Raw genomic sequence first — 71,148 nt, forward strand, 5'->3', positions numbered from 1 at the left:
TAATAAAAATAACTACATCGGTACTCAACTGCCTTATTTGAGGGATAAGGTATAATGTGATGTCTAGATCCCAGACTATACGCTCCCCTATCAAAGGGATTTTGGGACCTACCCACGACCCCTGCATGAACGCAAGTCGTGAGCATCCACATTACCGAATGATCATGTATACTCGATATAACTATCACAATTGTGGTGTGATTCATCAGTATAGTTAGATCCTGAACTGGTTCCGTGCTATAGCACCTAATGACGTCTGTTCTATGTATATGTAAGTGTGATCATGTAATTGTACTCAAGTAAGAGCGATCATGTGATAGTACAGTAGTGTACTGTAATGTTCTACGTGTGCTAGCTGTAATGTGTGTTCTCTCTATCTAGCAAGTATTGTAATGTAATCGTTCTAGTATAGTTGTATATGTTCTCATCCTAGTATATTCGTATATGTACTGTATTGAAATGTTCTAGAAAGTATTGACTCATGAATGAACTGACTCATTGTATGATATCGCGTTCTAGTAATGGTTCTAGTATCTTCCTGAACTACCCGTATGGTAGCTTTATAGTAATCTAAGTGTACGTATGGACATGGATGTATACCCTTGCTACCCAAGGGCATAGGATGAACTGGAAGGACCTTTTATGACTATATATGTGTACATGATATATAACTAATATTTAAACGACCTTCGGACGAATACCCAAAATCCCACCAGACCACATCTCAAGGCGCGAAAAGGAAATAGGGTGGATAGCCTTCCTAAGTCTTTTAAACATTTCTTATATAAGTATACATATAGAGGCATGCAATTTATAATATAAAAGCATAAATAAGATTTGTAAGACATTTGAAATATAAGTATTATTTTAAGAAAAGATCGACTTGGTGTCAATCTATAAAACAATTTGAAGGCATAAGTTTAATAAAACAGTTTAAGTATAAGGAAACATTTGTTTGAAACACAGTTGTAAATAAGTTTGAAAGGAAACGTATGGAGTAAGCTGTACAGTGTAAAAAGGAGTTTAAAACATATAAAATGTTATAAAAAGTCATTTGAAGGAAACTGTTTGGTAAAACGGCTAATGAGTAGCCAAATCATTTGATTGTTGTATATTAATCACATGTGATTGATGTAATAAGTAATATAATCCTACTTGCTAATCACATGTGATTGACATAATAAGTAGTATGATTCTACTTGTATCCCCCCCCCCCATAAAACATTTAAAAAGAGTTTAAAACATTAGTTAAGGGGTATGAACTCACCTGCGGTAAGTGACTGGAATCGAACGGACTGTTATCGTACGGAAGGATCGGACAAGTGCTTGGTGTCAAGTGGAGACTTAGACACACACAATGATCCTAATTACATATGAAAACATATGTATATAAATAATTAGTGATTATAACACTAATTATACAAGTAATAACATTTAAGCGCGAGGATAACACTTTTGGTCAAGTGCTAGGAGGCTAAAGGGTTGCAACAAAGGAGTGCAATGCCCCTAATGTGAGTTTAAGGTCAAAAGACCATATTCATTAGAGTTTACGGCCCAAGGAAGTAAGTTCCTTGCCGTAAACTCCCAACCAAGGCTTGGGATGGTACTTTCAATTACTACAACCTTAGTGGGAATTGTTTCAAGGCATATACAAGTGTTTGGGCACCATATTGACTCCTTTGGGGAGTTTACGGCCCAAAGACCCTTTTCCCTTGGAGTTTACGGCCGTAAACTCCCTTGGGAGGGTGATTATGGTGCCTTCAAGTCTCTCAAATAACTAGGAACAATTCTAAGCTTTTGTACTTGCCCTTAAGAGGATTTATGGCACCATTTGGTACCATTTCTTGGAGTTTACGGCCATAGAACATCTTGGGCTGTAAACTCCCTCAAACATGGGGTTCTAAATGTTTTAGCTAGTCCATAACTCATCTAGGTACTTGTTAAAATTGTCCCTTGGCCTTAGGAAGTGTTTAGGGTGTCCTTCGACCCCTTTAAAGGAGTTTACGGCCCAAGAATTACTCTTGGCCGTAAACTCTTCAACATATGTGCTTTCCTTATGTTTTCTAGGTCCTAGATACTTTAGGGTATTTGTCTAACATGAAGTCCAAGCCTTTGGGGGTGATTAGGGCACTTTTAGCCCTTGGAAAAGGGGTTTACGGCCCAAGAAATGTTCTTGGCCGTAAACTCCTATAAACTTATGATTTTGAAGTGTTTCTAGCCTCTAATGTTCATACATAAAGTCCTTAGTTAGATGCCTAACACGGAAATGGGACTAGGTGACCTTTAGGCTTGATTTTGGAGTTTACTCCCCAAGAACGTTCTTGGGCGGTAAACTCCCGGATCTTGTGTTTTGGACATGTAAATAATGTTATAATGCTTATCACAAGTATTAAAACACATTTAGGGAAGTAGACTCACAATCTGGGATGAAAACCCGAAGATCCGTGAGAGAGTATTTGGCTTTTCTCTAATTGGAAATCAAATAATGAACCAATTTGGTTCAGAATTCTATTTATAGTTTTGAGATTTTTGGCAGAAAATATTTCTATTCTCGGAATGGATTCTAATGGCTTAGAGTAATGGAATTACAGTGTTGCACAAAATCCTAGTGTATCCACTCTCCTAATAACTCCTTAGGTGTAAAACCCTAAAACTGCCAAACTTATTCCATAAGTCTGAATTTTCACTGCAACTGCTCTACTTCTATTGGATTGAAGTGGTTTGATTTAGAACATAAATTTCGGGTTGTCACATCCAGCTTCTCTTCCAATGCCCTTTTCATTGCAGTGAAAACAGGTAGCCTCTTTTGGATCACTAACAGCTGGAATATTAGGATGAGTTTTCCCTCTTTGACCTACTATTAGATGCTCCAGCATGGGATTTCCATTTCTAATTGGGTTGGACATTTGCTTTCATTTTCTTTCCACTTCCACGATTGATGGCCAGAACATGACCACTTGTCGTAGAAGGGACATGAGTCTTTTTCATTCCCGATTCAACATTTTGCAGCAAGTTATGGATTTGAGTCGGTGTGGTCTTTGTTTTGTTCAAGTTATAGGTCAAAATGAACTAATCATAACTAGCAGGTAGGGAGTTAAGGACCATGTCAACGACCATCTTTTTATCAAAATTTACATTGAGTTTCTTCAACCTTTCTACATATCTCTACATCTTTGCACATGAGCGCATACAAATTCTTCTTCCATTATGTTACATGTCATTAGGGACTTGACGACCTCATAGCGTTCTTGTCTTGAACTATTGTGAAACATTTTAGCAAGATCCAAACCCATTTCATATGACCAGTAGTCCTCATAGAACTTCTGTAGCTCAGGTACCATAATTGCAACCATAATGCAAGCGACCTTAATGGCATCGTCAATATGTTGCTTATTAAGAGCTAATTCTTCAGGATAGAAGTCAATTCATCAACCTCAGGAAAATGGTTATTGAGAACATACTCTTTGTTATCATAACGAGGAGCCATCTTCAAGTTTCTCGTCTAGCCCATGTAGTTTGGACTAGCGAGTTTTCCTTTGACATAATTGATAGAAGAGTGAAGTTTGAATTTTGAGTACAGTTTTGAGTAGCAGAAGTTTTATCGTTTCCAGACATGTTTTGAGAGAGACAATTTTAGTTAGTTTATGTATTTCCTTAATATTTAACCCAAATTAATATTCAATGATAGGGTCCTAACTACAATTCAAAATGAGAAGAAGGATGTTGTAATATGATTACGAATTTATTTAGGCAGACATAATTCCAATTTCAATCTAGTATCCTATATCTTTTTTAGGTTCATTGAATCTTATCAATGACATGTTTAATCTCAGGTTACGCTCTTCCATTTGTGACTGGGATACCGAGGATCACAAACAAGATGTGAATAATCATGCAAACGCGTATGACATACTTGAAGTCATTTATGAACTCACATTGATGTGTTAGTAAACCACACACGCTCCATCAACAATTATAAAATCGATTATGTGCCATCATTTTCACTTTGTAGTCCCATATTAGTGTGTTGGTTAACCACACGCACTCTACTAACGACTTAGCAAATGAATAATGTGTGTTTTCATAGATTAGCATACATTTCATTTTTTTTTCTTAAAGTAACTAGAGTGAGATTTTGAAAAATATTCTAATACTTTATATTATACTATTAATCTTCATTATGTCCTATCAAAACCGTTCAACTAACAACCCTCCACCACACAAAGAAGTGGTGGATGAAATAAATACCCATTCAACGATCATTTTATTGCCATTTCCTTATATCTTTGTAACACCGTAATTGTCAAAACAAATTTTCATTTTAAAATAGTTTATTTCTTTAAAACTTTTCATAAAAATCTCCTTTTGTTTAAATTACAAAAAGACATAACTCCATAATCAAATAAATAGTAATCCGGGATCCTCTAAAACATAATTTTTTCTTTGGTGTGTACAATCGAGCCGGTGCCGTCCCGTGATCCTGAGAAAACCTTAAACACAAAGCACAAAACACTGTAATCACGAAGCTTAGTGAGTTCCCTAAAATACCATACGTAACACATACTAGCCACTCGAGGCTATAACTCTGTGGGCCCTTGGGCCTTAACTCTGTGGACCCTCTGGTCCTAGCTCTGTGAACCTTCCGGTTCTAACTCTGATATACTTTGATATACACATGGCATAAATCACATAGAAATAATGCAGTGCAACACAACACATAAGTAGCATACAATAACTCTGTCACATAACTCTAATTACCACTCAAGGTAAAGTATAGTGAGAAGACTCACCTCAGATATCTCGGTAAATCTCTGACACGGTAGAAATATGGTCTAACCTCCGCCTGATCACATAAGGTAAATACTCTTATAAATATAACTCTCGAGACTAGACTCAACTCTCTCTTGGCATCCTCATAAGGGTAAAAGACCATTTTACCCCTCTCTCGGCTCAAAGACCCCATTGTTGACCAAACCCTAAAAGTCAACAAATGTCAACGGTCAAACTTTGGCCCGACTCGTCGAGTGCACTTAGGCGACTCGGCTAGTCTACACGTGTCCACTAACTCTCTAGTATCGCTTGGCACATCGAGTCCCTCCCCTTGCTCGACGAGTCACACCTAGCATGAATCGCGGGGCCACCCCGACTCAACTCACCGAGTCTCAAGATCAACTCGGCGAGTTTCGCCTTGAACTCCAGTCCTCTAATCCCTCTCTGATTCACTGAGTTATTCCCCCAACTCGGCAAGTCTACTTACTGAGTGATTTACAGGAAAGCCTAACCCTACTCGCTGAGTCTGCCCTTGGACTCGGTGAGTTCATGCCATGCACAACCTTAATTGACCTACTGAGGTCAGATCTGTTCCTTTGATCCATAGATCCGACCTTCCCAAGCCTGATAAACACGTAAAGCTCGAATCTTGACACTCATGGGACGTTTAGGAGGTTTCACTTGGTGATTTAGCCCAAAAAATAACATCCTAAGCTCAACACCTCCATAGCTCAACATAAAGCAAGTTGAGATAAGCTCTTTAGACCACTATGGGTCCAAATCCGAAGTCTCAAAGCGAATAGGGGCCATATTCTCACAATTTCTTCCATTAAAGGACATGAAAACTCTATATCTATGGATTCCTTCAACAAAACAGATAAATGGGCGATATAGTACCTCAAAGATGAAGTCTTTTGCTCGAAATCCACATATATACCACCTCCTTGGTCTCCTCTAAGCTGGAAACACCTCCTTCTTGCAAGAATCAACCACAAAGATCAAGAAATGGCTCCTTTCCTCTCACAAACGCTCTAGCTCTTTTAGGGTTTCTCTCTGGGGTTTGGTAGCCGCGATTGACGACCCTATGGGCCTTTAAATAGGTCCTAAACCCGAGAAATTAGGGTTTCATTAAACAGCGTGGACTCGCCGAGTCCAGTCATGAACCCGGATGAGAATCTGCGACCATACTCGGCGAGTCTAAGCACCAACTCGCCCAGTCCCTCCACAAACTCCAAAATAAATGAATAAAATAATATACCTGAGAATCCGGATGTTACAATCTCTCTTAGAGTTTGACTTAGTGAACGAGGCCTACTATTGAACTGATTGACTTTTAGTAATTCATGTAATATTAGGGTTTTACATATGAATAAGGTGTATTTTAAACATTTTAAAATCTTCAAGGTTTAAAATTAATTTTAAATTAATTAATCTTTTAAACCAAGTAATGATTTATCTTTATCTTTTAATTAAACTTTTAATTAAACTAATTAAATCATTTAACTTAATTATAGATTTAATATTTATCTTTTGATTTACATTAATTAAATTATATATTAAAATCGATAAGGATAATTCATTCAATTATCTTATATTTCCATGTTTATCTCCTTAAAACTCAAATTAGAGTTTTTAATCATATAAGGAAATTAAAAATCGAATTTTTAACAAAACCAAGACTAGATAATAACAAAAAACAACCTACTAATCAGTTAAGGCAGAAAAAATAGGCAAAAAACGAAATTACAAAAAAGCATGGTGCGCCCTTTTCGATTTTTTTTTCTTGTTTTCAATTCATCTCATGGATAATCAATGTTTGACAACCATGCCCTACCACTCATGGGTTTTATAGGTTACAAAAATCATGTACATGGGAAAAAATAACACTTAACAATTAAGGGTACACACGACCTATAAGGATCTATGTCTTCACATTAAAGGCGACATATAATGAACTATAAACCCTACAAGAACCCTAGTAAAATCGAAATCATTAAATTTAGGGTTACATACCTTTGAATTGTTATAGCAAACACCAAAAGTATAATGCCTTGAATCCTTCCTTGTAGATATTCAAAAAAGAAATCACCAAAAGTATGATGTATCTAATGGCTTACACCAAAAGCTAGAAACTAGAACACAAGAGAAGATAGAGGAGTTAAGAAATGATTTTCGGCTAGGATTTCTGTTAGAATGATAGTGGCTGAAAATCGCAAGCCTTGGTCCCTTTATATAGCTGCTAGGAAACGCTAGAAACCCTAGATTTGAGCATAAAATAATATCATTTCAAATCCTAATGATTACCTACTTTCCTTATATTAAACGGAACATTCTATATAGCTCTACAGGGCATCTTGAAACTGTCTATACTAGGAGGTTTCTAGAATCTCTCATTTCCCCAACTATTAAGCATTACAAAGCAGCAATTGCACTTCTAATTAATTCCAGTTAATCCAAATTAATTCTGATCAATTTTTAATTAATTTAATCTATTTATAATTAATTTATTATCATATAATAAACTAATAAATTATTTACTCTCTCTACAAATGTCATTCTAATCAGTTTCTAGTTATGATGACAACCCAAAAAGGTTTTTACTTATAATTATAAGTTTATATCAATTTAATTATGAGCTTAGACACCTTAATTCAATATTTTTAATATGATTTTTATTTTTGTATATTATTTCGATTTTGATTTATATAATAATACATTATGTCTAAAAAAAACTAGTTTATAAAAAATTAGAAACAATAAAAATTAAAAACAAAAAATAAAATATGATTACAAAAGGGCCTTGTAGTATTTGTATAATTCAAATTGGTCAAAAGGTAATTCAGTCAATTCAAAAAAATTAACAAAACCAAATGTTAGATTTAATGGTTGAGGGACCAACCGCACTTGATTTTGAAACCACAAGGATCACCTATGTAATACTTTCAAAAGATATCCCGAATATCCCATTTTTGAAATTTTGTCTATTTTTAATTTTAGCTCATTAGAGATGTATCAATCCAATTACCGTTAAACAGGTCCAAAGTACCATATAAACATATACATATGGTTTAAATGTAACATTTGGATTAGTGTAAAAAATGTCACGTATCACAAATAATTAAAACTAGAGTAATTGGTGGGTGTTAAGTTCCCATTAATGGGTGAACCATCGTCCGAAGGTAGCTCACTTTGCTTATAAAATCCCATAAACCCACATTCGCGTCTTCAAACATCTCATGTGTATCTTTAACCCCCACTTCCATGTGTATCTTTATGCTGATGAACATAATCAAATAGACAAGATTTATAAATCATCATCATAAAGAATTGATTGCTTCCACCTGCCGATCCTTTCCACTGGATTGATTTTCACCCAATCGCCTTCCAACTACACACCACCCTGGACAACACACAATTTAAGTGTTTGTTGCAAAACATAACGAAGAATATCTGAAAAGTCATTTATCTCCTCATCATCACTTATATGGATAATAATACCCATCATAGGATATTTAGAAGTTAACATGATGATGTGATTATGCACGACTTTTAATTTTCTCGCCATCAAATTAATTAATCCTATATACTAGATGTATATTTGTAAGTTCGGTTAATCAAATATCACACAATACTCCACTCGTATTAACTTTCTCCTACGCCCCCACTACAATTTAGTACTCTAAGATTATTGTTTTATATATTCATTATCAATTAAAAGAGAGTGGTTTGAAGATGGTAGAAAAGATTGAAAAAAAATATTATTTTGTTACGGTAAAACTGATAATAATTATATAACAACAAATATTTCATTAAACCTAAATAGTAAGGGATAACGACTTATAAGACCATTGAAGTTTCAAATTTGTTCAAAAAACACCATTAAAGTATTAGATGTTCAAAAAACACCATCAAACTAAGATATATGTTCAAAAAACACAAACGAAATAGATATTCTGTTCAGAAAACACCATCTTTATGGTTTGAGGTAACTTACATGTTTAGCCCCTAACTTTTTTTTCTTAACTTGGACAGTCCCTAGCATTTATATTTATTTTTCCTTCGGACCATGATCGAGTTAAAAGACTAATATACCTTTATTAGTTTCATTTAACATTTATTTTTATTACTTGTTAATTATTTATACAATTGATATATTTATAATAAATAATAACATAAATTGTATAAATAATTAACAAGTAATAAAAATAATGTTAAATGAAAGTAATAAGGGTATATTAGTCTTTTAACTCGATCATAGTCCGAAGTCGAAGCAAATTTAAATTAAAGCGATCGTCTGAGTTAAGAAAAAATAATTAGGGACTAAATATATAAGTTAACCAAAACCATAGAAATGGTGTTTTTTGAATAGAACATGAACTTCGTTGGTGTTTTTTGAACATATGTTTTAGTTTGATGGTGTTTTTTGAACATGTAATACTTGAATGGTTTTTTTTCGAACGAATTTGAAACTTCGATGATCTCGTAAGTCATTTTCCCAAATAATAACGATTCTTCTGTATTACCTTACTTCACGACTTTTGCGAACATATTCCGAAATTACTTTTTGTCACTAGTTGAAAACGATGGCATATATGTTATAGACCTACCACGTTTGGTCATTTTAGTGATTCAAAAAAAATGTCACGTTTCACATATTAATTAAAATAAGAATAATTAGTTGTAAGTTGTAGCGTAATTGATAAGATTAGGACATGCATGGATGTGATTGAACTAGTGGGAGTTAAGTTCCCATTAATATATGGGCACCCTGGTACAAGGTACTTTGCTTATAAAATCTCATAAACTCACGTTCACTTCTTCAAACATTTTCAGTTCAATATCCCTCGTCTTCAAATCCCACCCCACCCCTTCACCTCTCTCTCTCTCTCTAGTCTTTCTATATATACATATTACATAAAGATATATGTATATATAGATACAAATATATGGTGGTGTTTTGCTTTTTGGTGGATCAAACACGTAAGATCAAGAAGACAAAGCCGGTGGCAGGATCGTGTTCAAGATGCAGACGAGGAGCCAGCGTCGCTGAAATCATAACCAAAACCAGATTTTGTAGCATCCCATTTTACTGGAGATCTTGCAAGGCCATTGTCTGCACGTTTTGTGGTGCCACTCTTAAAGCATATCCATGATCATGTCCTTACATACATGCATACATAACCATCATCATCATGGTCGTAGTTGTATAATTATACGATTGATAAACTAGTTTTTTTATTTGTTTCCATTTATGTTTAGTATATACATCTAATGTCTATTTTTGGTATGGAATAGCATTTATAAGACTTGAATGTTGTTTTCAAAAGTTAACCTACCCCTTGTATAATGACCTGTGTCATTTTGGCAGCAAGTAACTTCTAATAAATGTTACATTATATCGATCTTTCTTACTGTGCATCAGGAGACACCCCCACCCAACCCCACCCTACTTATGGCTTGTTATCTTATTCTTGATTGATAGCAATGATGATGTCAGCAGATCATCGTGTTGTTGTTAGTACTTGAACTCAAAACTGTGAAGCGCCATTTACGTTGATAATTTGTTATGTAAAAATTACTTTGTCTTCACAAGACATTGTAAAGTTGAGGACCACCATTTACAGTGATAATGTTGTTATGTCTAAGTTACTCTTATTTCTTGTTGCCAAGGACGTGTTCCTTTTACCTAGTCAACTCTCCTGTGGTACAATTGTCTGATTGATCCTATAATTAAAGTCCTTAGATTTAGTAGAACTCAATTCTAGCTTAGCTTCTTAAATTCTGTATTTTTTTTTTTTAGAACATGAATCTTTAAGTTTGTAAGTTAGAGCTCCTTTAAATGGATTGAAATATAAAACAGATACATAAAGTTGAGTTACTTCTGAAATGACTCGTTTGCCCTTCATGCTATAAGGACCATTTATGTAATTTGCTCCAGCCATAGGGTCTGTATATGTATCTTTGTCTATTATTTATTATTTTTTTTAATGTGTTTATATTTCTATGATTTAGAATTTTTTTGATGTTTTGATCAAATATATTTTTAATTTTTTTTTCAGCTTGCATTTTTTGATATTTTGTTCGTATAATTTTTTCAAATTTTTTTTGATGTTTTATTCGAATACATTTCTTAATATTTCTTTGGACTCTTTGCTTGAATAATTTCTTCTATTTTTTTGAAGTTTTGTTCAAATATATGTTTATGATTTTTTTACATTTTGTTTGTTTATATTTGTTAAAGACTTCATGGTCGTACTATAGTCATAATTTGTATCTTAATTCACTTACAATCATATTTTTCTATTTTCTTGTTCTTTTAATATATATACGGTTCTATAATTATTATTTTTCTAAATTCAAATATATAAGTATATAACATATAAAGTTGTATAATTATTATTTTTGTAAAGATTTTTATAAACATTTTTTTAATTATATAAAAACTTTGTTAAACGTGAATATGATTAATATAGATACACTAATCAAAACATATAGGCTAATCGGAAAAAATGATTAAAAGAATTAAATAACTCGAAAATACTAAAGTTAATTCCAATGTGAAATGATATGCGCGTTCTCGTCAAGACTACGAAACACTCTTAAGTTAATCGATGTGTACCTAATTTTTATCAATCATATTCATGTTTAACAAAAAATTTTACATTTTTTATTAAAAATGTTTATAAAAGAAAAGAAATAATTCAAACAAAAATTCAAAAGAAATATTAATAAATGTATTCGAAAAAATGTCAAAAAATTAGAAAAAATTATACGAACAAAATACCAAAAAATGTAAGCGAAAAAAAAAACATTAAATAATATATCCGAACAAAACGTCAAATTTTTTTTAAAACATAGTAATATAAAAAATTAAATAAAAATAATAATAAATAATAGATGATGTTACGTAAATGGTCCCTATGGCTGGAACAAAGTACATAAATAATCCATATGGTAAGAATGGCAAATGTGTCACTAACTGAAAAAGTTAATACCTTTAACTTAAGATTGTCTTTATAAGATTTTGAAACCATAAAGACAATTTATGCACAAAATTTGTCATACAGACCGGAGTTGGTCAATTGTGTCAACCACAATGACCATTTATGTAATTTTGTCAATAAAATATAGGTTTTATACACCTTAATTTTGCAAAAGATTATAACGAAGGCACTTACAAAATTATAAGACCAGTCCCCATGGTTTTCATATATACTTTATACTATTGTTATTACAAATAGGTGAGTCCTAAGACCCACCTTGAAGCTACATAAATAGTCATTAATCTATAGTGACAATAAGATCAAAGAGAGAATTGGACTCCAACCTCAATGGTTTGAACTCAAAGTCTCATTATAAAGTTCCATTCTCCATCCATTACAAGTTCCATTCTTCAACCATTATGATCTTTTCTAGTTAAAACACTTTACGGGTTAGGGTTTTCAAGAAAAATGATTTTTTTTAGGTTTTAATTTCTCTTTTGATTGTGTTATTGTATTTTAAGATGACTGGTAATAAATTTGAGAATGATGAAGAAACATGTTATGTTATTGAATAATTTAAATGCATACATCATATATTTATAGTAGGTTTTGATAAGCCAAATTGATGTAATTGAATAATTCAAATACATACATAAAAATATTTATAATAGGTTTTGATAAGCCAAATTGCACTAGAAGCTTTGAAAAAGATATATATTACATGCAAGTTAAATTAAATAGATAAACTGGATAATCAAAATGTCAAGCACTTCGTTTTACGTTGGACATTCAAACTCATAAATATCTAACTTGCTATGTACAAATTGAAAACGTTCTGATCCAAAAGCTTTAGGGAAAATTCGTGTATGTTGATACTTGGAACGAATGATGCATGTCTTTTTTCTTCATTGTTCTGTAACATCTATAAAATTCATGAAAAATTTGAACTTTTAAAAAATTCCAAAACCATCCATTGTTTAAAAATTGTTTTCAAAATAGTTTAACATCAGAGAAATCTCATAAATCATAAAATAAAATGTGAGGAGGTGCACCATCAAGCTTCCGCCTTCCTATGATCATCCGATGTACATTAAAACAAAATCCACTACTGTAAGCCAAAAGTTATGCGAGTTCCTCCAAAATACCGATACATAACAAACAACGCATATACAAATAACAGTGATGTGACTTTTTAATGCACTGTTTTTTTATTTATTTATAATTCTTAATTTATTGCATCTAAACCACATCTTACAGGCAGTGAACCCGATCGAATGTAGTATAGCTTTGATAAGCAAGAGTGTTGAACACAAGGGGAACGGTAGTGAATTAATATTAGAATGTTTGATTATAGGTTACACAAAACACACGAAAGCAGTAAAGAAAGGTTTTATGGAATTAAATATCAAACAATCAATTAAACAATAAATCTCGATAAACTGACCAAAGACAAATCTCTTTAGGTACTTTGGTTAAGACAAATTACATCTTAAAATCATAAATAATTGCACACACATAATTTTAATACCTGTTAGTTATCTTTTCCACTTCATTTAATCTATTAACATGATTAAGTTATGCTTATGAAGAGGTATCAATTTTTCCGAGTTTTTTTTAGTTGTGTGAAAATTGGAGCTTTTTTTCTCACGTTTGTATCAAACAAATGAGAAAGTGGTGAGACTTCTTTTTAAACAATGATTCAAAAGGTTGTTCATCTTCGTCTATTTCATATGAAATTCAAAATGAAGGCTTCCACGTCCGTATGAAGTGCAAAGGATGCGAATGAAATTGTTCAGGTAAAAACAATCACATTTTTATCTATTTATTGGCATCATCTAAACATGGAGAATTTATTAAAGCTTCAATAAGTATATTTGATAATATCATTTTATCTGTTTAAACGTAAGAGATTAACACTTAACTACATATTGTCAGTTCATAAGTGTTTTGTTAGTTATGTTCGAAAGAATAATAGAGAACTACTAAACATACACCTTTTAACAAACAATATTTTAAATCTCATTTCACTAGGGTCAAAATCATTAAATTGATTGGGTATTGTCCTGCCCTTCATTCATTTAATTTAAATATTCTGACCATAACGTTGTTGTTGTTATTATTATTATTATTATTATTTGTATATTGTTTCTTTTCATATGAACACAATGATCAGTCGGCCAAATATGGGGATATGTGGTAAAATTGTACTATGATATAGACATACGACCTACTAAAATTGAAAGTATTTTGGAAAATGTTGAATGTTGATTCCATTGAAATTGACAAGAAAAGAGAAAAAAACGTCACTATGTAATTGTGAGATTATACAAATGACCTTGTCTTAAACCCGTGCCAATGATGCAGGGCTTCTGCTAGTTCAATTGAAAGAAGTGTGAAAATTAAGAACATGTGATTAAAAAATAAACTACTATTTCATGATTTTGGTGATGCATTGCATGAATCTACTTGGGACTACTCATAAAGATATTTTTCTTAATTTTTAGTGATAAATTCGGGTTCATGAATTTCATACTTGGATGAATTCAAAGTGCTTACCTTTCTTGTAAATCTGTTCATGAGGTGGAGAAATTTGAACAAACTATGACTACTCAACAAAGTATCCATGGTCCACCTAGATGTAATCACGAGTAATTTCGATTATAAATACACAAATAATTCAAAAAATACCAAGAATCCAAAACCCCCAAACTTCTATAACCAAATTATGAACTATAATTAATATTGATTCAAGAAACCTACTATCATCTATTTGTTGTGATTAAAAAAAAATCCCTATAACCTGCAAAGAAATGAAGATACTTAATAGAAATAGAATGAACTATTTGGAGAACAAAAATGGAAAGCCTTACCTTGAGATGGAAGAAGGAAGATGGTGTAGTCCTTAACTCATAGGAGGAAGCTCCAATATGAAATTTTGAAAATAAATTTTTTTGTTCACATGATTTTCGGGTGTGGATTGTTCCATACCTTCTAATTTTTATGCTTATAATTATTCATATCCATTAAAATTATAACAAATCATCATTTGATATATTCCTAATATAGTCTTAATGAGTTAGTTAAAAAAAATGGAATAATGATACTTGTCATCATTTTATTGGATAGGAACATTTGTATGCATAAAAAGTAAGAATCAATTTAATTTCTGTTTTAATAATGCTCATCCGATATTATTAAAACAAAGTTTAAATAATGTTTGAATTATATTTGACACCTTAGAAAAACCAATAAACTGATTTTATTTTTTTTCGTACATTACAATTATAATGTAAATGGACAAACCACAAATACTTATTCGAAACTTAAAACATAGCTTAAATAACATTCGAGTTATATCAGATGTATTAAAAAATTAAATTTTGTTTTGATTTATATGTTACACTTTATGCATAAAATGGCTAAAAAATATTGATAAAAACATACATTTCAACATATTTAAACTTTTAGTTGCGGTTTATTAGTGGACTATACAAATTGGAATGAATTGAAATGAAAAATCTCATCAATTACGAGTTTGGTTGATTGATAAGTAGAATCGATTAATGAATTTTAGCATTCCTGTCAAATTCCAACTACTCCAAATTTTTTTATTCAAAAAATTATAATTTCTTATTTAATTATAGTCTAATGTAAAATATAAAAAGGTTTTATAATAAAAATGTTACAAGCAAGGCCCATTGGGTTAACCAGGACCACTATTTAAGCCCATTTGTTCTAAGCCCGATTCATCTTTAGGATTTCCCTCCAAATCCAATGAACTAAATTTCCAATTCACGTTGACAGTCGGTTTTCGCGTAAAAGAAGCCCTAATTTTTCCCCCTCAACGTTTCAAAAAGATAATACCAACGATTCAACTTCCGGTACGTCTTCTCCATCCCTCCAAGATCTTCCTAACCCTTTTTAGTACTGCTTTTAGTTCCTAATGAATGGTATAAGTTAGGGCTCGAATTTGATTGTGCAAATGATTTCATGAACCGGTTGAAGAGAACTGATATAATATAAGATTTTCTCGATGATGTTTAAAGTTAAGATGCCTTTGGATGCAGAAAATTCAGGTCATATGATTTCTTCATGGTAATTTGGTGTTCTTTACGATTGGACTCATGCTGTTTGATGATGTCTGAGAGAAGTTAAATTATGCCTTTTTAAACTGAGGTATAATAATGGTATACATCGTAAAACCAACGAAACTTGAGTATTTGATGTCACATGCTAGTTTCTAGAGGGTTACAATTCGTGTGTCTTTGAGTTTGGATAATAGTTGCAGGATGGAAACCCCGGTTTCCAAGAGGCCGTTGAGAAAGAAACACCTCTCTAGAAGCTACGATGAGAATTTGATGGATGATTATCTGGATAAGCAATTAGGTAATTCCCCAAGGAAAAGGTTCAGAACAAAGAAGGAATTGGAGAAAGAAACAGAAAAAGAAGCCATGATAGCCCTTTCTTTAGGGTTTCCCATTGATGCTCTTCTTGAAGAAGAAATCAAAGCCAAAGTAGTAAGCGAGTTAGATGGAAAAGAACAAAACGACTACATCGTTGTCAGAAACCATATTCTTTCAAGATGGAGAGCTAATGTACACGCATGGCTTTCCAAAGGTGAAATAAAGGAAACTGTAAGTAACGAATTCAATCACTTACTTCATTCTGCTTATGACTTTCTTCTCTTCAATGGGTATATAAATTTTGGAGTTTCACCAACTTTCAAACCTCAAATGCCTGAAGAATCAACAGAAGGATCTGTAATAATAATCGGTGCAGGACTTGCTGGATTAGCTGCAGCTCGCCAGTTGTTATCTTTTGGTTTTAAAGTGATTGTGTTAGAGGGTAGGAACAGACCTGGGGGTAGAGTCTATACCCAGAAGATGGGTCAGGGGCATAATGGTAATTATGCTGCGGTGGATCTTGGTGGAAGTGTTATCACAGGTATTCACGCAAACCCTCTTGGAGTTTTAGCTAGACAGCTATCGATTCCTCTTCATAAAGTGAGAGATAAATGTCCTCTATATGATCCAGAAGGAAAACCTGTTGGAAAAGAAACCGATTCAAAAGTAGAATTCATTTTCAATAGACTTCTAGACAAAGTAACCGAATTCAGACAAATCATGGGTGAATCATGTGGTGACATTTCATTAGGATCAGTTCTTGAAAAACTCACAAAACTATATGCTGTAGCCACAAGTGTAGAAGAAAAACAGTTACTCGATTGGCATTTTGCAAATCTAGAATACGCAAACGCGGGCCCCCTTTCGGATCTTTCAGCTGCTTATTGGGATCAAGACGACCCATATGAAATGGGTGGTGATCATTGCTTTTTAGCAGGTGGGAATTGGAGATTAATCGAAGCATTATGTGAAGGGGTTCCGATTTTTTATGAAAAGATTGTGAAAACCATTAGATATGGTGAAAATGGTGTTGAAGTAATTACAAGTGATCAAACATTTCAAGGTGATATTGTTCTATGCACTGTTCCTCTTGGTGTTTTGAAGAAAAAGATGATAAGTTTTGTGCCTGAATTACCTGAAAGAAAACTTGAGGCGATTGAGAGACTTGGATTTGGGTTGTTGAACAAGGTTGCTATGGTGTTTCCTTATGTTTTTTGGGGTGAAGATGTTGATACATTTGGTTGTTTGAATAGAAATAGTGAGAATCGTGGAGAGTTTTTCTTGTTTTATAGTTATCACACAGTTTCTGGAGGTTCTGTTCTTGTTGCATTAGTTGCTGGTGAAGCTGCAAAATCGTTTGAATCCACACATCCTTCCACTTTGCTTCATCGTGTTTTAAATGTCCTTAAAGGTACTACACATCTCTAAATATTTTCTCTCTTTGGTATAATGGAATGGAATCACAAAGGACTGGAATGGAATCACTTTCTTTACCTAACTTTTTTTGTTTTGATAAATTTCCACAGGGATATATGGACCAAAGGGTATTGAAGTACCTAATCCAATCCAATCCATTTGTACAAAATGGGGAAATGATCCTCTGTCATGCGGTTCATATTCTCATGTGCGGGTCCACTCTTCCGGTAGTGACTACGATATCCTCGCGGAAAACGTTGCAAACCGCCTCTTTTTCGCCGGAGAAGCCACCAACCGCCAGCACCCCGCCACCATGCATGGGGCCTACTTAAGTGGGCTAAGAGAAGCTTCATGTATTTATAGAGTCAGACAGACTATTAATAATAATAGTAATGATGATAATAATAATAATATTAATAACAATAACAAGCAAAATAATCCCAAAAAAAGCATTCGAAGAATCATTGGAGTCAGTGATACTCTCGTAAACCTTTTCAAGAATCCGGATTTTTCTTTTGGGAATTTTCTTTTTGTGTTTGACCCTTCAAATGAAGACGATCAGTCAACCGGGCTCATGATGGTTGCCATTGATAATGATGATGATGATGATGATAAAGTCAAAGTCAAAGTCAACAATGGTCAAAGTCAACGTGCGGTGAAGCTTTACACGATGGTGACACGTGTACAGGCGCGGGATTTGGTGGCGGTGGTTGGTGGCGGGGAAAGGGGGCTGAGTTATATGTCAGAGAATCTTGGGTTGAAGTTGATGGGAATGGACTGTTTTGCCCTTGTGGCGAATTCGTTGATTTCTAATATTGCTACACGGAGAAGTAGGGTTAGGAATCGGGTAGTGTTTGGAAACCGTGTTTCGTACACGTGATGATGACGTGGCGTGTTGGACATTGTTGTAAGCACAGATACTTGTAGGACATGAACACTTTTGCACAGTTTTGTTGAGGAAGGCATACATGTCCTCATGGATTTAGTTTTAGAATCTTTTTTGAGTTTTTGTAATCACCTTGTAAAACTGTATACTAGAATCCTTTTGATTTAGTATTTGACACGATTTGTTTTGTCTCACAAACTCTCTTGTGAGATGACGCAATGATTTGCATAATCTGAAAGCAACAAAAGTAATATCATAAAACAACTATTTCATACATTGATTTTTGTTTGGAGATGATATATGCCTAATTAGACAATTACAAATTATTTTTTGCATGTTGTAGGTGTATAAAATAAATTTTACAAAACATAAATCATCTTCACCAAATAATCCGTCTATCATATCATGTTCAAACTTTTATATAGCAGGAATACTGAGCGACCCGGTGTTAAGTATCCGTGGTAATATCTGCATCAACATTAAGAATCCATGTAAATACAACATTAAAAGTTTAGACAAAATTACAGTTTTGGTCCCTGAGTATAACTGATTTTTCTTCAATTTTGGTCCCAAAAAACCGTTACAAGAACCTCAAAATAAGGTCCAACATTACAGGTGAATGTTTTGTGACCAAATTTGCAAAAGTTAGCTATATCAAGGGACGAAAAATGTAATTTACTCTTGCAAATAATATTAATTTGTAGAACAGACCTCTCCTAGGCGCGCATTAATTTTCAAATCTGCAAAATCATCAGCTCGAGTGTTGCCTATATTTACAATTGCTGTAGTAGCACCACCCTCATGAGCTGCTCTGTATAAATCAATTTTTACATAATCTCAAAAGTAAACAAAATAAATAAATAATTAAAATAAACAACCTATCAAACAATTAAAAAAAAAAATTCCAAGATTTACACCTGACAAGTCGAAAAGCAGACATGGTCATAACTGAAGAACCAAGAACAAGAAAAGCATCACACCCTTTAGCCGCCTCCATTGCCATATTAGCTCTATCTTTCGGTACATTATCACCAAAAAATACCACCTTCAAAACACACACATTAAAACTTTCAAAATTTTGTGATACTGACAGTGACAACTGACAGTTGACAGTGATAGTGACAGAATTGTCTTACATCTGGTTTTAGTACCCCGTTACATTTAGAGCAAGTTGGTATATGAAAATCTTCTTCCCAAAACTTTTCATCAATTTCAATATCACCATCGGGCCTTTGCTTCATCCCAAAACTCTTATCTGAATTACTATCATAATCCAAACTTTCTATAGCTTCCGCCCACTGTATTAACCAATTATATCTTTCTCATTACATATAATAACTTTTACAAAAAGAAAAAAATCTATAAATTAAATATTGTAACCTTCGGATTTAAAGACTTCAATTGCTCTTGAAACAACTCCCTTGGAAACAAGAATCCACAATCCACACATCCAACGGTGTACACAGTCCCATGTAACTCAAGCGGGGTACTACCAGCCCGATGGTGCAACCTACGACATGAAAAAACATTTTTTTTTATTTTTTTTTTATTTTATGAAAACAATTTTATAAAATAAGTTGTCTATAAAAATTTGGTACAAAAAAGATGACCTATCGACATTTTGTGTGATCATAAAGCTAATTCGATTTGCTTTTTCTAAAGATGCTAAAGCAGTGTGAGCTGCACTTGGTTTAGCTTCATTAAACTTCCTCCATCCTGCATAGCTTCTTGCCCAATACCTTCTTCTTGCACGACTAGAACGAATAAATTGCTAAATACATAACAACATTTGGAAATATTAGAATAAAAAAATTATAATATGATTAAAATTATCAAACATGAAAATGCAACCATTAAGATGCCTTTAGATCACCTGATGAGTAATTGGCTTGAAACCAGTACTATAAGCTCCATTTGGGCTGTAATTATTAAAAAAATTAATAATAATGATGATGTTATTACAATCTTTTAGTTTGTTCATAGTGTTGCAGACTAAATGACCGTTTTACCCTTACATTCCAAAAACAAAGTTGATAATATTCATCAATTTGAAGCTCATTAAGTCAAAATGAAAAGTACCTTCTGTAATCAGGAATGCCACACTCTGTGCTTATTCCAGCTCCAGTCAAAGCAACAAGTTTAGTACTGAAAAAAGTTGGGAGATTAAAAAAGAAAACTAATAAATATTAAGTTTTATGGCATCAAAATTCCACCTTTTAGCAAAAAACTCGTATAAAAGATCAACATCTTTAGTGGATGGTGGATCTGAATCGGGTACCACTTTCCTGTCTTTTAATAAGTTTGAATTTGAAGATGGATTCACAACAGTTTCTAAAGAGGATCCAGGAACTGTGATTCTGCATACTGTTTGTATATGCTTTACAGAGCCTCGAAATGATATTGTTGTGGTTTTACTTTTACCATTAAATTTATAGTATTTGCTAGCTGGATGAACAACATCTGTTTTGCTTCAAAAGGGTAAACATGGAAAACTATAATACAAATAGTTATAAGGATTCAAGATTCTGATGATTTCAAAAAGAGTAGTGAGTAGCTTGAATTTACTTGCCTGTCATAAAATGTGTAAGAACTTCCCTTGCATTATTGAGAGACTGCATATTGAAAAAATCAGAATAAGGATTTTCGGATTTTCAAATTATAACTTGAAATGATATGATACGTACATTTTCAAGAGAAATATGAACCTTTTGTGTCATTTCATGGATTAGGTTTTTATGTTCAATCATAATTGGGTTATTCAAATATATAAGCTTTGATTCTGCATCATGTTTTTTTCATTATCTTGTAAGAACATTCATAATATCAATATTCAACCTTCTACTACTAACTTAACGAGATTTATGTATTCATGATTCAGTTTGAACCCTACAAATGCAAATTCTTTCAATATAGATGACTCTTTCCTCAATCAAGCCTTTTTGCCCCAATTACTTACAGTTGCTAAAGGAACCATTTTTTTTTTTATTACTATAAGGATTCATTTTCCAATTCCTTTTATATAAAAACTGCTTAAAAGCTATAATGGCCGTTGATTACACTATGAAAACTGTAACACATCGATTAGTATGTATAAAGCATTCAGCTTTTTCAATTTTCTAATCAGAACTTCATAAACACTTCCTGTCATACTAAAATTATAAAGAACCAAGAGCAAATTCAGATCACGGAACAACAGTTCAAAATCAAGCTCACACCCAAAAAATATTAAGCGAAGGTTTTTTATTGTAAAATCCAAACAAAGGTCAAACTGAAATTGAATCATAGCGAAAGAGAAGGAGATTGAGAATTGATTACAAAAAATAGAGATTGGGAAGAAACACGCATCGCCATGGCCATTGAGCTGTTGAGTCCGTTAAAAACAGAAGAACAAAATGGCGCATTGTGGTCATCGATGACATTTTAGTGTGGTTAGGTCGGTTACAATGATATTTCCACGTCGCTTATCTTTGCACCATTTATTAAAATTAAATTTCACGTTTACACCATATGTTCTTTAAAAAAAGGAGGTGAAATTAATTATTTCATTTACAATGTGTATTTATTAGTTTGATTATTATAAAAAAAGTTATGTGATAAGGTAAAATTAGATAGATATTTCTATTATTGTAAATTTAATAAACAATTTTCTCAAATTTTCATTTTATCTCTCTTAAATTTAAATCGAAGAAAAGATGTATAATGAGATTATTTGGTTGGATAAAATGAAATATCAAGAAAATAGAATGTGTGAGGTAATAGAATTTGATGTCTAGACAATTTGATTGAATGATTGATTACAACTAACACGAACATAAAACACATAAAAGATAACTCAAAATGGAGTTTTAAATAATAATCGACAATTCTCTCAAACAAAGAAAACAAAATACATGTAAGGAGAAGAAGATAAGTTCATTCCTTAATTATAGGAGAATGTAATCGATTATGATAACATTCTTAATATATTCAAATCAAATCTCAAAAATACAATTTCTGAAAATATAAAATACAAAGTATAAAAACATTATTTCAGACCCCAAAACAGTTATGAATGGTCGAAAAGAATCATACATCATGGCGATGCTATGAGTTTTGTTAATCAGACTGTTTTTGCATAACGTGTGCTATTAATTCTAAGATGGCCGTATCATAAGTTTGATGATGATGTCTTCACACTTCCATTTCTACTAATGTTGACATCACCAAAGTCATGCATTATTGTTATGATCATGTTTGTTTTTTTGTTTGGAGTTTAAAATAAAACATGTGAAATAGCATTGTGTTGTCTTATCTTGATTACAATTTTTCATCTCTTTGCTAACCTGATTTATTCTGTAAACCTAGCGGGGGCACCTCATTCAGTCATTTGTAGGTGTGGCCTTGTTGGTCGTATTATGATTTATTCTTGTTTATGTTCTATTGTTTGCATTGACTTATTTTCCATGTTAACCTAATATACAATCGATGATGATGTGGAATGTTAGCTTATAGTCATTTAACATTTGATGTTCGGGGTAAAGTACATTGGTATGACTCGCCAATAACCATATTTCAATGGATAAACCTATAAAAAGAATACGAGTTTGTTACTCTATTAAGTATTCGAGTATCTGATAATCAACACTTTGGGTTGCAAAAGGTTCTAATCGGGAGAAAAGATGGCGGCGGTCTTATCCTTCGCCACACCCGCTTCCAATTTCAGAGTGATTTCGAACTCAAGTAGAACAGCAGCTCCATTACAGTCAAGCTCTCGAATCTCCATGGTTAATCACCATCAACATTCTGCTCCTTTATTTGTTCCTGAGGTTCGTCTTCCTGAATTTTATAACCTTTTAATTGAACCTGATTAACCCTCTCTCTGTTGCGTTGTTGCTTCTGCTCCCCTATTCCTGAAACCTCCCCCCTGCTTTTATCTCAAATTCGGCACTTTCGTCGAAACATAAATCTGATTTGGAGTTGGAAATCAACATCATTTGAAACTCATTTTCTCACTAAATATTTACGAATTTGCATCCAGATTGATATTATAGAAAAAGGAACAAGTTGCTTTGGGTGAAATTTGTTGGAGATTAGGTTTTAAACAACATGCGTTTGATTAAGAATGTAGTGTAGCATCATAGTATAACAAAATTTTACAATTTTCTCTGTTTGAATCTCAATTTAGGTTGAAAGTGCAGTTGATACCTTGTATCCGGAGTTTAGGGCGGTGGATAATCTTGTGGCACAGAATAGCTCTAGAGTTCTCAAAGCTTTTCAGAATGCAAGGGTCGGATCTCATGTATGATTATTCATCTTCACTTTAAGCCATCGATAATACAAATTGTCAATTGCTTCATAATCAATTCGGTAACTTATATCTAGCTTCCTAAAACATTCTTCCCATTATATGAATGTAGCACTTCAGCGGTTGCACTGGCTATGGCCATGAAGAAGCAGGTGGCCGAGAAGCCCTAGACCAAGCTTTTGCAGAAATTTTTGGTGCTGAATCAGCAATTGTTCGTTCACAGGTTTACCATATTTAATCATTCATCTGTTCTTCCCACCATTTTTATTACATTCTCAATTTACTTAACACACTTAAATTCAGTTCTTCTCAGGCACTCATGCTATTACATGTGCCCTGTTTGCTTTCTTGAGACCTGGTGATGAGGTACTTAATCTACTCATTTAGAACGCATAAAACTTATTCATTAATTTTTATCAGCTTTTGGCAGTTGCTGGTGCTCCTTATGATACACTAGAAGAAGTCATTGGAATCAGAGATGGAAATGGGTTAGGCTCATTAAAAGATTTTGGAATCAGTTATCGAGAAGTTGCAGTAAGTTTCTCCTCACCTTTTCTTCAACCCTAAACCCTAAACCCTAAACCTTAAACCCTGTGTTGCAAGTTGTTATGCATGCCTTGTTTCAGCTTGCAGATGATGGAGGCCTTGATTGGGATGCTCTTGAAGTGGCTTTAAAACCTGAAACAAAATGTGCCTTAATACAAAGATCATGTGGGTATTCTTGGCGTAAAAGTTTAAGTGTAAATGAAATATCAAGGGCAATACACATGATCAAGGTGACTTTCAAACTTTTTATTGTTCCTTTCTTTAGGGTTTAGAATGACAAAGTAATGGAAAGGTTAAGGTGATGAAATAAAAAAAGTAATGTAGTGGAATTAAGTCATTACATTCCATTATCATGTTTGGTTGGCTTTGCCTTTGAGAATGGAAAGAGTTGATGCAATTAAAATTAAAATTAAAATTATATTGTATTATTTCAGGCACAAAATCCAAATTGTTTGGTAATGGTGGATAACTGCTATGGTGAATTCACAGAAACCATTGAGCCTCCTATGGTGGTATATGTCATCAATCAATCTTTATATTTGTTTATTTATTTTTTCAAAACCAATTAATTATAACGTGTTAAACAGGGTGCAGATCTTATTGCAGGAAGTTTAATAAAAAATCCAGGTGGCACAATCGCGCCATGTGGCGGATACGTTGCAGGAAAAGAGAAATGGGTAAAAGCAGCCGCAGCTCGTCTCTCTGCACCTGGTCTTGGGGTTGACTGTGGGTCAACTCCTGGTGACATCATGCGAATGTTTTTTCAAGGATTATATCTCTCACCTCAAATGGTTGGTGAATCCATAAAGGTATTTTGATTTATCTTGGAGCTTAAATCCTTAGTATAGTTTAGTAACATAATTTTTTTAAAGATATATTAAACTTGTCCTGTTTAAATTATACTACTTCTAGGGAGGGTTACTTATAGCGGAAGTTATGTCCAACAAAGGTTACAAGGTCCAGCCATTACCACGAGGGCCACGTCACGACATAGTACAGGTTTGTTACACGCATTTTATTATTTATAAATCAAAGTTTTAATTTTATTATTTTTGTTAAATAATAATAAAATTTGGATTTTACTTTATTTTTGTGTAGGCTGTACAGCTTGGAAGCCGTGAGAGGCTACTTGCTTTTTGTGAAGCTGTGCAAAGAAGCTCCCCTGTGAGCTCTTATACGAAGCCGATTGCTGGTGTGACAGCTGGCTACGCGTCAGAGGTGATCTTTGCTGACGGGACGTTTATTGATGGGAGTACGAGTGAGCTTTCGTGTGACGGACCGTTAAGAGAGCCGTTTTGTGTGTTTTGTCAGGTTTTTATTTTTTATTTTTTATTTTTTTTATATTATATTTAGAAAATGGAAAAATAATTGGATTTTTTTTTTTTATATAATATCAGGGTGGTACTCATTGGACTCAATGGGGACTTGTTCTTGGTGAAGTTTTGAAATCGTTGTAGCTAGAAGAGATATGAAGATATGTTTTTGATTAGTAAGGTTTGTATAAGTTTAGTGTAAATGATGTTTACAAGTACTTGGATTCATTTTTGTATACTTTGGTTTACATTTACTTGGACACGTCAATGTTATGTTAAAAACATGAGGTTGAATTTTAGATTAAAAGGGGTAAAATAGTCATTAAATAGAAAAAAGAAATGTTGTTAGTCCATAGACAAAAAACATTAGCCGAATACGAGTGTTTGACAAAAGTAGTTAGGAATTTTTAAAGCATGTAAAATTATATAAAAAGACTTATTTAAAACAGGGCATTGATTTTAAATATTGATAATTAAGTCAATTTGTAAAATTATATAATAGTTTTGTTAACCGCTATTTGAAATAACTTTTAGATTTGTACTTTTTTATTTTAGGTAAAAATTAGACTTAATTATAACATTGAGTCAAGTATTGAAGTCAACTGACCTAGCTTAGCCTAAAATATTTAGGAAGTATCGTTATAATAATCATTTAGATTTTCAAAATCTCACACGTTTAGCCTCTATTCTTTGATCAACATAAATTAGTATAATTTGGGAAAATGATAGTTTAGCCTCTATTATTTGATCAACATAAATTAGTATAATTTGGGAAAATGATTCAGAAGGGTAACAAATTGTTCATTTTGTTCACATTTGATCTATTTTTTTTATATGGAATATACCATCGAACCTGTTTGTGTTCACCATAACCCTTTTGACCGGTTATTATAGGTGATAGTTGGTCGGATGGTATATTGCGTATAAAAAAAAAACCAAATGTGAACGAAATTAACTGATGGTTACCTACCTATGTCATTTTTCCTTTTATTAAAAATGAGTTGAAAAATATGAATTGGAAATAAATAAGTTATTATATGTCAAGGTCAATTACATGTTCCGGGGAATAAAATAGTTCTTCAATTATTATTGGAAAAATTCGTTTAACAAGTATAAATCGAAGTATAAGCAACTGTAATAAAAGCATTAAGTGAGTTTTGATGGTTAGTTGACGAACATATATAAAATTTACTTCAAATGGTAAAGTTGATGTTGATCATCTTAATCTGATGGCAACTTTTGTCAAACTTTTTCTAATGATTTGGGGAAGGACATTTATAGGGTTTATTTAGATGATGGGGATGGTGAATCCAAGCATTTATCAATGAACAAAACTATATTTTATCTTTTTAATATTCTAATAGGTTAAGAGATGGATTTACTTGAGTATCATTGAGACCTTTCTAAATGATAATGTTGATACGAGCTCAAGAAGAAAATGAGTAAAATGTAAAAGGCTGGGCCTGATTCACTACACACCAATGTTTTCTTTAGTAAAATTAAAATGAAACATTGTCTTTGGAAAAATATGGAAAATAATTCAAAAGGGTAACAAACTCTTGATTTGTTCATATAGGATATTTTTTTTATACAATATATCATCGAACTTGTTGTTTGTATTTATCATAACCATTTTGACCGGTTATGACTATCACAAATGATAGCCGGTCAAAATGGTTATGGTGAATACACGCAACAAGTTCGATGATATATCATTGCATTCAAAAAAGAAAAAAAAAATCAATAGTTGGTTACTTGGTTACCTATCACCGCTTTCCCGTATCATTTATTAGGGGTGTTTGGATAGGGAAAAAAAAGTGTTTAATTACTTGTTGCTTATTTCCACCACAAGAAGCTAAGTTTAAGTGTTTAGATAAAACCAGCTTGTTGTGTTAGAAATAAGCTAATTTTATTAAACATATCTTCTCTTCCTTATTACTTATTCTGACCACAAATAAATTAATAAACAATAAATTAACAAGCTAATCCAAAAACAAAGGATTTAACGTTGGGATGTAGAGAATCGTCGACATATTTATATCCCACATCGAGATCTACGCTTTCTTCCATCAATCAATGATCCCCATGTATATATGGCCCACATATCATGTCCCACGTTTGTGTCTCCTCGACCTCGTGGGTCAATTTAAGAATACGTTACTGATTTTCCCACCTAATACGCTCATCGCACCACATTAACACTTTCTACCAATTTTTGTACACCTCTACTCCTTCGATTGATCATCTTCTACCTACTCTCTTCAAGTTTTCTTCTTCGTTCGTTTGCTGTTAACTCGGATTCACCCTACAGGTACCCCTTAATTTTTGTATTTGGTAGTTTTTTTTATTAATTACAGATCAAGCATCTAGTTGTTTTCGATCGATCTTGATTCTCGAGTTTTTGTAAGGTATTTACTCGATTTGCTGTTTGAAATCGCTTCATTCTGGCTGATATTCGTGTAGTCAACTCTATTCAACTTCTAGGTTATCTTACATAGCATTCATCGCGATTATCGGATCATTGAGCATATTTTGGTCAACACAAAAAGTCAAAGTTTTCATTCTTTTAGTTTGATTCACTGAAACAAACATCTTTACGCAGGTTTTCTCCCATTGAAGAACGTTAAGATGACTCGTAAACAGGAAACATTGATAGGTTCTGGAGCTTGTGTAGCAGTTACAGTCCTTTTAGCATTGAAATTAGTTCGCGATCATCTTTCTCATTGGAAAAAACCCAAGGAACAAAAGGCGATCATAGTGATCATCCTCATGGCCCCAATCTATGCAGTTGACTCATATGTCGGATTGCTTGATATTCGTGGTAGCGAGACCTTTTTTGTGCTCCTGGACTCCATCAAAGAATGCTACGAGGCTCTGGTAAAGATCAAACCCTTATTTACTCCATTTACTTGATATTAATTGTTTCAAAAAGACTAATTTTATCGTTTATCAAATTCAGGTGATGGCCAAGTTCTTGGCTTTGCTTTACACTTATTTGAATATATCTATAAGCAAGAACATAGTCCCGGATGAAATCAAAGGAAGAGAAATTCATCACTCATTCCCAATGACTCTATTCCAAGTAATTTCGGTTTTTATATTCAATTTTGAAGACAATGAACAATGATGTTTAATTTGATATATACTAACATATCTAATGATTAAATGCAGCCTCATTCTGTTCGTTTAAACCATCAAAACTTGAAGCTTTTGAAATACTGGACATGGCAGTTTGTAGTGATTCGCCCTGTGTGCTCTGTTTTAATGATAATCTTACAGCTTCTTGAGATCTATCCTGATTGGCTGAGCTGGACATTTACTATGATCTTGAATGTTTCAGTTTCATTGGCGTTATATGCCCTTGTGATTTTCTACCATGTTTTTGCTAAAGAATTGGCACCACATAAACCTCTTGCAAAGTTCTTGTGTGTCAAAGGAATCGTCTTCTTCTGTTTTTGGCAGGTATACTTCTCACCTGGGCCCCATTTGACAAGACATGACTTTTGAAATTTGATTATTCTTTTTTGCAATTAAAAAAAAAAATGTTGGGGTTTATTTATTGTATATGATTATTTGCAGGGGATTGTACTTAGTGGTCTTGTGGCAATGGGGATAATTAAATCGAATCATTTTTGGCTTGATGTGTCGCATATCCAACAAGCTTTGCAAAATGCATTGGTGATTGTGGAGATGGTGTTTTTTGCAATGTTTCAGATGTATGCATACACTGCTGCACCATACAAGGCTGCTGATATTAAAGAAAAGAAGAAAGAGTGATTGGTAAAAATATTGATCTTAAGATTCTATTTTTGGGTATTATATATAAAGGTACCATTTTTATGTTTATGTCTTGAGCTTATGAGGATATGTAGAATAATTTATTAAGCATTAATTCCCTTATATAGGGATTGTATTTGGATACAGTAGATATTGAATGAATGCAGAGTGTTTCATTCTATATATTGTTCTAATGATATTTTGATTTCATTCATGAGATATCATAAGAGCTTGTTAAAGGGTTGCATTTCCATAAGCCGTATTTTGGGTAATTAACACGTAACACACTCAAAAAACTACAAAATACAACCTAACTAGTGTAAAGCACATACATTTAGGAAACAAAGTGAAAATCTATATATTGGGGCACACACAATATAAAAAATTACAAGAACATAAAAATACAATACAACAAATACAATACGGCTAACAATTACTAGGAATAAAAGTCAAAATCTATTTCAAAATGAAATACAAAACACCCTTATAATTTTGTTTGATTCCCATCTCGAATTTCTTAAAATTTAACCCGAGGGTTAATTATGTAAAAAGATCTTACAAGTTAGGGTTTTCTTTTTCGTTTAAAACATTAACCTTTTTATTTCAAAAAAAAAAAAAAAAAAAAAAAAACTCCCGTTTTAGCCATTTTAGCAAAGGGTTAATGATGTAAAATGAACTTTAATTTCTTTTAAAAAAATTCAAATTTGATGATTTTTTTTCTTTAAACCAACGTTTTCGTTGTAACTTATGCTTCTAATGTTCTTATTGATGTTGTTGCTTATAGTGTTGGGCATGGTTTTCAACATTAAAATTTGAAGGAAACATTATATTGTTTTTTTGAGCAAAGAGAATGGATGTTATATCCAAATTTTGTTGGCAAAATACATATCAAACCTACTTGTAGGATGCTCAACGGTTGTAACAGATGAATAATATATTTTTAGGTTGTCACGACACGTTAGAGTATTTTCAAAATCAAATAGAAATACGGATCTCGAACTCCAATCTATGTTTGGAAAATTAATTTTGTTTTCTTGTTTTCTACTTTTCTTTGTATTTTCAATATAAAAAATGATTTAATATATATTAATTTCATCGATTTATCCGAGTCTTATTTTTCCCCACCTATAACCATATTAATAATAGCATAGTCAATAAATTTCTTAGGCATTACCTTGTTATTCATATTCAAATTAGTAGATGCAAAAGATTTTGCTAAAAAATGCAACCTTTTAGTTTCCAAATTAATAAATGTAGTTGAATATTAACAAACACAAAACCTTCGGTCTCCAGATCAGTACACAGAGAATCTTCGGCTAACATTTAACAAATACAAAAACATCAGTGTCGTCACCAAATTAGCATATGATAGAACCAATGGGGTGTTTGGCTTAGCTTTTTAAGGGCCAAAAGTCTTTTCTTACAAAAGTTGCAAAAAGTCAGGTTTTCCTAACTTTCCAAAAAGTTGATTTTCTTTCTATCAAAAATCAAAAAGTAAGTTTTAAAATTGTTTTATCAAACATCTTTTAGCTTCTATCTTTTTCTAGAAGATCTTTTGGTTTCTCAAAAACTAAGCCAAACAACTCAAAAGTTGTTCCAACAAATTTTTTTTTTGTCAAACGTGATTTTTTTTGTTAAATTGAAATATTACCTAAATCTGCTAAAATGGACAAAATAAGTAAATAAATAAATATTTAATGATTTAAAAAAACTCAAAATACAAGATATTTTACATAATTAACCTTCAAACCGGTATTAGATATGAACGAATAACAGTTGGGCATACCATCGAAGTGAACGGTTCTAACTTCTTACCGTAACAGTCGACATAAAGACAGAAAGGATAGAGATGAAAGAGGAGAGAAGTAAGAAAGGCAAAGAAAAGTTTTTTTTTTCTTTTTTTTCAGGAGTTTTTCAAGAAGAAGAGTAGATCCCTTATTTTTCATTATCCGCTACACTCTTTTTTTATAATTTTCTTCAAGAAACTATGAATCTTTTCCAATTTTCATAAACCCTTCTCCTATTCGCCATGATGACGACAATATTCCCACAAATTTTCGCCACTTTCACAGATTACAAACCCCCAAGACAACCTTTTTACACTACAAAATCACGACAATCCACCAACACTTTTACAAGGAGATACGTTTGTTGTTTTCATCAGCAAAATTCTAGATTGGGTTTTGAATCCAGAGTTAAATTGTCACTGAGTAAAGACCGGTTCGATGAGAATCTAATCAATAAGAAGAGGGTCGTTCTTGTTAGGTCTAATAATCTTAAATTCAATAGCTCCGGCGGCGGCGGTGGCGGAAGAGACGACGGCAGCACAGCAAGGGTTTTGGGGAATCTTGCTTTGGCTATCGGCTTGACTTATCTTTCTTTTACTGGACAGCTTGGTTGGGTACTTGACGCCATTGTTTCCGTTTGGGTATTAATCTCCCTTCCTCTGTTTCTGCATTATTCTCAAAATTAGATCCAATTGCTCAATTAGTAACATTTCATGCTTAATTGTGTTCTAATCAAACGAATTTACTGTATTTTAATGGCAGCTTCTTGTGATTCTTGTCCCAATTGTGGGTTTAGGAGTTCTTATTTGGTGGGCAGGAAAAGACATGGTTCAAAGCAATGTAATTTCGATCTTTGACAACACTATAGTATTTACAAAATTCCATTATTTAGATTAATAAATCGTGTATTCTAAGCAATTGATTTGTGTCGTTTTATACAGTGCCCCAATTGTGGAAATGAATTTCAGGTTTTTGAGTAAGAAACTCAATTCGATTCTTATGCTTCTAAATTGTTTATGAAATATTTGGTATTTACATTTTTTTGTTGTTGTTGTAGATCTACGTTAACTGAGGAGTCACAGGTGTGTCCCTATTGTAGTCAACCTTTTTCAGGTAAAATTATGTAATCTTTTAGGGTATTTTTGTAAATGAATAATTTCTTATAACCGAATATTTGTGTGTATAATATTGGATTTCAGTGGTGGGTAATGAGTTTGTAAGAAATCCTGTGAAATACCCGAATGAATCTACATCATTTGGTGAAGCTTTTGGCGACTTTTCTTCTCGTTCAAATAAAGGTACATTTTGTTAAGCTGTTCTTTCTATATTGACACCAAATAGAAATGCTCATATATTGCTTACTAGGATTGTTTCTTTTCTAGATTGAATAAACCGTTTTAAATACACTAAATGACCATTTTACCCTTATATTCCAACAAACAATTTTCACATTGTTCATAAATTTTAAAATGAGGGGAGTTGGATGGAAAAAAGAAAGAAAGAAATGCAAATACGAATAGGGTTGATGTCTTAATGCATTAAGCCATGTTTTTTTAAGTCATTTTTTTTCTAGATTAAGTGCTTAAACCCTTAAGGAAAAAAGAAACACCCCCTAAAGAAGGGCAAATAGGTAAAATGTTAGTGTTTTAATATATTACATGGGTGGATGGTTTGTGCAGGGAAGGCTTCATCTAGACCTGTTATTGATATTGAAGCTGAGGTTAAGGATATCGATTGAGGTGTCAAAACTATTCTTACTCCTTCCCTATTGTTGTAATGAATATAGATAGAATCAAAAATCAGAAATCGTGTATTCATAAGTTTTTGATGTACAGAAGAATTATATGATTTGTAGCAAAATAATGCGAGATTATTTGTATTCTTTAAGTAGTTCCCATAATTCAAGGGAAAACATATCACTTTAAATGCAAAAACATGTAATGCTAGAACCTAGAGGTGATAATTTTGACTCATTTAAAATGAGTTGGGTTTGGTTCAAATGAGGAATATCTACAAAACAGGGTATATTTGGAATAGATAAACTAGTTTTCATGAAAGCTATTGGATGTGGCTTATTGATAAACTTAGGGGGGGGGGGGGGGGGGGGGGTTCCAAAATACCATTAATAAAAGAATGAGTTTTAACATTTGTATAACAATATTGTGTAAGTTTTTAATGTATAAAAATCATAAAGGGCTTAGACAATATTTTCAGATTTTTAAGTTCAATCTCAGAAAATGCAGAAATAAAGATAAAAGTAAATCGATGTCATCATTTTTATCATTTAATAATAGTATATATTGTTGACTATTCTTAATGTTCTTATGCTCAAACATATATTCTACCATTTGTGATTTTATTGTAGTTAAATAAAAAATCTTAATATTGTTTCCACTTGTAAATCAAATTAATAGATAAATTTTGTTTACTTGTAAATCAAATTCCCTCAACCATTAGCTTTAAAGTTTTATTATAAACAATTATTGTTAGAAAGAGTGGTGCTTGATATATGAATCGTTGGGGTATCAAGTCTTGTCCAATATGGAACACTTAGATCACAATGGAACACTTGGGGTTGGGGTTCATGGAGCATGTGACAAATGAACTTATCATTTGAAAATGAATGGATCATATGACAAAGAAATGAATCAAGTGTCAAATGAATGGATTGTCCAGAAGGGGGGTTGGAGCACATAGAAGAGGTTTGGATCACTTGGGAGTGATATGGAGCAACAAGGGGACCTTGTTGCGCCATCTGCTGAAGACATGGGCTAAGAGAGATACTGTTGCGCCAAGGGCACTCCTTGCGCCAAGATAATCCCTCTTGCTCCATGAGGTATCCCTCTTGCGCTATGGAGTATGTTGTTGCGCTATACATGTCATTGTTACGCCAAGATGGCGATGTTGCTCCAACCTAGATGCTCTTGTGCCATCCATATTCTTGTTGTGCTATGATGGCGCAAGACCATCTTGGTCCTTGATGAGGCAAGTATGTTATAAACTCCTCTATGATGCTCAAGATGAAAGAATGTTCCAAAAGATGTTGCTTGGTGGAATATAATTGGTTGTTACAATTTATGGGCCTATGATCCAATGGGCTTGGCCCATTAGAGTTTCCAAAATACCATTAATAAAAGAATGAGTTTTAACATTTGTATAACAATATTGTGTAAGTTTTTAATGTATAAAAATCATAAAGGGCTTAGACAATATTTTCAGATTTTTAAGTTCAATCTCAGAAAATGCAGAAATAAAGATAAAAGTAAATCGATGTCATCATTTTTATCATTTAATAATAGTATATATTGTTGACTATTCTTAATGTTCTTATGCTCAAACATATATTCTACCATTTGTGATTTTATTGTAGTTAAATAAAAAATCTTAATATTGTTTCCACTTGTAAATCAAATTAATAGATAAATTTTGTTTACTTGTAAATCAAATTCCCTCAACCATTAGCTTTAAAGTTTTATTATAAACAATTATTGTTAGAAAGAGTGGTGCTTGATATATGAATCGTTGGGGTATCAAGTCTTGTCCAATATGGAACACTTAGATCACAATGGAACACTTGGGGTTGGGGTTCATGGAGCATGTGACAAATGAACTTATCATTTGAAAATGAATGGATCATATGACAAAGAAATGAATCAAGTGTCAAATGAATGGATTGTCCAGAAGGGGGGTTGGAGCACATAGAAGAGGTTTGGATCACTTGGGAGTGATATGGAGCAACAAGGGGACCTTGTTGCGCCATCTGCTGAAGACATGGGCTAAGAGAGATACTGTTGCGCCAAGGGCACTCCTTGCGCCAAGATAATCCCTCTTGCTCCATGAGGTATCCCTCTTGCGCTATGGAGTATGTTGTTGCGCTATACATGTCATTGTTACGCCAAGATGGCGATGTTGCTCCAACCTAGATGCTCTTGTGCCATCCATATTCTTGTTGTGCTATGATGGCGCAAGACCATCTTGGTCCTTGATGAGGCAAGTATGTTATAAACTCCTCTATGATGCTCAAGATGAAAGAATGTTCCAAAAGATGTTGCTTGGTGGAATATAATTGGTTGTTACAATTTATGGGCCTATGATCCAATGGGCTTGGCCCATTAGAGTTTCAGGTTTGATCCCTTAAGTATAAATAAGCTTATACCCCCAATATTGTAAATTGCTAGATTTATGTGAGAGCTCAAAGTGAGATACACTTTGAGTGGTTGTAATTGTTTCAGAAAGTTAATAAAATCATCTCTCTCGTTTGCCCGTGGAAGTAGGTCACATTGACTGAACCACGTTAAATATCGTGTCCTTTTGATTTACGCTTTTAAAAATCTTGTGAGTTCACCGAAGTTTGTTTTTTATATTTGTCTGGAGTGTTTAACTTGTTTTGTTGTCATCCAACATGAATATTGACGTAAAATCCTTTGCATTAAAAAAAACGATTTAAACTTGGCATTAAATTTATTGCATTAAAATTGAAAATTTGCTAAGTTATTATTTTTTTATACTTTTGTCTTTGTTACATGGTACCAATGTTGTAGAACTTGATTAACTCAGTCGAGTACTCAAACTCTCTTACAAAGGTGGTTAAGCAAACTTGACCAAATAACTTACAATTCGGTCAACCTTGGTCAAAAGGTCAAACTCGGATCGACTTGTAAAAATTCAGCCAATTTGGTCAAACTTGGTTAATCAGACCCAAGTCTGAAGTCTGACTGAAACAATGTTGTTTGATTATCCGTTTGATTGTTGTTGAAAGTTATAAAAATACAAAATCTAAATTAAACATAAATCATTTCAAACAAAAAAAAAAAAACAACAACAATTACAAATACACAATCCAAAACTCTTCTTATAAAAAAGTTCACCAATATTTAACAAAAATTTCAGCTTCAAATAAGTTAGAGATATAATTAAAGATGAATCGGTATCCATCAAGAAATTAAAACCCCGTTCCCGAGTTCAACTTAACGAGAGAAAGGAAAGGAAATGAGTGGAAATGAGAAGAAAATAAAAGAAATTAGTGTTCCCGAGTTTCATTAAATTAGGGAAGTGGAGGGAAATGAGAGAATCACTTTTTCTCCTAACTTTCCTTCCGATTTGGGAGGATTTGGAAAAAAAGAACAAAATGATTCATTTTCCTTCCATTTCTCTCTAACTCGGGAACAAAAAAAAAAATTATTTTCCTTTCCTTTCTCTTCTTTTCTCTCATGTCTTTCTTTTTCTCTTCTTTCTTTTATTTTGTTAAACTCGCGTAAGCTCTCAAATACTTTCCATTCCATTTATTGTTTTATTCTTTCGGTTAAGAGTCTGGAGAAATTTAAAGGACATGCCAAAGTTGCAACATACTTGAGCTGTTTTCACAAAAACAAATCATATGAAATATCTTTAAGCAATAGTGATATACATATATTATATTTATATAAGATATAAATATTTAATTACCTTACCTTTAAGCGTTTACATTATGTTGTAAATTTCAGTATGCGGGGCGTACTGCCTTAATGACTTCTACGCTGACGTACTCCTTCAAACGCCTAGGGGACCAGTTCGGACGTGTCAAGGCTACGACACGTGTAAGCCATGCGAAGGAGTAGGTGACATGGCTAATCTCGGATCGTGTACACAAACGTACGCTGGGCGTACGTATCTTGTACGCTGGGCGTATTAATCTGTATACTAAGTGTACGTTGGATGTTCTTCCAGCCTCGAAGTTTGTGCCTAAAACTTCAAAAATTCATATCTTTTGCATACGAGCTCCGTTTTTGACGTTCTTTATATCCATGCGTAGGTGAAATTATACTCTACAACTTTCGTTTAGACTCCACCGGCTAATTTTGACTTTATTTTTAATATTATATTTTTAACAGGCCGGGACAGGAGAAGTCCGTTAAAAATTCATAACTTCTTCATTTGTCACAACTGGCATTTTGCTAGGAAATTCTATTCTCATATAAGCATCATCCATTGTAAAAGCCTATACTTTATTCTCGTTCAAACACATCTCATATGTTAAACTAAGGGTTGGAAACCTTAGAAATCCCGGTTCAAGATTATTATGGACTAGGATTCTCTTATTGGGTCTAACGAACCAATAAACTTTCAACTTGACTACTTTGGGCCTAAAATGATCCATCTTATTTCTAATGGGCCTTATTGGGCCATAACAAATCCAAATAACTTTAATAGACTCAAACCCATTCCTTTATGCTAAATTGGGTTGTGAATACGCTTAAGGGCCCAATGGGCTGAGAACTTTTCCTTATGGGCTATATGTTTTCGAACAATACAAGAAGGGGCTCAAATTATTACACTACTCCTTTCCTTAAGCCCATTTTCGGCCCATAAGTTTAAAAATTTGAGAAAGTGGAGGATTTGTGTGGCATTGCCACCTCCATATTATTTAGCATGCAACCAAGCTTAAAAATCCCATACTTCCATGCATGTCAAATCATCTTCTCTCTCTTTTTCCCACCTCTTTCTCCTTCTCGGCCAAACACATAAACACACACACATCTCACTAAAAATCCTCCTAAACACTCTCAAAGAAAACAACTCTTCATCCTCCATTCAAACCTTCGAAAATTGTAAGGGCTTCAAGAGGGATTTCATCCAAAGAATCACTTCAAGCTACACTCTAGTGGTAAGATTTTTGCAAACATGTTTCATTTCTACACTCATTCACTCTTCTTACCACTTTGAATTCATGATCATACTCCTAGAAACATACTAAGTTCGAGATCCACCCAAGAAAGCTTGCTAGGACCGAGAATAGCATCAAACTCTTCCATTTCTTTCTTCAAAACCAAAACTACAACTCAAGGTGAGCTTCATACCCCTCTCTTTTCGGTTTTCATATGTTTTATGGGGGAGAATACAAGAAAATGTGTAGATCTATGTGTATATGCTATGTGTGATTTTATGCATGTATGTGTGTGAATTTATGTGTTCTTGTGATAAAAATATAACCAAAAGGGATGTTAACTCGAGATCTATGACATGAGGAAGGAAACAAACATAATCTAAGTTATTTTTAACTAATCAAGTCAATAAAAATAACTTATAAGGTTATGAGAAACATATTCTAGCATAAACCCCATTTTAGGGCTTAAATTGTCAAAAATACAAAACTTGGGTTAAAAACTATCAATTCACGGTTTCTTGAGGGTCAAAAGGGTCAAAAAATTTTCTATAATCATTTTTCTGAAGATTAGAATTTTCAAAGGACTTGAAATGCAAATTTTTAGCTTAATAGGCTAAATTTGGGCTTTTCGGCCCAATAAGCCCATAATTGAGAAATTTGAAGTTTAAAGGGGCTGAAATATAACATTTTGCAAAACAGGGGATAAGAAGTGTAATAAAACTATTTCAAAGGTCAAAAATGCTTTTCAATTCCAAAAAGGACCAAAAATGTAAACTTTTTAGATTTTGGGCCAAAATTGTAAAAGTTACAAAAAAATGGGGTTCTAACCGAGAATACCATTTTGGAAGGGCTAAAGCTGTTAGCAAAATAAATTTTGGTTTAAAACTGCCTTTTCAACAAGTTTATGATACAAAAGTGTCAAGAAAATGTTTTAAAGGACTAAAAATAAAATTCTTTTATATAAAGGACTAAAAGTGTTATTTTAAAAAAAAAAGGTAGTGAAAAGGTCAAATACTACTTTTAAACAAATTAATTCATTAAGGCAAAATACAAGATCCACGACAATCGACAAGACGAAAAACGAATACACATTCAACACCAAATATCGTTATAAACAAATTTATTCGGTCTCGAATCAATACAAAACAACAATCGTTAAATCAAAACTCTTTAATAGATACGTGATGACTACAATGAGTAAATCTACAAACATTGGGCTTATGAGCTTCAAATCATGCTTGTTGGGCCTTGCAAGCCCACCAACATGATCTTTGGGCCCAAAGGGATAACGCTTATATGTTATTGGGCATTCAATGACCCAATATTTTATAAAAGGACTTTCAATAGCTTTTATGTGCTAGTGGGCCAAAGTGTCCCTTTAGAAAAGCTAGTAAGGTCACAGTAATCAAATGCGAGTTGGACCATCGTGTCTTTCGCATCCACGACAGCCTAAGTGCTTACGATAGTAGTGGGACATAATGCTTCCCTTCTCTTCGTTCGCTAAGGCTGACGGGATTTCAAAGTAGATGAAATTAGGACGATATACAATGTGGATTAATCAAGATTCATTCGTTAAGACAATACAAAAATCAGTAATTACGAATACATTTCAACGTCGGAAAACATCGGGTTTTCCGAGGGATTCAATACTACTCGCTCAAAATTTTATAACTATTATACAAAATACCCTTTATATATATGTTTTTGAAATAACTCATGCATCAACTTATGGATCTTCACACTTTGATAAACAAAAGTCTTTTCAGAAAATATCAGATTTTCTGGGTTTTACAAACTATACAAATCATTTTATCACAACATTGCTTATGAATTCACCAACATTTCATATGTTGATGTTTTTCCAAAATAACTTGTATTCTCAGGTAACAGGTAGGCGGAAGAGTAATATGAAGTAATGTTAGGATGTTATGTTGTTAAAAGCACTTAAACAATTTATGTTATGAATGTGAAATGTTAAAACAATGTACTTGATGTGAACAATTCCAGTTGTAATATATTGATGCATGGTGACGTTTATGTTATGATTCATGTATATTCATTGTGATGATATTCAATTAAAGTCACGCGAGCTCTCGGACGTTTCCGCCGTCTGGTTCGGGGGTGTGACATCATTCGACGCCCGTTTTCGTCTGTCTTTTTACCGTTGAACTACTATTGATGATATCTTCGATTCTCGTTTAGGTTGTATCAGCTAAAAATCGCACGATCTATGGTTCGAATTTCAAGTTGAATACTGCCATGCCGATTCTTAGAAAAATCATTACTTCCTCATACGAAATCAGATTTGGACGTTCTTTTTATGAAAGTTATCGGTTTAATGAATACTGCGACTTTCATTTAGATCATAAAGGCTAAAAAGTAGTTTATCGTAAACTCACAGTTTACGTCATGTGAGGTTGTGCCGGTTCTACCACGAAACTTCAATAAGTCATAACTTATTCGTATAACTTGGATTTCAGTGATGTTTTCGTCTAAATGTTTCTAACAAGATAATTTACAACTTTCAATAACATTATTTTTACTTATTTCCAACTTAAATTTTGCATTTTCATTAATTTCAATATTTGACTTTTTGATTGGAATCTCATAAGACTTCCCATCACTTTCTGAATGATTCTAAACATAGTTTTACTTCAATTCTCGTAAAAACATTTTTGTTAGATCGCAATGCTCAAAATTATATATTATATATTAGTATTTACTTTTAAACTAACAAAACACGATAAATGAATGTGCATGTTATACAAACCAAAGAACAATTACAAAACATAAAGAGAGATTGGATTCGATTCAACGAGATGCTAACCTTGGAATTTACTTGAGCCTAACTTTATAAAAATCGATTGTGGAGCAAAACGTGAATCAGATCAATAATCCAAAATTAAAGAGCAAATCACAGATCAACTGAGAGAGGGAGAGACATACCAAATGATGTGGGGAAGGAGGATGATGTGACATTGGTGGGTATGGCGATGTTAGACGGGGACGACGAAGGCGTTGGCCAAAAAAGGCAAGATTGGTGTTGATATATGTTTGCATTTTGCCTTTGCATATCTTGGAGGTAGGCAAGGAGAACGGACACTTGAGAAGAAGAAGAAGAGCAAATATGGGAACAAGGCTTCTCTGTTCAGTCAACGAGTTTTTTTTTGTGACCAGGTAAGACCTTCAAGACTGAGTAAGATGTAGCAATGATGGTATCAAATGCAATGATCGGTAAGAATCAGCCAAAAAGGTCCGGACTGGTTCAACAAGAAATCAAACAAGGCCTTGCTCAAACTCCATCAAAAGGTTAAAATTATCACAAATAACATTTTAAAATACTAGCTTACGATCTACTTTATTGGTATAATCTAACATTATATTCCAATAAAATCAAAAGATAAACTAAAGTGTATAAAACAAACGCAACTTAAAAAAAAAAAATTCAAATATGCAAGTTTGATCATTTACAAAGTTTTTGGCTTTTAGCTTTTAAAAAAATTAACTTGAATTAAAAAAACTTCCGTTCACTATGAACTTTTAACTTTTATTTAAATAAAATTTTTTAATACAAAATTACTTCAAATAGATTTCAACTTTTTATTTTATATAATTTTAAAATTTTTTAAACTTCATAGTTATTTTTGTCCATTACACTAAATATTGAAACTTATTAGTATTAGGAAAGATGTTACATTTACTTGTTGTTTCTAAAAATAACAGGTGGGACCCAATACGGATACATTTACACCAGCAGTAATCCGATTCACACGTCCAAGATCAATGTACACCGGCTCCACAGCCACTTAGCAACTCTCTTCACACGCCCAAACCCCAAAACACAGGTCAAAAATATCAAAGCCTCATCACGACCAACCGACTACCGATCTCTCCCGGTCGTCGTCGTCGTCTCCGGTGATCTAAATCGTCATCCTATAATCGGAACACCTCAAAACGGAGAGATCTCAACGCCGATAGAGATCGAGGTTTTTCTGTAATCCTATCGGCAACTATGAACGAGAAGGCAGGTGTTTCCAAGGAGCTCAATGCTAGGCACAGAAAGGTCTCGTCTTCTTCCTCTTCCGTAACTTGATCTGTATTTAGTTTTGCACTTATTAGGTTAACTGATATGTCGTGATATCATCTAGTATACTTGATTTAAGATTTAGCAGCTGATCTATTTCAATAAACATTGAATACGTGTGATCGAAAACTATTGAATTTGTATGAAATCTGTTCCGTTTGATTGTTCGATTATTGTTTGCGACTTTCATAAACATATTTTGTCTAGTAATTAGGGAGATCTGTATCCTATATTCCTCTTCGAGCATACGTTTACATCATATATTACGTAAGAGTAAGTTAATAAAAAGATCAGCATGTTTAGTAAACTGATCCATATTATGTGCAAGGGATACCAGATGACAAACTACTCTAAAACAAAAAATTGTAAATTTTTTGTGATGAATGAGCACTAGAACATGACTGAGAAGGGGATATAGACCTATAGTTACACGGATGATGGTTATAACTCAAAAGCTTAGTGAAATTTACTTGCAGTCATATATAAATTTTTAGTACTTGCATTTAGAATTTTATCAGAAGTCACTTAATAACAACGAATCATGGGCTTCAACTGACTTTGAGCATCAATAAATGTAATAAGAGATTAAGAGAACAGAAAGGGTGAATCAAGAGGCTGACTTTAGTCTATTAAATTCCAAGGCAAGTTGATGTAAACATGAATCTTACAACTACCTGCAACAACTTTATTTCGTGTAATGTGCTGATACCCCAATTTGGCATTATTTCTTTTAGTAAATATTTGTTCAAGGTGGACTTTCACTTGCAAACAAGTGTAATAAGCTGTCTTTAATCAAAAGAAAGGGGCTGTTATGAATTAGATGGACTCCATTACTTTTTAAATGTTAATGCTACCAAATATGTGATCATTATATAACGATATAAACTATAGAAGAAAAACCATCCTTTATTTGATTTGGTCATCAAGATTGAGCAATTTAGGGCTAAAAGTTAAAACTTTGAAAAACTGTTGTGTACATATAGAAAGAAACTTGTGAAGTGAAAACAATACAATTCCTTTATTTTTCACATTATGGTGCACTGAAAAAACTTTATGCTGCATATCAACTGATTTTATGTGATCTTTGTTTACAGATACTGGAAGGGCTTCTTAAATTGCCTGAGAATAGGGAGTGTGCTGATTGCAAAACCAAGTATGCACTTCATTTATGACATTCATTAATCATATTGGATTATTGTTTAGTTATTATCTATATTAACTATTAAAACCATTTTTTTTTTTTTTTTTTTTTTTCTGACAGAGGTCCTAGATGGGCTAGTGTGAACCTAGGCATCTTTATATGCATGCAATGTTCTGGAATCCATAGAAGCCTTGGTGTACACATATCAAAGGTAATAATTTAATTACTTCATCTCCTATTATTAATCCATACAAGTCCCTATCATCTGAACATCTTAAAAGAATAGATAAAAAAAACAGAGTTTAATTAATTATGCTTCACAACCTGTGAGAAAAATATTTGTAAAATCAATACCTTGAATTCTTGGAATTTGACTGAATCCCTTTTCCACTAGCCACCTTGTATATGGAGAGAAAAATAATTAGAATAAGAAACAGAAAAACACAGATCTGCCTACATTGTTTTATATTGAGTTTTTGGAGCTATTTAGAAAAAAAAAAAAAAAAAAAAAAAAAAAAAAAAAAAAAAAAAAAAAAAAAACTACCCTTGATGCAGTGAGTACAAGCTTCTGATGCATGGTACTATTGAGTCACATTTTACATGAATGTTTCATGTTTTGTTATAAAGACATTCCCCTTAAGACAAATAGTTATTAAAATTTAAAACATATAGGTTAACTATACCTTTTAATAGACACGATAATGTTTTCTTTCATTTATTTATGCACCTCTCTCTCTCTCTCTCTAGGTGCGATCAGCTACACTGGACACATGGCTACCCGAGCAGGTTGCATTTATCCAATGTAAGACAGATATTCCTTTTGTTTATAAAAAAATATAAATAAATAATTATTGTAATTTTAAAGATTATGTTTTGTGATACATTTTCTCTTTCCACTCAGCTATGGGAAACGAGAAGTCGAATAGCTATTGGGAAGCACAACTCCCTCCAAATTATGATAGAGTTGGCATTGAAAATTTCATTCGCGCAAAGTACATACCCTTTTTAGCTCTTCAAAAAAAAAAAAAAAAAATCTATTCCCTTCTTCATTTTCTATGTTTCAAAGTCTTAAAAAAAAATGTTGTCCCTTTTTTTTTTAAGATATGAAGACAAAAGATGGGTTGCTAAAGAAGGAAGAGAAATCCCACCTCCTGTTGTCCAAGAAGAGAAAGCTCCACCACCACCTATGCAAAGTGAAAGAAAGAGCTATCAAACACACACTACAAAAGTCAACCTTCGTGTCCCCCCAAAAGGACCCGAACCTGTATCTGTATGTCATCATCATCATCATCATCATTAGATTCATTATGTGTTAAGTTTGTTCATTTATTTCAACATAACAGGTGATCCCAATTCCAAAAGCTGAGTCATCAGCAGTTTCTTCTACTGAATCAGAATTTGCTACTGATCTGTTTGACATGCTTTCAATGGATGAGAAAGTTCCAGAAGCTTCTACAGACGATCTATGGGCAGGATTTCAATGTAACTCTACTTACTCATTACTTAATAAGATTAAAATTCTACTACACATAACAACTTATATTGTTATATCGATTTACAGCTGCTTCTGCTGTTCAAGTTCCACCAATCACAACAGACGTTTCAAAACCTGTTGATAACATTAACAACCAAACAAAGCCAAATCCTGTTCCCACTTCTGGAATTGAAGATCTGTTCAAAGACTCACCTCCTCTCTCACAACCTAATTCAGCATCACAGAAGCCTCAGAAGGATGTTAAAAACGATATCATGAGTCTCTTTGAAAAGAGTAACAATAACAACACAACATCACCATATGCTCTTCACCAACAGCAACTTGCTATGTTAGCTCAGCAGCAGTATCTACTCATGGCTGCTGCTGCTAAATCAGGTGGTTTGCCAAATCTTAATGGCAATGGAGGCCAAGGGCAACATCGTAATTTACTCCCCAATCAAAACTGGGCAAATGTTGGCTATCAGTTTCCCGGAATGCATGCTACACCTACACCACAACCTGGAAAAGATGAACTAGAGAAATATTTACAACAGGTATATAAAAAGTATTTATATTTTCTATACAATTAATATAGTTAAGACTTTATTTGTAACTGTTTAATTAATGAAATAAATAGATGGGAAATATGGGACTCGGAGCACAAATTCCAGCTGGCAGTTCATTTCAGGTTCCAACATCATCCAGGTATGATTCTAATTTATATCTTACTTTTTTGTATGTATTATTAATTGGCGTAAATGTAAATGGTAACACTATGATTATTATTATTTTGTTATAGTGTTTACAACACGATGGGATTGAATGCAACTACCAATGGGGTGATGCCACCTGGCAGCATGGGGGGATCTGGTGGGTCTAAACCACCAGCAGCAACCGGATCGGCTTCACAGTCTGCAAAAGACTATGATTTCTCGTCCTTAACTCAAGGGATGTTCTCCAAACCATGATCTTTTTTAATACACCCTTCTTATTTTGTGTACCATAATTCACAAAAAAAATGAAAAAAAAAAATCTATTTTTCCTGTGTCGGGGATTGTAAACTATTTGTAGAGGATGCAGTTTTCAGCTTGTTTTTTTTCTCATTATTCCCAGTTTTTTAATTTTCCAATGTATGTGAATGAATTTCTAAACTTGTTGCTCCTTGCTTTCTTTGTTTTTTTTTATTTGATAATCTATTTACATTGACAATTGTCTACCACTTGTGATCAAAACGTTGCCTCATCACTCATCAGCCATAAAGTTTAAGATTCAACATAGGAAACTTATGCGTATAAAAGAAACTTTAGTGACTATTTTAAAATCAATAATATTAAAAACTGGGTTAAACAAATATGGAAATGGTATGCTGTGAATCCCGAGGATAATAAAATTTCATGACAGAAGTTACACGTAACTTTAAAGTTTAAACTGACTTTTGAGTTTTGACTTTTGATGGATGGATTAAACCGTTAAACGTTACGTGACTCACTATGGTAGGTTTGCGGGTGACGTTGCTCGATTAATTTTAGATTTGTTTGATGTTTTTTATTATTAGATTGTATGCATATCGTTTATAAAATTTTGGTCAAAGTATTACACGTTTCGATAGGTTACTTCACGTTTTTAAATAACCTTAATTCACATTAATATACAATCAAATTTTATAATCTAAACATTCAAGATGTATCAATACCTGGATCATTCATCATCGTGCTTAGTGATGAATTTATGTTGATCAATAACAACCTTTTTATTATCTATTTTTTTTTGGAAATGGCAAATTTATATAAAGCTGAACCCCGGATAAGCAAGAAGCTTAAAACGAGGGCCAAAACACAATACATGGAGACAATTATATTAAGGAGAATGAGAAATATTCACTCTTACAAATACCACTATTGCCTCTATATTTAATCCAAACAACCTTTTTATTATCACTTTTCATATTCACTCTCTTCCTTTCTTCAAGTATAAAATTACTTCTTCTTTTCATGTATATAATGTCTATAATATTGAGTTCGATTTTTATAAGTCAGAATAAGTTTGTGTTATATATTTTTAATTACAAACAAGGCTAGTAAAAGTAGGCGTGAAAAATGGAAGTTTCAAATATGCACATGTGTGTACCTTTGGGAGAACCCACATGCGATGCCAGTTGCCACAGGTGCCGACTGTTTTAACTTTGTTGAGTGCTTAAACATATTAGAAAAATTAAATATCCTTAATTTTTTATACTTTTTCTTTCATATCAATCCTTACCCGTGTAATAAAAATTTATTAATTATATTAAATATGACAAATGTGACGATCTTAAATGGATAGGAAGATGATAGAAAATAAAAAGTAGGATGATATTTGATTTCTCAAACTTATTATTATCAAAATCTATTTATTATAAAAACTGATATGTAGTTTGAATAATGATTATGTTCATGTAAATAAATTTACGTTGTAAAAAACTTCAGTTTTTCATGCAATTGAATCTCCCCCATTCACAGTTTCCATAGTTTTTAAAACATACTTTATATGTTAAGTGCATTTTCAAATTTACAAATCCTTAGCAACTTAACCACCAACAAATAAATATTGTCATGTCTTTATCTGTTGGTAATTTTGTCATTATATCATTGTAGTGTAATGGAATTTACAAGATTAACAATAGAATTCAAGTCTTGATTTAAAACAAGTGGAGGTATAAAGTACATGCTTGTATAGAGCAAGTTTGATCTCAGTTCAACCAAATGACATTTGCAGATATAATGAGCATCTAATGCTAATTGATCAATTTTCTTTGGTAATAAGAAATAATTCATATTCATATAAATAAATTCATAGTTTGTGATTTCTCATTAGTGTCTTCATATGAAATTGTTCTCTGAAGTATTATCTCATAATCTGGATTTCATGATGCCAAACATAATGTAAAAAAAAAAAAAAAAACCTTAATCAGTACAATTTTGTTCTATCTAATCCAACAACTAATCAACTACAATAATAAAGTACGATCAAGGAATGGAGTACATGAGACATATGTCTCTATATGTGTTTCACAAATCCAGAAAACTTTATTTTGTTAGAAAGATAACCGTACTACTTGTAATAAACTTTTCAAAACAAAACTTATCCTTGTTACATTTTATAATATAAAATTATAAAAATAGGAAGGTTTGCTTATGTCTACGATATTGACTTATCGGTAGGGAACCATATCAACACTTGGCTCCTCACTAATCTAATCTTAAATCCTTAATCACTTAGATCTAGTTAATTAATTAAGAAACAAACCAACTTTACTAAATTAATTATATTTAACGCCACCTTCCACGTTATGTATTAAATATGCACTATTTCCCTTGTAACCTTTTCGACCAAATTAAACACCAAAATTAATAAATTGAAATCATGTCTAATCACACACACAAACAAAATATAAGATTCCGTGTTGTTGCTACTCTCGTGATTCTCCCAAAAAAAAATAAGCTCTCGAGTACTCTTAAGATCAAGAAAAACTCAGACCCATATTTCTTGTTAAAAGCAAATTGGTAAAAAACATAAATAATAAATTTGGAAAACGAGTATATAAACATTTATAAAACAAATATCAGATCAGTAGACATCTGGGCCTGATTTTATTAAAAAGACATCTCCATCTTTACACGATACAAATAAGTAAATATTTTAAAAAAATAAATTATGTTATTAAGTTCGAACAAATATGAGATATTTTGATAAATGCGACAGCCCAACTAGCTGTCACAAACATGCAAAAGACCGATGAAATTTCAACGATTATTTGTTATTTTATCAACTCATCCATCTTATTGTAATAATTAGTTTAGTTTTATATTACAAGTACTACACCTAAATTGCATACAAGAATCTTGTAAATATTATAGGTTGTTTTTATATTCGTTACATTAAATATAATGGTCCCATCGTCATGAGCAACATTCAGGGTATCAAGGTTTTTGTAATATATATATATATATATATATATATATATATATATATATATATATATATATATATATATATATATATATATATATATATATATATATATATATAGACACACACACACACAGAGAGAGAGAGAGAGAGAGAGAGAGCACCTACCTCAAAATGCAAAAATCGAAGTTCGGTTCTACGGTTTTGGAACGGCAAAAGCGGAACCGGAACCTGAACCTGAACCGAACTAGTATATTTGGTTCGGTTTTCGGTTCCCATATTTTCTCATTTTCGGTTTTCGATTTTTTGGTTCTCGGTTTGATTCGTTCGATTCCAGGACTCATCTCATCTCTTCAAACCCTAAATCGATATATAAAACACAATTCTAATGTGTTTATTTTATGTCATTAAATATAATGTCATGTCATTAAATATAATGTGATATCATTTGCAACTAATTGTATACCTAATGAATCTGGTTGCTTCAAATGAGAATTGAACAAAAGCATAAGTTCGTTGAGTTTTTTTAAACAAAATGTTAAGTTCGTTGAGTTTTTTTTTAACAAACAAAACATGATTGAAGTTTTTTGAACTGTTTCAAAACTTCGTTGGTATTACAAGTTATTTTCCGGATATTTAATTCACGTTATAAGCTATGTCATTTGTTGAACAGACAAATCATAATTGAGATTTTTTAGATGGTTGAATTTCATCAAGTCATTTCCCCAAATAAAGGCGATTCTCTCGTGTGGACACAAGAGTGCTGCAATCAATCCTTGAATGCAAGGATTAATGTTTGTAATGTTTATTTTTTCTTGTTGTTTTCTGCTTTTTATTAATGTACCTCCCATCTTCTTAGTAGTTTTTCCCAATATTAATATATTTGTCTATCCTTTCAAAAAAATGGAGAGAAAGAAACGAAAGAAGAAAAAAAGAAATTGATAATAATCTTTTCATTTTCTTTGGATCGAAAGAACTATACAAAAATAATAGATTTTAATGTTTTCTGGTCAGGAAAAAAAGAATGAACTGAAAGAAAAACAAACACTTCAGTATCATACATATTGACAAATAAAATATTAAATGATCCATACTATACAAATTACAATTGGGTCAACATATGAATTATCACGAAAATACAAGTGTGAACATCATCTGCATGTAGGTCCCACTAAGATATACTTAAATACATATCGCGGAAGCCCACACTTTCCTCCATTTATTACCATCCCTCCACCACCCTCAATCTCACATATTTCCAACTATTTATACCCACATAACTCCGCCTCCACTCCACTACCACCGGCACCACAAACCGCCATGGGCTTCTCTCTTAAACTCGCCGTGGTTTCCGCCACTGTCTTGTCAACCGCTGTCATGCTCAAACTTGTAGCACCTGTCATTATGGAGCTGACAATCTCCGACCTTCCTTTCCTATGGACCTCCGTCATCTCTTGGCTCAAACCGCCGTATCTTTACGTCGTCATCAACTGTATCATCATCACCATCGTTGCTTCTTCACGCTTACAGTCCAAGCTCGATGCTTCTCCTTCTCCCTCGATGTCGCCAACTCTCCCTACTGCACTCCTACTCTCAACTGAGCCCATCAAGGTTGAGCTACCCCCACTGGAACCACCGTTCCACGGTGGTCAATTGGCGAATGAACCCGTGAAGATCACCGCCGCTAGTTACGGCGATAGTCCGATGTTTGTTCAAGCTCCGGAACCGGATTTTGGTATTCCTCAGTTTACTGATGAATACAAGGATGAAGATATGAAGGTAGCAACCGAAGCTTACGAAGAAATCACAAATAATACAATTAATAAGCATGTAATCTCGATGTCTTCCTGGACCCCGTCAAAAATAAAACAAGTAGATCTCACTTTTCCGGTGGAGAAACCACCAGCTTCCGCCAGATTCAGCCACCGGAAACTTGCGAAAGGCAGCGCCGAAGGTAATAAACTAATAATACTCACTCTCTTTCTCTTTAAGCTCTTTCACATTTAACACGTCGTTACACGAAGTTTACATCTTCAATTTGTTATTCGTAATCTCCGGTGATCATACGCCGGAGTATGTAACGGATATACACTGAGTTTTCAATCAAAGATATTAATTACGATATTGCCCTTTGAAGACGGTGAGGAAGAGGACAAACAGAACTTACTAGCCGTAATCTTGAAGCTTGATCCTTCCACTATAATTTAAAAAGATAAGACTAACATCGTCATAAAAAAACGACATCGTGAAGATGACGTCAGCTTTCTCTGGTTTTACACTTTACAGTTAGTTAACAGTTGACACCATGGATTTGCAGGTGGACGGGCGTTGGGGATTGCGAAGCCGAAGCGTCAGGACACATTGGAAACCACGTGGAAGACAATAACGGAGGGCCGGTCGGTGCCTTTGACGAGACACCTACGTAAATCTGACACGTGGGAGACACACCGCAACTCCGAGGACTCACCAATCGAGCATCACCCGGAAAGGATGACGAAGTCCGATACGTTTGACGTCAACCGCGGAGGTGGTAGTAGTAGGAAACCACCGCCTATGCCGTCGAAGCTGAGTCGGTCGGGTGGGTCGGGGAGGCTGAGGAAGGATCCGTCGTTGGGGCAGGAGGAACTTAACCGGAAAGTGGAAGCATTCATTAAGAAATTCAATGAGGATATGAGATTACAGAGACAAGAATCCTTGAATCAGTACATGGAGATGATCAATCGTGGGGCACATTAAATTGGCAAAGGTCGTTCGTACATACGTTCGTCCTGTTTTGTTCATCGTTTTATCAACAAGTTTTTTTTTTTTTTTTTTTTTTTTTTTTTTTTTTTTTTTTTGGTGTTACCTATGGTTTTCTAAAGATCAAGATCAAAGTAGATTATGTACAATTTTATCGTAGGAGTAAACGATTGTATATTAGATCATATTCGTAATGGAATATAATATTTTTGTATTTTATTTTGTTAATTTTGTTTATATGAATCTAATTAGACGCCCAACTCTAATTTATTTCCTATTATATTTATTTCATACTATTATTGGTTAATATAATCATTAATGGAATATAATATTTTTGTATTTTATTTTGTTAATTTTGTTTATATGAATCTAATTGAGGCCCAACTCTAATTTATATCCTATTATATTTATTTCAAAGACATAATTGCAAAAATATTCTCTGGTTGGTAAATTTATGTGTATTTTGTCCAAAACGAAACGTTGGTGCACCACCGGTTCAATTTCAGATACATTGTGTGGTTTTGGTCCGTATGATTGTATTTTCTTGTGTTTTTGGTCCATATCACATCTAAAAGGACTAATATGCCCCTTAATAATTATATTTTAATTTCTTTTATTTATTTTCTTATTCTTATAATAAAATGATATAAAGTCCAAATAAAGGATCTTACCAGAGATCAATAGCAAACACAATCACATAAAGCAAATAAAGAGACGAAAAGAGAATAAACCAAGCTTGCACTCGTTTTATATCAATAAACGTCTGGTACAACTCGATGAAAGACCGTGAACTAAAGGCATCAACAACAACCAACCCTCTATTTAAAGGGACTACGATCGAAAGGAGTTTACGGCCGTAAACTCATTACAACCATAAACTATCCCGCAAACTAACCAAAACTCACCACTAATACACTTTCTACTATTACATTATAAAGCCTAGACCAAACCACTAAATCGGGCCCTTCAATCTCCCCCTTGGTTTGGACTAGCTCGAGGTTAACCTTTAGTAACTACCATGACATCCGCTTGCCCCATAGCCCCATTCCACATCCGTTTGTTGATAATCTCAGCGACCATAGTTGTATACACCTTCGTAGCATCTTCAAAAGTATCTTCTGCAACCAAAATCTGAAAGTTGCTTAAGTGATGAATATCCCATTTTCGAAACTGTAACAAATCTCTTCGATGGTAGAGTCGAATGCACCCATTCTTGAGCTTGATGATCGCAGCGGAAGTAACTTCATCAAAGAACCAACACTCCATAGAACTTAGAGATCCATCTTGATAATGTTGAAGTATAGGGAATTGTTTGACCTGCTTGGTTGCAGGCCACATCACGACTTGCAAAGGCTTATCAGTTTTAGGATCAAGGATATCAGAGTGCTCTTCTATGACAGACTCAACATTATTCATGGCTGGAAACCCTTTCTTGACTTGATCTTCAAGGAAGTGATTAAACTGAGTTGCCTGAGGATTGTTTGTTAAATTGGAGAAAGGAGCTCGAGACAATTCAGTCAAATCGACTCTAGTCCATGAACTGAAGTCATGACTATCTCTATAAAGTTCAGAATTGCCACTTTTCCTTACCACTATCCACATCTTGAGAGGATCATGAAATCCCCACGAAGAAATCCCTGACTTATCACCGAAAGTGTCTCTGAAACGAACGACTTCAAGATCAGTCACTGTAATCGCAGGTTCATCCCAAGAAATATTCTGAGTAGGGTTTCTTTTGAACAACAGTTGCCCTTTCTTAGCTGCTTCCTCTTGGGCGTCGCGAATGGATCCTGAGATATGGGGGGCTTGAGGAGGCTCATCTTCAACACGATTAGCCTCTCTTGAAGTTTGACCAGTTGGCAAATTGACTGGAAAGGCTTGAACATGAAGATTGATCTTGTATTCATCACCAGATGTCTGGTATTTATCACCAAAGTCTTCCTCAAGCTTCTTCTTTAACTCAAAATAGCTTGAAGTCAAGAGATTGAAGTGGTCTTGAAGATCGGAGATCTGTTTTGACTTTAAATCTTTGTCTTTAGCAAGATCAGCAACTTGCGCACCAAGCATCGAATTATCAGACTGAAGCTCAGAAACTTGAACAGTAAGGTTTGAATTTTCAACTCTAAGTTCTGACACTTGAATATCAAGCTCAATGTTTTTTTTGGCTCAGCACCGATATCTCTTTTTGTAGCCCTGAGATAGTTAAGTTGTCTCCTCCATAACCACCATCTCCCATAGAAACACCTTTGCCGCAAGGAGAAGGCATCAAAAATTACTCCTCAGCCAAGTGCATTGCGAATCTCACAGAAGCTTCATCATGATCAGGTCGAGGAGGGGTAAACCCTGGTGGAATAGAGGAATCACCAACCTCAAAGGTAGTGTCTAGACCCACAGAAAACAGTTTGGTTTTGGTGAGATTGGTAGCAGCAGTAGTAGTAGTAGGTGGTACTGGGAGGCTGCTAACGAGACTTGCAATTACATCACTTTGCCTCTGATCCCTTCTTTGTCTTTTCAACTGGGGTTGATCAGACTGTGTTGTCGCAAAATCACTCACAAATGGCTCTGAGGTAGGAGGAACAGAAACAGGAGGGGAACATCCCATAACCATCCCCATTGGAATGGAAACACTTGCCATTTTGTAGTTTGAAAAACTTCATTTGACTTCCTCGTCTCAGTTGTTGGAAGGACAACATCATCGACATTATTAAAGATAGTGTCAAGATTCTCATTTGACACTAAGTTAGCATTGCTAGCTAGAGAAGTTGTAATATCATCATGATCAAAACCAGTGAGATCAAGATCATCAAAGGAATCATTTTTGTCGCCTTCAACATTTTCTACAAACTCCACATGCATTCCTGAATCATTACCTTGAGCAAGATTAGACATATCGCCATGTTCCTCAGTCACATGAGCGTCAGGGGTAGGAGTATCTTCCTTCTCAGTACTTTCATCCTCAGATACATTGATAACAATGTTGTTCGGAGAGGACTTCTCAGAAGATGCAGCCTCAGAAGAGGCCTGATTAGATGAACCAAAGGATTCTGTAGGCTCATTTAGTTCGGTGAACTTTCCAAACTTTTCAAGTGGGTATTTACCTTGAAATATAAACTTTTCTTTTCGATTCTGTTTAATGAGTCCTACAGTATGGGGACCCAACGATTTCATATCCAGAACATCACCTTCCTTTCCCACATCCGGAAATTGAGCCTCGATGAACAGTTGAATGAATCTAGGATATAACAGGAAAGTATCTCGAGTTGAAGCTCGGATGTTGACAAAAACTCATCCAAAATGAATCTCGAAAAATTGAACTTTATTCCTGCGGCGAGAGAAACAATGGCACCGGTATTCCTTTGAGAAATCTCATCTGCTCCCGATCTCCTCCCTGAAATGCAGTTGACAAATACGTGTGCTAACAATCTCCAATACGGATGCAAAAGTTTCTTTAACATTGGAGGTGAAGTGCCTTCATAACTCATTCTCCTCAAAATTCTTTGAGTGTCTTCAATTCCAGTCTCTGTGGGGTAATTAGGTTGATCATCGATCAACAACGTCTCTCTGATAAAGCTTTCATTAACCACAATTTCACGACCTTGAACAGTACCTTTAATAGTAAATTGACCGGCATCACTCATATTTATGCTTGCAGTCGCCCAAAATTCTCTGATTAAGTTCTGATAGACAACATGATTTGTTGTAATTGCAGATGCCAAACAGCACTCCCGATTGTTGATCGAAGATCGGAATGAACAGTTGGAGGGTCCGCAAGGACAATAGCAAGATTGTGCATATCCGCAAATTTCAGGTTTGCCATTTTCCTGCATTCAACCATACTAAGTAAGACACGAAAACATGCCAAACGAGCAACCAAAATATTTAATTTTAATTTTGATCCAAAAATAATATTAATTTTTATTTAAAAACTTGGGTCAAAAATAAAATAAATATTCATTTAAATTAAATTTGAATTTTGGCAGTTTAACATAAGTTCATGGTCAACCACAATCACTAGTTCACGGTCAACCGTAAACGCAAAATTTCAGCAAACACAAATTTATGGTCAACCGCAAACCCAAGTTCTCGGTCAACAGCAAACACGAGTTTACGGCCCAAGAACAGGGTTTGCGGCCGTAGAACTGTGTTTACTGCCGATGAACACACATTTCGATCAATACATGAAAAACACATTTAATTAGGAGTGTATGGTTGCAAAACAACACAATAATCAGTCGTAGTTTGCGGTCGCAAGCAATTCACGGTCATACAGATTTTTACAGCCCAAGCTTGCGGCCGTAAACTCCATCGCACTTCTTTTCTCGATTTCTGCTCAAATGACACGGTGAATCACACAATAAACTGCATATTTCTGATCTAGAACTCATTACCTTAGAGACTAACAGATTGGATTTGCAAGATCTAATGATTTTTTTTTTATGAGAGAGAGAGAGAGTGTATCAGAGGTTTGCGGTCGGAATCTTGAGAATGAAGGAGATTCCGACGGTAAACTCCTTTTATACTCCTTTTTATCATTTACCTGATAACTATACAATATTGAGCAAGGTCCAACACAGTCAAAACTTTTAAAACCAATTCTTTTTGAGGATTTTCATTAAGGTAATAAAAATAAAATAAAATAAAATAAAAATTTAATTATTTTCGATAAAATAAAAATAAAAAATAAAAATACAAATAAAGTTAAAATGAAATAAAAATAACTAAAATAAAATTGAAAATAAAATTTGTTAATTTTAACAGCTAAACATTGAAATAAAATTAAATGAAAATAAAAATAAAAATAAAAATAAAAATAAAAATGAAAATAGAACGAGATAAACTAAAAACATAATCTCAAAAATTTAACCACTGTGATTGAATTTGTGACACTGAGATCAAAGTTGTTGGACAACCTTATTCCACTTGTCGATACCCTTATCTTCACATCTTCGTCTAATCGATCGCTAGTATTGTGGTCCACTTAAACACGAAACATTTGTGACAAAATTTGGACACTTTACCAATGACATGATACATGCATATATCTAATTATAACTTTATTATCATGATTGGCCCTAATTCTTAAATAGATTTTTCTTATGACCATTTAATTGACTATAACCAGGGATATTGTTGTCCACCTAAATCGAGCAGCGAGATCTACATACAACCTATATGTGTTCAATTTTAAATGTACTAGAACGTGTTTCCCGCTTCCTGATATGCCCCAACCATCAAGGACTTCCAGAGTACTCCTTACATCGGGTGAGCAGACAATCATTAGGAGAGAGGATAGATTCAGATTGTTATTACTTATAGTTTTAGAGGAATTGAGAAGTAGAAGGTTGCATATGCTGTGTACCAGGTCGGATGTAAGTCACGCCAAGGAGACAACATATGGCTAACAAATAAGGAGAATTTCATAGGTATTATTTGCAGAGAAATAGAGTTGCATATGTTACAGTCCAGGTCGGATCTTCCGATCACGCAGAGGAGGCAACATATGACTAACAGACAGAGAGAAAGAAAACAATTTTCTACAGACCTAATTCATCGGAATTTACCAGTCGCCCCATCCAACCGGAATTAAGGATAAAATCCGCACATCAAGGAAAAGTGAATCCACAGTTTTAGATACGAGTTATTTAATGTGACCGGTAGATTCCCATGTATATCTCCTTGCTCAACCTATCCAAACGTCGTGATGTCAGGCTAAACAGATCTAACTAGGTCAAAGTTTGTCAAGTCCTTTAATTCATTAATTTTAACTCTCCCTAGTCAAGTCCATTTAAAATCTTTTGTGCCTACCAGCGCATCGAGCACAAAGCGTAGACGATTCAACTTAGGTACGGTACGCAGATTCAGATTGTCCGTTATCACCTGCTAATTTCATTTCCCATCACAACACCTACAAATAAAACTATCAGTAATAAATTTGATTTTTTTATTTTTTATTGTTTTTGGATTTTTGGAATTTTTATTGTTTTTGGATTTTTGGTTATTTCTCCCCCTAAATTTGTGCATGGGTGAGAATAGAAGAAAATAAAATGTGCAAATTTAATCTATCCTAATAAATTAAAAAAATAAAACTAATAAATAAATAAAATTAATTAAAAAAAATAAAATAAAAATAAAATAGGAATAAAGAGATAAAATTGAAGAATGAAGAAAAATAAATAAAAACTTAATCCTCAAAACAAATCATTTTCAGAAAACCCACAAGCACATCGAAACGAGCTTTGTTAAATGACTTTGTAAACAAATCTGCCACATTATTATCAGTGTGGACATGTTCTAGCCGAATTAGTGAACGTTCATAACAATCTCTGATAAAATGAATCTTAATGTCGATGTGCTTTGTTTTAGAATGTTGGACTGGGTTTTTGGCAATTTGAATAGCAGCTTCATTATCACAATAAATGGGGGTTTCTAAAAAATTCAAACCGTAGTCCAACAGTTGATGTTGGATCCAGATAACTTGAGAGCAGCAGGCTGATGCAACAACGTATTCCGCCTCCGCTGTGGAAGTTGAGAAAGTGTGTTGCTTTTTGCATTGCCACGAAACTAGTCTGTCACCTAGGTACTGACATCCTCCAGAAGTTGATTTCCTGTCAAGCTCACAGCCTCCATAATTACTATATGCAAAAGCATAAAGATCAAATTCAGAATTATTCAGATACCAAAGACCCAATTTTGGGCTCCCTTTGATATACCGAAAAATTCTTTTGACATCAATAAGATGTGAAAGTTTAGGATTAGCCTGATAACGTGCACATTGACAAACTATAAACATGATGTCAGGTCGGCATACAATAAGATACATTAACGATCCGATCATTGATCGATAGTGAGTCTGATCTACGTATTCGCCTTCAGGATCTGGAGTCAAAATAGGTCGTTCAGCCATTGGTGTTGAAGCAGATTTAGCATCGTGAAACCTGAACTTCTCAAGAATATCCTCCACATACTTGGCTTGATGTAGTAGGATTCCAGTCGAATTCTGTTTAACCTGAAGCCGCAAAAACATGGTCATTTCTCCCAACGAACTCATTTCGAACCGTTTCTTTATTACACCTTCGAATTCTTTCTAGAGCTCCGGACTGGTCGACCCAAAGATAATGTCGTCAACATAGATTTTCACTAGAATTTGATCATTGCCGACATGCTTGATAAACAGGGTCTGATCGATGGTGCCACGAGAATAGCCATGCTCGAGCAAATGCTTTGTTAGAGTTGCGTACCATGCTCAAGGAGCCTAATGTAACCCATACAGTGCCTTGTCCAACTTGTAGACATGATTAGGAAATTTTGAGTTAACGAACCCTGGAGGTTGATCAACGTATATTTCTTCCTTCACCTTGCCATACAAGAAGGCGGTCTTGACGTCCATTTGATACACGGTAAAGTTCATGTAAGAAGCATATGCTAGAAAGATACGAATAGCTTCCAGGAAAGCTACTGGAGCATAAACTTTAGTGTAATTAAGACCCTCGACTTGCCGAAACCCGCGAACCACCAGCCGAGCTTTATTTCACACAATAACCCTTGAATCGTCCTGCTTATTGCGATAAACCCATCTTGTGTCAAGAGACTTCATGCCCTTAGGTAACTCAACTAATTTCCAAACACCGAGTTTTTCAAATTGATACAGTTCCTCATGCATTGCATCTAACCAGTTGGGCTCATTGAGAGCCATTGTAACATTTTTGGGCTCTATTTGAGAGATAAAGCAAGAGTAGAGACATATATTAATATCTCCACTCTGACTTCTTGTTTTAACACCGTCGCCCAGCTCACCAATGATGTTAGCGATCGGATGATCGCGTTGAATTCTTGAAGGTATCTCTTGGCTGATATCATTGAGAGAGACATGAAGAGTGTGAATGTTGATACCTCCTTCATTTGCTGATTGAGCCGCTCCAGAAGGCTCTGCCACAAACTTATTTGAGATAGATTCAGGAAAGAGTAGTTCCATAAAGGTTGAGGTAGTTGTGGAAGCGTCATTTGGCATGAACTCTCTCTCCATAGTTGTAGATGGTGTAGCTTCAGCATCAGGAGTATCACTTTGGACTGAAGACTTAGGGCTATCATGTTACACAGATGACTCCCCCTCTAGTGTAGTAGAGGATTCCCCCTCTGGTGTGGCAGAAGACTCCCCTCCCGGTGTAGCGGAAGACTCCCCCTTAGGCGTAGCGGATGACTCCCCCTCAGGCGTAGAGGACGACTCCCCCTCTGAAAATAACTTCTTAGACGGGACCAGAGACTTCCCTTTGAATGATGAAGAGGATGCAGATGGAGCTCTGTAGATAACTTCTACGCTTCGTCTTCGTCTTCATAAATCTTCTTCCAACCAGAAATAGATCCAGATGAACCACTCGTAGACACACTTAATGATTTGAACAACGATGTGTAGTCAAACAGCCAATCCGGACCCACTCTAGCATCCGTCTCATTTTCTTCCAACCAACGCACTTCATAGGATTCCACAATCTGTTTTGTCTTTTTATTGTAGACTCTATAAGCAGTGCGAGCGGCATACCCTACAAAGTAACAATCATCGGCCTTGGCATTAAACTTCGGGTTGGTATCTAAGTGAAGAAGGGTGCAAGGACAGCCAAACACATGGGAATGACTGAATGACGGCTTGTGATTATATAGAATTTCATATGGGGTCTTCATCTGAGCTTTGTTGATTAACACGCGATTTTGAACGTAGCAGGCAATGTTTATCGCCTCGGCCCAAAAGAAGACTTACAGTTTTGAATCACACAGCATCATCCTTGCAGCGTCCTTTAAAGTTATATTTCTTCTTTCAGCAACACCATTTTGCTGGGGTGTGTGAGCAGAACTGTAATGACGCATGATGCCCTTTTCTGCGCAAAGGTGGTCGAGAACAGAATTCTTGAACTCTGTTCCGTTATCAGTACGAAGCGCCTTCACCCGATGGTTAGTTTGGTTCTCTATTAAGACTATGAATTTCTTGATCAAGTCAACAACTCCAGCTTTGTTGGATAGAAAGAAAACCCACGTAAACTGAGAGAAGTCATCAATCACAACCAGGCAGTAAGAGTTTCTGTTGATGCTGAGAACATTTACTGGTCCAAACAAATCCATATGAAGGAATTGGCTAATTGAGTTAACCTGTTTTGGCAGGTGTAGTTTTCTATGATGCTTTCCTTGGGCACATGACACACATTTTCCAAACGTAATGAAGTCCTTGACAGGCAATCCACAGACCATCTCATTCTTCGCAAGACGATTTAGGTTCTTGGCATTAGCATGACCTAGTCTTCTGTGCTACAACATTGCAGTTTGTTCGGAGATCTTGGAGAAAAGGCACGTAATTTGTTCAGGAAGATTGTTATTCATATCGATGATATAGGCATTTCCATCCCTTTTAGATTTTACAAGAATCCACTCTTTTGGGATGATAAAGCCTGGCTTGAGAATCATGCATTCCTTATTAGTGAAATGCGTAGAATAGCCCTTGTCACAGATCTGAGAAACACTTAACAAACTATGCTTCAACTTGGGAGCAAAATTAACATTCTCAAAACTTAAAACCCCATTTGAGACAGTTCCTCTCTGAGTAATTTTGCCACCATCTCCACCCAAAAAGGAGATATATCCCCCGTTAAAGGATTGAATGTTGTGCAATTGGGCTATATCTCCTATCATATGCTGGGAACATCCGCTGTCGACGAACCAGGGTCTGACGACATTTCCCAGCAACTGTCCCTGCAAAACGCGCGAGTTTAGTTAGATTTGGGAACCCAGGTCATTATTTTCCTGGGTGGTCCCGATGCCTTTTCAGATTGATAAATTTCGGAATTTTTAGAGGACATGAAAGATGAGTTGGAAGTTAGTTTTGGCATCCATTTATAATTAGGTTTTCTAAAAGTCCCGGGTGTTTTTGAGGTTGACTGTTCCTCAGTTTGCTTAAAGCATGTGGGTTTTCTACCAGATTTGGTTGAAGACTCACTACTGCTTCTTGACAAAACCGACCTTGGCTTGGCCATGCTCGGTTTTGGCAAACTGCCTGGGACTTATCCAATAGTTCCAACTATTCAGGAACCTATGGAACTATTCTGTAATAATGAAGGCGTGGTTGCTTTGACAAAAGAACCAAATGATCATGGTAGATCTAAGTGTAACATCCCAACTTCCAGATATAATTTTCGAAAGCTTTATATTCATTTTGTTGAGGGAAATCAACAAGTTGGGGGCCCCAAATCGTCATGTCGAACCTAGTCAGCCCATGTGGTTTATGACTTCTATTCGATAAGTTGGAGGACCCCGACTTGACGATTAGAGGCTGTGCATGGAAACCCTAATTTTTAGGGTTTGCACCATATTTAAAGGCCTTAAATTATTTCCTCCAGCCTCCTTGCCACATTTTGACGACCATAAGCAACCCTAATTGATCTAAACCCTATTCTTGAGTGTGTGAGAGGCTAATGTGTGTTTTTGGTGCATTTGTTGAAGAAGCTTGGAACGAGAAGAAGCTTGTAGATCTAGTATCTAAATCATCTTGGATTGCATTCGAAGGTAAAAAGTCCTTACCATGACCATCCATGTGTTAGATCTCTTCTTATGTGAGAATATGGGTATTTTGGTGCAAAATGTAGTGACTTTTGGATTTGAGCTTGTTACAAGGGCATGGTTTCAGATCTGGACTCCTTGAGGCCCTTGTGGACATAAAGCCTCAAGCTTTATGAAGCTTTGGTCCTCCTTCATGTCCAAAACCTTCTTCGAAGGCTATTTATGAGTGTTTTAGCTTCATGGAGCCTTGCATGAATGTAAAGTTAGAAACTTTAGATGATAGCAACACCCTAGGAGCCTAGATCTATAGTTTGGAGCTTTGGTTTCATGAAAAAGCATCTGAATGAGAAATGGACTGAAGGAACTCAACGATTTACATGGTCAACTCGACGAGTCGGATGAAGATTGGTCGTTCTTGGTTTTTGCATGGACTCGGCGAGTCATAGAGATGACTCGACGAGCTAGTTAGGGTTTTCCCAACATTTTGGACACTACATTGACTCGATGAGTTACCTGGAAACTCGGCGAGTCAACTGGGGTTTTCTCGATTTCTTGAGTTCTGAAGGAACTCGACGAGTCAGTGAGCTACACTCGATGATTTGGGTCAACATGGACTGTTGACCTTGACCGTTGACTTTGATTTTGACGAAGGGTTGACTAGTTTGATTTCTGGGGGCATTTTAGTAATTTGGAAATTTATGGAAGTGGATCATTGTTGGATGCAGGTGATTGAGTTTGGAGCTGTATTTGGGGAGTTTGACATCATCATCCCAAGCTACTTGTGAGGTGAGTTGTCCTCACTATACTCAAGGGTCGAAGGCACCAAGGCTGGCCCATTGGATTGTTATCATGTTTTATTGTTAGTGTGATCTGTTAGATTGGTATCCTAGTATATATTATGTTTCTATATGGTTATGATCAATTAGATCGGTATCCTGGTAGATAGGATGTTGCCATGCTTAGTGATCTTTAGATCGGTTGGTCTGTCTGTAGACTGTTATGTGATTATCTTATATATGTGCACATGATTGATTGATGGTTGAGGCTTATCTGCTTTGTGCGAGAGCCAACAGAATGGGGCATTCCAACCCGATGGTTGTGGGCCGAGAGTATTCCATCCCGAGGATTATTATACTCATAGTATGTGGGCGTTCCAACCTAATGGTTGTGGGCCGAGGGTATACCATCCCGAGGATGATTGGACGCATGGTATGTTGTCATTCCGAACCTGATGGTTGAGGGCCTGGGGCTTTCCAACCCGATCGTTGATCGGGCCCATAGTATGCTATTATTATATGTGTGTTATTTGTTGTGCGGGTATTTTGGGGGAACTCAAGGCGAAGGCGTGATTGCGCACCTCCTCACATTTTCATGATCTTGATTTCTAGGATACTCTGATATGAAACTTTTTTGAAAAAAAATTTGTAATAATTATTGGCTTTTGAATGATTTAAAAAGTTTTAAATTGACAAGATTTTTATGGATGTTACACTAAGCATATCGACAAAAAGTACCATTACATTCGACACTGGGTAAGAGAGTATCATCAGAAGATAATGTTGCAGATCCTTTCATAAAGGCTATGAGAAGAGTCAAACACTATCAACATGCTAGGAGCATAGGCCTAATAGATGATATTAGTTTTAGTAGTTACGTGATATGTTTGAAACTTGTAATAAAAATAAATGTAATTGATTTGGTGAATGAATAATAGATAATTATTTACGAGTATCGTAGTGCCTTATTCCATTATTTATTATCATGTTTCTTTTTGCATTTTTTCACTTCCTGAGTAATTTGAATTATTCCAACTTCCATAGTCCTTCATGCTTTTGGTAGTAAGTCGTGAATTAAGACTGTCATGAATTGATTGTAGATTGTCAATTGAGGTTAAGACATCGCAATTTGAATTGCTACAATATTTCTTAAGTACTTTGAAAATAGGAGTTTTAAGTATTGGAAAAACCCATGCTTAGAGATTATTTCATGGATCTTGTCACAAGTAATTATAAGACGACAATATCTGATCTATTCTTAAAGAAAATATATATAGTTCATTGTTTACGGATTAGTTATGCATTGGTTTACTTAAACACATCTCGTAACTGGATGTTATAAAGGGTAATTCCATGTGTGAATTGTATGACTATATAGTAAATGTAATTCGTTCCTTTTGCCCTAACAGGAGAAGTGATATCATTGGACTCTCGATGATTTGATGTTGACTATATAGTGTTGGGCCCAACAAAGACTAATTGATGTGTTCAATTTGAAGTCCAATTTAGTCTTTACAAATCGCGATATCGGGAAACAAATTTTTGGACAATGAGATTGATTCTAATCCATCTCTTGTGTTCATATGATATCTTGAAAAATAAAGGAATAGTTGATCACTTATCTTAGGTCCAATAGCTGATTTGAATTAGAGTTTGGTTGTGGCTTTGGAAAGCACTCTTTGCTGTTTATTTCAAGGTCTATACTTATAATTTTAGTTACAGACTTATCCAAGTGGGAGACTGTTGGATTAAGGTGTCTATGCCATTAACTAAATTGATATACTTTTGAATTAGAAGCAAAGTCCTTTTTCGGTTGCCCTCAAAACTAGTATTAGGATAAAATGACTTTTAGAGGAAGAAATTGAATTGCTAATTTATTATATGGTTAATAAATTGGAATAAATAGTTTATTAATATACTATATGATTAATATATTAATAAGAAATAATAATAATTAATATGGAGTAAATCAAAATTTAATTGGAATTACGTGAATTGATTAAAAGTGTAGGGTCTATTTGGTTATTTATTTAAAGTTGAAGCAGAAAAACTCTAGAACCCCATAGGATGGGGTGAACGAAATTTGGCTAGGAATAACCTAGAATTTTCGTTCATTAGACTTAGGATAAGAAGATAGGGAATCTTGATTATTATATTAATTAATTTGAGCATTATCCTGAACACCCTAGCTTTGGCCTCACGTTTCCTTCATCTATATAAACCCCTCCCTGACTCTTACTGTTTTCGTCCACTCCATATTGCCTTTAGAGAGCCAAAATTTTTGTTCAAGCCTCCTTTCTCCTCAAGTCTTCTTGCTAGTAGGGTTTTTGGTACAATCCATTTAAGGCATCCATTACTTTGGTGCTAGCTTTCCAAGATCTAGAAGAAGGATTATGCTTTGATTATTTGCAATAATAATCAAAAGCTATGTAACCTTAATTTTATATGAATTTCGATTTCATAGCCTCTTTCATAGGGTTTCTTGATATTCATAGTTAGTTGTTATCAATAAAGAAAATATAGATCATTTCTAGGTTGCATGTGAACTTAAGGGTTCAAGTGTTTTTCCACCACATGTAAAATTTTATAACCTAGAAAACCCATCACCCTGAGGACTAAACCCTGATCTATTAAAATCTGCATATGCTCTAATAATAGTTCTAACAAACTAACCATAAAAAAGGACTATCTATTTTCTAGCACAATACTAACCAAGAACATACTCGTTTTAGACTGAAATATAATGACAAAATTGAAGATCAAAATACATACCAGTGATTTCTTGAGGCTCAACCTTGACCTCCTGTCGAATGATGGGTGTTGGTGTCTGCACTCATTCCACCACCTACACAGGATAGTCGGGTTAGAGATGAACGTACTGGTGACAGTGGAAACACATCCAATACTTCTTCACAACCACGGACGATATGCCCTGTTTCTCTACACTTGTAGCATTTGAACTTTTGTCATGCAAACCCGTGGGTTCCCTCACACTTGCTGTAGATGTCGAAGTCCCCCTGACTATTAGTATCTAAGTTAGCTGCATTGAACCCTTCATCCATTGCCAACATTGCTGAATCATGTGTCCGCCTTCTCTTGCCTTGTCATGCCTCCACATCAAGATCTCATTCTCTAGTCGCCTCAACAGTCTCTTCCATAGCCCAAATGATTGCAGTCCGCTCCTCGAACTTGAAAATTAGCTTATTAACGATACGTCAAATGATACCAAACAACTCTTCTAGTAAATTTACGAAACCTCAGTGGCAATCCAATCGCTTAGTCTTGCGTTGTCCGCATCAACAATATATAAATTTAGGTACCTAACCTAAACATAATACATCGTTTTGTATCATATTTTCATTTTAATTGTCTATGGTTTTTAACCTTCAACCTGTAACATGATTTACTTTATTTTTTTTGGATTTTAATTGTTATGTTTATCGTACATCACATTTTTTTAATTAAACAGTACTTGTTGCGGTACATATACGATAATTGAAAATGAAAATGATGTAAAAAAAGATATTAGTGAAATTCGTGAAAATTTTGGAAGTGAATCAAGTTAGGAGTTGAAGTTGAAGAACCATGAATGATTATAATGCATATATTATATAAAACGACATAGTATAATCGGGTTAGGTACCTAAGCTTATAACATTGGTCTAAGATATATTCAGTTTTCTATATATATATATATATATATATATATATATATATATATATATATATATATATATATATATATATATATATATATATATATATATATATAGGTTCAGATTCATTTGAGATCATTTTAATTTTGTGAGATCGTGAGACCAAATCTAAAAATAATTTTAAAATGAAAAATAAATGGAAAAATCCAAAAATTCTTTTTTTAAATATTATTTTCGGAACTTGAATTAACTAAAAAAATTAAAAAAAATAAAAAAAAATAAAAAAATATCCCGGTTTTTTTTTTTTTTTTTTTTTTTTTTTTTTTTTTGAAAAATACGTGAAATATTCTAAATAGAATATTATACTGACATATTCTAAAAAATAATTTTAAAATGCAAAATAAATGGAAAAATATAAAAATTCTTTTTTTAAATATTATTTTCGGAACTTGAATTAACTAAAAAAATAAAAAAATAAAAAAAAAATTCTATTTTTTTTTTTTAAATACGTGAAATATTCTAAATAGAATATTACACTGTACATATTCTAAAAATAATTTTAAAATGCAAAATAAATGAAAAAATCAAAAAATTCTTTTTTTAAATATTATTTTCGGAACTTGAATTAACTAAAAAAAAATAAAAAAATGCGTCTCACGGTCTCACAAAATTAGGCCGTCTCACATGAACCTAACCCTATATATATATATATATATATATATATATATATATATATATATATATATATATATATATATATATATATATAGTATACCTAATTATAAATTAGATAAATTAAACAAATGAATAATAATAATAAGGTAAAATTTTAATTTTATTTGTTTTAAATTGTAAACCCAATCGAATAATCCAAAACCGGTTTAGTGAAACTTTATTTAGTTTTGTTACAGATAATTTTGACAGGTTAAAAACCAAATAAAACGAACAACTTAATAAAAAAATATTAAACCGACCGAATACCACCTTAGTTTTAGTATAAGTGTTTTTATATTCAACAATAGATTTTATAAGTATAAAGAACAAGATGTCGGTACACTTAAATTTTAAGCAATTAAAGCAAAAGAAGAAAGAAAAATAGAATACACTCGATGTTAAAAGATGAGAAGAGAAAGTCATTGTTAATGTGATTGCATCCACTAACATATGTGGTGCGAAGAACAACCGGTCGGTTGAACACCTTCTGGAGTTGTGGCGACATATGAATGGGCCATAGTAACTTGACAGTTGACCTTCTAACTTCTTTATAAGTTTTTGTTTCCCTGCTGTCCAACTTAGCTTCATTGTGTGCATATGTTTCCTACCCACCTCGATGTCTTTTGTTCATACACGTACCTCAATCAGCAAAATCTTCAATTTTTTGTTTATTTTTTATTTTTTATTTTTTATTTTTTATTTTTATAGAGGTAAGAGTTGAGGATTTGGCTTGAACTCCTGGTCATACAAGACCCTTTGAATCTAAAAGTCCTAATTCAATTGGAGTATTTAATAAAATAAACTTGTTTTAAACCAAGACCTTTTATGAGATAAATATTAAACATTACGATTGGGCCAAATGGGATCGATTCAAGACTTACTAAGATCTCTATCATCGTATTTGGTTAATTCTTTTTGCAGCCTATTTTATTCTTATTTTCTTTTAATCGTTTTGCACCTCTAATCATGGTATTTGGTTAATTCTTGTAAGACACATGTGAACAACTACTCTTCGAATGATCATAAATTTCCAATATTAGCTCGACTCAAAGTGATGTGAGGTAGATCGAGGAATAAGGAATTGGTACTTGAGTTAATCAAACATTGGTAACATACGCATATATGAATAAAATCAGTCAGCTTCAAATGACGATAATTTTTTAATAATATTGACCCACTCAAAATACCGAACGTTTAAGGATCCGATTTCAAGTACTTCTTAATTAAAAAATCCTTTTGGGTTTATATGACATCTTTTTTTATATAAATTTCATAAAAATCTATAGATTTTACGAATTTTCATTATTTTAAAATTAACATACTAAATTTTAAGGAATATCAATTTGGTAGTTAAATAATATTAACAGCAACAGCCATAATCGTGCTAAACTCATCCCGATCTTTCTCAAATTTGGCAATACATTCTACTAGCCATTTTTTGCATAAATTATTGTGGCTTTTCTTTTATTTATGTAACAACATTCTAACCGTCAAAACACTTGCAAAATAAAGATTGGTGGTAGGATACTTAGAACCAGAAAATGCACAAGTGACCTCAAAGAAGACTTTTAAGAACTTACAAATCCGTTCAACTCTTCCCCATTCCTTAGTTGTTGGGCAATGCAAGTAATTAACATCCGTTTTTTTGAAAGTGAATAAAAACTTTTTAATAATATAAAACAAAATCTAATATCATATAAGTTGAGTTCCATCGTGTTGGAACATCTTGACTTCAGTGACGTATTTACTATATATCTCGGGGTAGCCCGGGATACCCCTAAAAGAAAATACCTTAGTGTAAGTTTTAGCGATTTTTTTTCTTATTGTGTATTATGTATTTTTTTTATGTCGTGATACCCATTTACTCTTTACTATGATCCTGGATAGATCTCTACTTGCCTTAAACCCCTCACATATTGTAGCTCCACATATGTAACACTCTTTAAAAAGTTTTTCTTCCTATATTGAAAATCTTTACATTACTTAACATTCTCTCTAACTTTAGTGAAAGCATCATCAACCTCTTTTAAGCCATCCTCACAATGAGGTTCATAATATGTGCAAAACACCTAACATGAAAATAAGCATCTTCACACACTAAATCAATTTCGATCTTTAAATAGTTAACCATGATATCATTAGCAGAAGCATTATCTAAAATAATGAAATTTTTTTGAAGTCCCCAATCCTTCAAAAGCCAAATACATGATCACTCATAGCAAGACTTGTGTGTGGCGGAGGTAAAAAACTAAAATCATTTTCCACAAATTCCAAAAACTATCAATGAAATAGGCGGTAAAAAAAAAAATAACCACCGATGGTTATAGATGACTAGCAATCTGATGTCAATCAAATCCTACATGGGATACAACTCAAAGCCTTTTTCATTTTCATCTTTTCCATTTTATATATATCTTAATTTATTTCTTTTTATAACTATTTTTAATATATTTCTATGAATAAACAAACATTTAAAAAGTAAAACTAGGGTCCTTTTGCTTTCTCCTTGTAAAAATACGTGTGTTTATTTCTTTTTGTAAAAATGGGGTGGTGGCCCCCATCAATCCACCAATTGTTTCATTTAGTTTTTAATTTTTTAACTTCTAACTATAATCTTTATATTACTTTCAGTTTTAATATAAATATGTTATATCTTTATTATTATTTATATATACTTTAGCATTTCTGATTGATATTTATTTTAAACGTATTATACTAAATGCAAATAGAAAAATATTAAATCAATGTGTTTCCTATATAACTGCATGAGTTTTGGATATATATATATATATATATATATATATATATATATATATATATATATATATATATATATATATATATATATATATATATATATATATAATCGATGAAATAAGAAAGAAATATTTGGTAGGAAAGTAAAAAATGTTTTACATACATAATTTTTTAGTAAATAAACAAAATGAATCATTAAATTATTAAAAAAATGCTGATTCATTCTTAAGTAAATCAAGAAAATCAATTTTATGATAATTTTAGTGAAAATTTTGTATTTTAAGACATTTTCAAATATACACAATTGTGTTCTTTTGCCAACGGAAAGTTTTGGTTTTTTCGCTTAAACTTTTTGTTTCAAAATGAAATATAGTTTAATTTGGTTTTTCCTTTTTTTATTTCTGGGGTTTATATACATAAAAGCAAACTAAAACCAAATAATTTTTTTTTCGTTTCTTTTCTTTACCAAAATTAAAATGAAGGAGGAAAATCTTATTGTTTCTCTCCCTCCTAATACTTCTTTAATATGTAAAAAAAACAATAATAACAATAATAGCTAACTAATATTTTTTTAATATGCAAAAAAATTAACAAAATAAACAACGTATGTTAATTCTTTTTAGCTATAAGTACAAATCAAGGTATTTTTTTTAAAATGTTCACTTCAACATAAATAATTAATTATTTTTATTAATTACCATACTTAAAAATCAAAGAAGATAAATATGACAGTTCATGTAACCTAAAGGTTCAAATGAAATATTAAAGAGTTAAAATTGAAAAATCTAATAGTTGAACGGTGGATTGGTAGGGCCACTACCCCATATTTACAAATAGAATTCAAACTGCTTTATTTTTACAAACCGAGACCCTATTCTTACCAAAAAAAAAAAAAAAAACTCCACTTAATTACCATATATATACATCAAAATATTAACAAGATTGTACAGAAATAGATTAGAATTTCAGCTCAAACACTTCCACCCAAATTAAAGCATTTGCTTATTTTCTTTTTGTAAAAAGACTCTAAATTATAACATGTTTGAATACGTCCTATGTTATAAATCAGTATAATTCGATGACATTAGAAGATTAAAAACTCAAGCAATCAATTTATTGATAGATAAGATGAAAGCTAGTGTACACATGTCCCCATTTGCTTTATTACTTAGGAAACTAGTACTCCCATCTCAAAGCGAGAAACCTCGATAGAGATGCGAATATTGAGATTTATTACTCGATCATTAGCCTCTAACTTAGAACATTGCAGATGGGATTCGGCATTGCTGGACTTGTAATTTGCATTGACTGCCTAGATTTTCAACTATCCGTTGCAAGTCTTGTGTTTGGCGGCCACCTTGTTGTCTCTGCATCTGCTGGGTTTGCCTGTAAACCTCCTGCATGGCCTCGCACTGGCAATCTTCCTCAACATTTTGAAGTTCAGTGCAGCATTGTTCAACGCCTTGGGTCTGTTGGCCTCTCCTGTTGATGCCCATCAAAAGTTTTCCACCG

At 33.5% G+C, this 71,148-nt stretch overlaps 8 protein-coding genes, 1 long non-coding RNA gene and 1 pseudogene across 11 annotated transcripts; 7 read left to right on the forward strand and 3 right to left on the reverse strand.

Annotated features, from left to right (window-relative positions):
• Positions 1-9,578: 9,578 nt before the first annotated feature.
• On the forward strand, positions 9,579-10,174 carry LOC145005831 (uncharacterized). The gene has a single exon (XM_078964949.1). It carries the CDS (start codon positions 9,717-9,719, stop codon positions 9,921-9,923), a length of 207 nt encoding a protein of 68 aa, XP_078821075.1. The 5' UTR covers positions 9,579-9,716; the 3' UTR covers positions 9,924-10,174.
• A 5,377-nt stretch (positions 10,175-15,551) lies between these two features.
• Positions 15,552-18,656, forward strand: LDL2 (LSD1-like2). Of its 2 annotated transcripts, XM_078963770.1 has the most exons (3): positions 15,552-15,634; positions 15,821-17,567; positions 17,683-18,656. In XM_078963770.1, exons 2-3 carry the CDS (start codon positions 16,043-16,045, stop codon positions 18,450-18,452), a joined length of 2,295 nt encoding a protein of 764 aa, XP_078819896.1. In that variant the 5' UTR covers positions 15,552-15,634; positions 15,821-16,042; the 3' UTR covers positions 18,453-18,656. The 2 variants fall into 2 exon arrangements, with proteins under 2 accessions (XP_078819896.1, XP_078819895.1); XM_078963769.1 differs by having other exon boundaries at positions 15,555-17,567.
• A 35-nt stretch (positions 18,657-18,691) lies between these two features.
• SRT2 (sirtuin 2) lies at positions 18,692-21,897 on the reverse strand. 2 transcript variants are annotated; one of them, XM_078963772.1, is made up of 11 exons: positions 21,774-21,897; positions 21,028-21,070; positions 20,672-20,918; positions 20,538-20,603; positions 20,332-20,377; positions 20,069-20,229; positions 19,839-19,968; positions 19,595-19,756; positions 19,376-19,503; positions 19,170-19,269; positions 18,692-18,926 (listed from the first exon to the last, which is right to left on the reverse strand). In XM_078963772.1, exons 1-11 carry the CDS (start codon positions 21,813-21,815, stop codon positions 18,876-18,878), a joined length of 1,176 nt encoding a protein of 391 aa, XP_078819898.1. In that variant the 5' UTR covers positions 21,816-21,897; the 3' UTR covers positions 18,692-18,875. The 2 variants fall into 2 exon arrangements, 1 of the variants encoding a protein (XP_078819898.1); XR_013662442.1 differs by having other exon boundaries at positions 18,871-18,926; positions 19,170-19,264.
• Positions 21,898-23,043: 1,146 nt separating this feature from the next.
• Positions 23,044-25,883, forward strand: LOC145004781 (uncharacterized). The gene is made up of 11 exons (XM_078963771.1): positions 23,044-23,263; positions 23,623-23,736; positions 23,855-23,965; positions 24,046-24,108; positions 24,163-24,276; positions 24,369-24,518; positions 24,723-24,800; positions 24,876-25,097; positions 25,201-25,287; positions 25,387-25,599; positions 25,686-25,883. Exons 1-11 carry the CDS (start codon positions 23,117-23,119, stop codon positions 25,743-25,745), a joined length of 1,359 nt encoding a protein of 452 aa, XP_078819897.1. The 5' UTR covers positions 23,044-23,116; the 3' UTR covers positions 25,746-25,883.
• A 1,843-nt stretch (positions 25,884-27,726) lies between these two features.
• LOC145004783 (uncharacterized) lies at positions 27,727-29,559 on the forward strand. Its single transcript, XM_078963773.1, has 5 exons — positions 27,727-27,912; positions 28,204-28,478; positions 28,561-28,683; positions 28,773-29,063; positions 29,181-29,559. Exons 2-5 carry the CDS (start codon positions 28,230-28,232, stop codon positions 29,376-29,378), a joined length of 861 nt encoding a protein of 286 aa, XP_078819899.1. The 5' UTR covers positions 27,727-27,912; positions 28,204-28,229; the 3' UTR covers positions 29,379-29,559.
• A 1,715-nt stretch (positions 29,560-31,274) lies between these two features.
• On the forward strand, positions 31,275-33,114 carry LOC145006613 (uncharacterized). Its single transcript, XM_078965692.1, has 6 exons — positions 31,275-31,806; positions 31,928-32,005; positions 32,107-32,141; positions 32,223-32,278; positions 32,365-32,463; positions 32,845-33,114. The coding sequence occupies exons 1-6, from the start codon at positions 31,408-31,410 to the stop codon at positions 32,901-32,903; spliced, it is 726 nt and encodes a 241-aa protein (XP_078821818.1). The 5' UTR covers positions 31,275-31,407; the 3' UTR covers positions 32,904-33,114.
• Positions 33,115-41,394: 8,280 nt separating this feature from the next.
• Positions 41,395-43,664, reverse strand: LOC145004752 (uncharacterized). Its single transcript, XR_013662434.1, has 2 exons — positions 43,388-43,664; positions 41,395-41,902 (listed from the first exon to the last, which is right to left on the reverse strand). It is a non-coding gene; the product is annotated as an uncharacterized LOC145004752 (long non-coding RNA).
• On the forward strand, positions 41,737-45,677 carry LOC145004751 (ADP-ribosylation factor GTPase-activating protein AGD5-like). Its single transcript, XM_078963738.1, has 10 exons — positions 41,737-41,871; positions 42,987-43,045; positions 43,154-43,244; positions 43,781-43,835; positions 43,935-44,025; positions 44,135-44,303; positions 44,377-44,515; positions 44,595-45,061; positions 45,145-45,212; positions 45,307-45,677. Exons 1-10 carry the CDS (start codon positions 41,821-41,823, stop codon positions 45,473-45,475), a joined length of 1,359 nt encoding a protein of 452 aa, XP_078819864.1. The 5' UTR covers positions 41,737-41,820; the 3' UTR covers positions 45,476-45,677.
• Positions 45,678-49,685: 4,008 nt separating this feature from the next.
• Positions 49,686-51,408, forward strand: LOC145007607 (uncharacterized). Its single transcript, XM_078966515.1, has 2 exons — positions 49,686-50,409; positions 50,773-51,408. The coding sequence occupies exons 1-2, from the start codon at positions 49,776-49,778 to the stop codon at positions 51,189-51,191; spliced, it is 1,053 nt and encodes a 350-aa protein (XP_078822641.1). The 5' UTR covers positions 49,686-49,775; the 3' UTR covers positions 51,192-51,408.
• A 19,382-nt stretch (positions 51,409-70,790) lies between these two features.
• LOC145006187 (2S seed storage protein pseudogene) overlaps positions 70,791-71,148 on the reverse strand; it is a 903-nt pseudogene continuing 545 nt past the window's right edge.

Source organism: Lactuca saligna, chromosome 7 (assembly GCF_052625555.1).
Source record: "Lactuca saligna cultivar CGN05327 chromosome 7, ASM5262555v1, whole genome shotgun sequence".
NCBI classification, from domain to species: domain Eukaryota; kingdom Viridiplantae; phylum Streptophyta; class Magnoliopsida; order Asterales; family Asteraceae; genus Lactuca; species Lactuca saligna.

Coding starts and splice junctions, on each gene's coding strand:
- LOC145007607 (XM_078966515.1), top strand. CDS start 49,776: ATGGGCTTCTCTCTTAAACTCGCCGTGGTTTCCGCCACTGTCTTGTCA. Junction 50,410..50,772: donor TGCGAAAGGCAGCGCCGAAG/GTAATAAACTAA, acceptor ATGGATTTGCAG/GTGGACGGGCGTTGGGGATT.
- SRT2 (XM_078963772.1), bottom strand. CDS start 21,815: ATGGCCATGGCGATGCGTGTTTCTTCCCAATCTCTATTTTTT. Junction 19,757..19,838: donor TGAAGTCTTTAAATCCGAAG/GTTACAATATTT, acceptor TGGTTAATACAG/TGGGCGGAAGCTATAGAAAG. Junction 19,504..19,594: donor ACGGGGTACTAAAACCAGAT/GTAAGACAATTC, acceptor TGTGTTTTGAAG/GTGGTATTTTTTGGTGATAA.
- LDL2 (XM_078963770.1), top strand. CDS start 16,043: ATGGAAACCCCGGTTTCCAAGAGGCCGTTGAGAAAGAAACACCTCTCT. Junction 17,568..17,682: donor TGTTTTAAATGTCCTTAAAG/GTACTACACATC, acceptor AAATTTCCACAG/GGATATATGGACCAAAGGGT.
- LOC145006613 (XM_078965692.1), top strand. CDS start 31,408: ATGATGACGACAATATTCCCACAAATTTTCGCCACTTTCACAGATTAC. Junction 32,142..32,222: donor AATGAATTTCAGGTTTTTGA/GTAAGAAACTCA, acceptor TTGTTGTTGTAG/ATCTACGTTAACTGAGGAGT. Junction 32,279..32,364: donor TTGTAGTCAACCTTTTTCAG/GTAAAATTATGT, acceptor ATTGGATTTCAG/TGGTGGGTAATGAGTTTGTA.
- LOC145004751 (XM_078963738.1), top strand. CDS start 41,821: ATGAACGAGAAGGCAGGTGTTTCCAAGGAGCTCAATGCTAGGCACAGA. Junction 41,872..42,986: donor TCAATGCTAGGCACAGAAAG/GTCTCGTCTTCT, acceptor CTTTGTTTACAG/ATACTGGAAGGGCTTCTTAA. Junction 44,516..44,594: donor TCTATGGGCAGGATTTCAAT/GTAACTCTACTT, acceptor ATCGATTTACAG/CTGCTTCTGCTGTTCAAGTT.
- LOC145005831 (XM_078964949.1), top strand. CDS start 9,717: ATGGTGGTGTTTTGCTTTTTGGTGGATCAAACACGTAAGATCAAGAAG.
- LOC145004783 (XM_078963773.1), top strand. CDS start 28,230: ATGACTCGTAAACAGGAAACATTGATAGGTTCTGGAGCTTGTGTAGCA. Junction 28,684..28,772: donor TCCCAATGACTCTATTCCAA/GTAATTTCGGTT, acceptor GATTAAATGCAG/CCTCATTCTGTTCGTTTAAA. Junction 29,064..29,180: donor TCTTCTTCTGTTTTTGGCAG/GTATACTTCTCA, acceptor GATTATTTGCAG/GGGATTGTACTTAGTGGTCT.
- LOC145004781 (XM_078963771.1), top strand. CDS start 23,117: ATGGCGGCGGTCTTATCCTTCGCCACACCCGCTTCCAATTTCAGAGTG. Junction 24,277..24,368: donor TCAGTTATCGAGAAGTTGCA/GTAAGTTTCTCC, acceptor GCCTTGTTTCAG/CTTGCAGATGATGGAGGCCT. Junction 25,288..25,386: donor CACGTCACGACATAGTACAG/GTTTGTTACACG, acceptor ATTTTTGTGTAG/GCTGTACAGCTTGGAAGCCG.